At 43.2% G+C, this 61,911-nt stretch overlaps 1 protein-coding gene and 2 long non-coding RNA genes across 3 annotated transcripts; 2 read left to right on the top strand and 1 right to left on the bottom strand.

The window, feature by feature from the left end:
* The first annotated feature begins 10,274 nt into the window (after positions 1-10,274).
* On the top strand, positions 10,275-17,395 carry LOC110209367 (protein mago nashi homolog). Its single transcript, XM_020987811.2, has 3 exons — positions 10,275-10,467; positions 17,049-17,107; positions 17,225-17,395. The coding sequence occupies exons 1-3, from the start codon at positions 10,380-10,382 to the stop codon at positions 17,393-17,395; spliced, it is 318 nt and encodes a 105-aa protein (XP_020843470.1). The 5' UTR covers positions 10,275-10,379.
* Positions 17,396-19,049: 1,654 nt separating this feature from the next.
* Positions 19,050-20,115, top strand: LOC110209368 (uncharacterized). Its single transcript, XR_002324792.2, has 2 exons — positions 19,050-19,112; positions 19,877-20,115. It is a non-coding gene; the product is annotated as an uncharacterized LOC110209368 (long non-coding RNA).
* A 20,704-nt stretch (positions 20,116-40,819) lies between these two features.
* On the bottom strand, positions 40,820-45,391 carry LOC144457864 (uncharacterized). The gene is made up of 2 exons (XR_013487443.1): positions 43,745-45,391; positions 40,820-43,253 (listed from the first exon to the last, which is right to left on the bottom strand). It is a non-coding gene; the product is annotated as an uncharacterized LOC144457864 (long non-coding RNA).
* Between the last annotated feature and the right edge of the window lie 16,520 nt (positions 45,392-61,911).

Genomic DNA, 61,911 nt, shown 5'->3' with positions numbered 1-61,911 from the left:
ACTTGCTTCAATCTGCTGCCTCGAGTTTCTCCTAGTTCTGGGGCCAAGCAGGGCAAGCATAGTCCCTCTATTGAATGATAGCCATTCAAGTAATTGAAGATAGCTATCCTACGTTTTTCCTCCCACCCCACCCTCCAGCCTTCTCTCCTCCAGGCTAAGCATCAAGCCACGTATGACCCAGACCTTCCTCATGTTCGCTGACCTCTGGACACTCCAGTCTGTCCAGGGCCTTTCTAAAATGTGACGCTCAAAACTAGACAGTACTTGAGATGGGGTTGACTAGGGCAGACTTGTTGTTCAGTCATTTCAGTTGTGTCTGAGTCTTTGTCAAGAAAACACCAAAAGGGGTCACAAAGATACTGACGTAGTTTGCCGTTTCCTTCTCTAGCTCATTAATAGATGAGGAAACTGAGGCAAACGGGGTTAAATGACTTGCCCAGGGTCACACAGCTAGTAAATGTCTAAGCCTGGATTTGAAATCAGGTCTTCCTGAATCCTGGCCTGTCGCTCTATTCACTGCACCACTGGAAGAACTACTGCCTCACTCCTGGAGGCTATGCTTCTCTTCATGCAGCCCCCAAACATCTGTTATGCTATGTCTCACTGTTGAGCCATAATGAGCTTGTAGTGCACCAAAAACTCCAAATTGTTTTCAGATAACTTACATTATTCCTTCCATCTCCATCTTGTACGGTTGACTCCTTGAACCTAAAGATAGGACTTTACATTTGGAGACAGTATGGGAAGGGGTTAGAATCAGAGGAACCAGGTTTGAATTCTGGCTCTGTCACTTGTGTGACCTTGGACAAGTCACTTAATCTCGTTGAAGCCGTTTTCTGTTCTGCGAAATGAGGAGTTTAAACAAAGGGTTTTAAACAAAATGGCCTCTTGTGTCCTTTCCAGCTCTAAACCTATGGTCCCAAGTTATTTTGCCTCTTTGGTCCTCAGTTCTCTCATTTGCAAAGTGAGGTGGTTCAACTAGATGGACTCCAGCTCTAAATCTATGACCCTGTAATTTGTCTCCATCACATTTCACCTTCTTAGAGCTGGTCTAGTTTTAGTCAATAGTCAAACATTTATTAGGCACCTACTCTGTGCAGGCACCATGCTGTTAAAAGATCTTGACTATTTGGGGATCCCGTCATCCAGTGGGTCAGCTGTCCTTCCCAGCTTGGTGACATCTGCAGATTGGAGGAGGGTGCCATGTCTGCCTTTCTCTGAGTCACTGAGAAGTATGTAAATAGCAAAACATCGACTGTGTGCACAGGGATGTGATAGTTGTTGGAAGGAGGAAAGTTTAGATAACACACAGTCCTTGGAGCTTAGAGTCTGGAAGAATATCAAGAAAAATACTAATAGCAATACTATAATCAGCTGAGTGTACAACAAGACTACCGATTCTGCTTACTATAGGAAGGAATGTGCTAGTAATTGAACTATCGAAAAGTAGAATGAGCTGCCTTGTTAAGATGTCAGTTTCCTGTCACCAGGGGTGGTCAAACAAAGACTGGATAACCACCTGTTAGGAATGTGTTAGAGGGCATTCATCTCCTCTAAATCTAGGCACCAAGTTAAACCAAATGTTTGCTAAGGTCATGGGCTCCTAGACCAGTGGCTGGAAGGGACCTAAGAGGTCATCTAGTCTGACTCCTTTATTTTGCAGATGAGAAAACAGTCTTATGGAGGCCAAGTGACTTGTCCAAGGTCACAGGTCATAAGCAACAGAGACAGGATTTAAACCCGGGAAATATGATCCTAAATCTTTCCACTGTCTTACCCTAGAGCTGGTTCAATTCCTAGTGGATCATAATTCTATGCTTCACAAATGCCAGATTGATTTAACATTTATTAAGCACTTAATGTTCATAAGGAGCTGTGCTCATTACTGAGAATACAATTCTGAGTTAAGATTCTAACCAGCCTCCAAGAGCTTTTAGACCAATGGGAGTGGGTGGCAGAGGGCAGAGGGGAGCAGGGGAGAAGAGACACGTACACAGACGACTCTTACGCAAGGGAGATGGTGGTCCATGCACAACAAAAGTCCAGGCAAAGCACTAGGAAAAATTTTAGGAGAGGGAAATTGTGCTGCTTGGGAGGCAGGGGGAAGTACATTTAGGAGGGTCACTGGGGAAAAGGTGTCACCTGAACTGGACCTAGGACCCTGCCAAAGGTAAACTGGAGGCAGGGCTGTGACATGCTTTCTAGCCACTGGAATCACATTGCCCCAGTGACTAGCTTCTTTATGTATAAGCTATTGCTGACCTTGGCCAGACTAACTATCCACAAGGCTATCCCAGTTAATGTGGTTTTCTGAGTAGAATCCTGTCAGCAGCAGCCAGGAATCCATACCAGCCTTCTTAGGGCTTAGCATTATAGTTGTGTTGTAACTGAACTCACTTGGGAGAAAAATGGAGTCCAGCTTGTAATCACCATTTGTTTTAAAACTTTGTCAATATAACACACATTTTTTAAAAAAGTACCTACTGGGGCAACTAGGTGGCTAGAGCACCAGCCCTGAAGTCAGGAGGACCCGAGTTCAAATCCAGCCTCAGACACATAACACTTACTAGCTCTGTGACCCTGGGCAAGTCACTTAACCCTGTTGCCTAGCCAAATAAATAAAAATAAAAGTACCTACTATGTGCAGAGATGGCCACTAGCTAGGAGGAATTTGAAATAGAAAAAGTATAGCACACACCTCTGGAAGCTGCCTTTCCAACTTGGCACTCACAGGTGAGGTCCCCAAAGGATGGTTGCTGCTTGAAGATTCTAGGGAACCCTGTGGATCTGTATTTCTAAAGCTATGGCTCATGAGCCCCCACCAATGGATTTGTTACTAACAACGAGCCAACAGACATAATTAATTCAACGTAAAAGCATTCATTAAGATGGCATATGAAGAACAGATTGTTGTACAGTTATGTTCAACTCTTTGTTTCCCCCATTTGGGGTTTTCTTGGTGAAGATACTGGAGTGGTAAAAACAGAAGCTACCAACTTGGGGCACCTTCCCTGACAAACACAAGTGTCCATGGGAAAAGTGGGCACAAATTTCAAGTATAATGGTGGTGAGGCACACACAGAGAACCCATATAACCAGGGTAACTCACGTCTCCAAAACCCTGCCTCAGCATCCTTTTTCTCCTCATGGAGTTTTCACAGACCTTACCTCTTGATCTTCTGGGCTAGTTCTCCCCTGAAACCACAGTTGACTCTCTTCTCTGGTTCTTGAAGCTACCTCTTTTCTCTAGCCATTGCCTTTTTGTGTCTCTCTGACTAGAGAGTGTTTCCCATCTCTCTGCTGAGTGTATCGACTATGTCCAAAACTCTTTTGAGCTGATTAACTACTGGGCAGGGTGTCTCTTACTGGGAAAATAACTCTGGTGCTAGACATAACAGCTAATGGAGAGAAAGGAGGAGAAAAAAACAATCCCTCCTCCCCACTCTCTGCTGTAGGACAGTGGTTGCACCAACGTGCTGCTGGTATGGATCCTTGAAAAGCCGTGAGTTCAGTCTCTTAGGAATCCAGGCATCACCCTCCCAATGGCATTCACCTTTATGACCCAATCCAAGAAAACTTTTCCTACTTCCTAAAGGGATAATGGGTGCTAACACCTGTGAACTTTGTTAACCCATCCATACCTCAACACCTTAGTTATCTGCCTTTTGCCTTCTATGTCTATATCAAATGAGGGTAATCTGGGAATTGATTGACCAGAGACCTATCACCCCCAATATAATACTTCAAAGAAGTATAAAAGTACTTTCAATTGTAGTATTCATATTGGGACCTAGAAATGGGATTTATTGAATACCAACAGAGTGCAATACAGTAGGAAGAGCCTAGGTTCTAGAGACAAGATCTGAGCTCAGGCGAGCCACTGAGCCATCTCTGGGCCTCAGCGACCTTATCTGTAAAATGAGGCAATTGGTTTCTGAAGTTCCTTAGTTCTGTGATCCTCTTGTTCAGATCACAGAACCAGAAAGAACTTTCAGCCCACCAGGGCTCCCCCCACCCTGGTCAGCTGAAGGGAGTCCACTTCTGACCTCTCACAAACAATCAGGAGACATTTGGTCCTAAGACTAACCGCCACTAAGTGTTAGTGACCAGAAGCAAGTCCCTTTTCCAGTTCTTCCCTCAGTTTCCCCATCTAGAAAAATAAGGGATTGCACTGGTCAATCCCTGAGGATTCTTTGCATTGCTAACACTCTGTTACTGTTAGAAGCAGCAAGGTGGTGCTATGGATAGAGACTAGGTCTGGAGTCAAGAAGACCTGAGTTCAGATCTGGCTTTAGAGATTTGCCCAGGCTCACACCTAGCAAATAAGTCACTCAAACTCTGCCTGCCTCAGTTTCCTCAAGTATAAAGTGAGGATAATAACAGCACCTGCCTCCCAGGGTTGGTGTGGGACATTGAGAGGTAAAGTGCTTAGCACACTGCCTGGCACCTAGTAGGTGCTTCACAAATGCTTATTCCATCCACCCAATATTCCTAGTGTTAATCGAAGCACTTGAAAGGCCTGGTGAATACATTTTCAGTAGCCACAGGGTGCCTCCAGTCTTAGACTTGGAATCACAGCAGTCCTGTGACCCAGTGTACTAAATGCTTTGACTTTGGAGCTTGTAGTGAAGAAAGCACCCTCCTCCCATCCCTACATGGGAGAGCTCAGGGGCCAATCCTTGAAGAAAGCTAAGGATTCCAAGAGGCCAAGCTAAGGAAGGGCTGCATTGCAGCCCCGTGTCACAGGCAGCAAAGGACAGGGGATGGCCGATGGAACGCTGAGTTGGGGGAATCTCAAGTAGGCGGGTTCAGGGGGAAGGTGGGGTGTATCAAGTGTGATGATGTGGGGGGGGGACCCTGCTTTGTTTTACAAAGGCGATATTGCTCAAAGTTTTCTTTTTGAAAGTCACTGGCCAAGCTTGGGGGTGGGATGTGCTTCTAAGAAGTGGCTCTCGCCCCTTAAAGGACTGAAGCATCTTCTCAATGAACAGGAAAAAAGGTGGGCTAGAGCCCTACTGTGAGGAGCTTAAGGATAGCTGTCTGACCAAGGGGTTTGGGGGGGATCCACGAGGCAGCAGGGAGCCACTGAACATTCCTGAGCAGGAGATTGACCTAGTCAGCCCTGTGCTTTAGGAAGAGTGCACATTTGGCAGCTATGTGGGAGGAGGGAGGGGAAAGGAACAAGCACGTAAGTGCCTACTACGTGCCAGGTGCTGTGCTAAGTGCTGTACAGATATGAAGAGGATGACACGGAAAGGACATGATGGAAAAGAGAGAGAACATAAAGAGGGCGGCCAAGTAGAAGGTGATCGCAGAAGAAACGCAGACTACGGCCAACACGTCACAACTTCCTGCCAATGGATTTTTAAATCGAAGCAATGGGTCACATTCTCCCTTTTATACACTTACGTATTTTCTCTCTATTGATAATTTACGTTTGGAAAACATGTGAGACTTGGACAAAGATGGGACTCATGATAAAGGGACCAACTGTTGTAGCTCTTGTCATGACTGTGACGCTGCCTGTTGAGGCATCGAAGGATCACAGAACCTCGAGGTGGGAGGGTAATTCTATTTTCCTTGGTTTATATTATTGTTAATTCCCTTATCAGTCCAATTACTGGAAAGAAATTTTCCTTAAAAAGGGCATTTAAAAAAAAGATACTTACATTCCTTACTTAATAACAGGGCATATGTGTGTATATGTATGTATATGTACATAGATATAGATATATTCACATATATACACACACACTATATGTATACACATATACATATATGTATATATGTCCCTTAATAACAGGTTATAATAATTTATATAACATTGTAAGGTTTGCAAAGTGCTTTACAAATATTATTTGATTCTCATAATCCCTCCTTGGGAAGCAGGTGCTACTATTATCCCTCTCAATTTTACAGCAGAAGAAATTGAGGCAGAGAAAGGTGAAGTGACTTGCTCAGGGTCACAGCTAGTAAATGTCTCGTGCCAGATCTGACCTCAGGTCTTCCTTACCCCGAGTCCACTGCTCTGCCCACTGTGCCACCCGGCCACCTCGATGTTATCTACTGGCGGTGTTCTTGAGAAGGTGCATCCAAATCTCATTTGTGTACATGGACTTCTTTACACGTGTTTAGATATCACAGTCTTTGAAGAGTTTTATTGGGAATTCTTTTAGAAAACGAACCCTTAGTGTCTCCTTTGGACAAAAGGGAGATAGACCAGAGGGCCTCGGAAGACTCTCCCGGGTCTGAGCCTGTGAGCCTGGGGACGACTTGGCTTCATTTTCTTTCTCATTATGAACTCTAAGTTCTCTCCTAGCTCTGGGTCTGTGGTCAGCGGTGTGCTCACACATGTTTAACAACTGGTTCAGGCTGGGGGGGGGTGTGGTATGAACACACGACACACTTTTAAGTTGAATCTGAATCATTCATCGTCGTGTTCTGCCTCACTTTCTAAAGAAAAAACACCCAACAAAACAATACGTCTAGTCCTGGTTTGTGGCATTTGCCAATTTCCAAGGGCTCACAGTGCACATTTAACAATCAGCTCTCTGATCTGGTTCAGGCTGGCTCTGGCATACCTGTATCTGTGATCCTCTGTGATCCAGTGGATCTTCAAACATCATCAGTTTTGCCGACTGAAAAAAAACCAAGCGTCTAAATTCACAGTAGATAGGAGTTGGGCAAATAGCACAGAAAGAACACCAGAGGGCAGTGTTTCCACAGACAAGTCCTTTCTCCTAAGATCTTGGAGAATGCCTGAGTAACAAGCCCTACTGTGTGTGTGTGTCATTCATTCAGTAAACATTTGTTAAGCACCTATTGTGTGCTAAGCATTTTGCTAAGAGCTGCCACAGCAAGACCAGGGATGCCAGCCACCTCTTCAGGCCTGCCCCACCCGCTTTACTCTTACCTCTTTTGAGTGAAGACAAGAATCTCTTAACCTGATTTCAACATACACTGCAACCAGTTGGAAACTGAATTTCTTTGGCTGTATTCACTGAGGCATCTTCTCAGGATAGGGGGAGCGAGGTGGTACAGTGGATAGAGCACCCAGCCTGAAGTCAAGAATACCCGAGTTCAATTCCAGCCTCAGATACTTACTAGCTGTGTGACCCTGGGCAAGTCACTTCACCCTGTTTGCCTCAGTTTCCTCATCTGTAAAATGAGCTGGAGAAAGAAATGGCCAGCCACTCCAGGATCTTTCCCAAGAAGACCCCAAATGGGCTCACAAAGAGCCAGACAACTTGCTTCAACCACAAGCTTCCCAGGATGACCTTGAAGCCACCGCTCTTGTCCCCGCTGGTGCTCTGTCACACTTCATCTGACCCCAGAGGACCGCATTGGGATATCCCACTATTATCTGCTTCTGACTCTTGGGGCAGAAACCTGCTCTTAGTGCCAAGGTTCAGGAGTGAGCGTAAGCACCTGGAGGACAGGGATTGTTTGGGATTTTTCCTAATCTCTGCTCTTTAGCACCTAGTACAGCGCTCTGCTCAGAGTGATCCCTTAAAGCCAGATGTGGATTGCTGAAAGGATGAACAGCCCAGGGGGGGTCTCTAACTCTTGGCTCAGAGCCCCTACCCTGGAAGCCCGAGACACGGGCCTGGTGACCCCCGGGTAGACTGAGAGGGACAGCAGCTCACTTGAAAGCACATACTTCAGTGTATCAGGTGTGAAATTTTTATTAAAAAGAGAACGCCACTATATACGTCCTAGAATGATTAACCACGTCACACGGTCATTTTATCTTATACAATTGAAGGAATTGTGTCCCTGACCACCTGCGGTCTATTTGAGAAGCTAGTCAGTCGCTCAACATGCTAGGCACTGTGCGAAGCATCGAGGATGCAGAGAAAGGAGAGAAACACATGGTCCTGGACCTCACACATATAATATTCTCAAGAGGGAGATGAGATGAAAATAACTATGTGCATCTAAGAGATATAACCAGTATAAATGGCCAATTAACATCTGTAAAGCAGTTAGTGTAGTGGCTGCCACATAGTAGGTACTTAATAAATGCTTGTTCCTTTTCCTAAATGGAAGGTAATTTTGGAGAGAAAGTACTGGGGGGGGTGTTGAGAAAGGCTTCTTACAGAAGGTGGGATTTGAGTTGAGTCTGGAAGAAAGCCAGGGGAGCCAGGAGGCAGAGATGGAGAGGGAAGCTTGCCAGGTATGGGGACAGCCAGTGGAAATGCAGAAGATGTAACAATAAGGGGGCCAGTGTCACTGAACCATAGACACAGAGTACGAGGAAGGAGGCAAAGTGCAAAAGGTGTGTGGTAGGAAGGAGTTGGATTGGGAAGGGCTTCGAACACTAAATCAAAGCTTTTATATTTGATCCTGGAGGTCACCGGGAGCCACTGGGGTTTATTGAGAATGGGTGAGTAACGTGGTTGGACCTACTCTTCTGGGAGGCTCTGAAGGCAGGTGTGGGGGAGAAGAGGTATCAGACTGCCTACCAAATTGAAGGTCTGCAGAGCCGTTGTGCTGACCTCATTGTTGCATGCCTGTGAAACCTGGACACTCTACCAGAGCCATGACGGGAAACTGAATCGCTTCCATTTGAATTGTCTTAGGAAGATTCTGAAGATCATATGTCAGGATAAGGCACTGGACACTGAGGTCATTTCTAAGCTGAACTGTCAAGCATCCAAACTCGATGACAGAGAGCGCAGCTCTGATGGGCTGGCTGCATTGTCTGAATGCCAAACGCATGTTTGGCTAAAGGACTGCTTTACAGAGAACTCATACAACGGGGCAAGTACTCATGTGGAGGTCCGGAGAAGTGATACAAGGACAATTTCAAGGTCTCTTTGAAGAACTTCGGACTCAGGTGTGAGACCTGGGAGACACTGGTACAGTGACCACAACATAGTGATAGCCTTGTGGTCCTCTTTGAGCACAAAGGACAACCACTACCACTTTTGCATAGACTGTTAGAGGGAACAAAACATGTTAGAGGAGGCCCTTTGAATCAAAGGGAATGGGGGTGGGGGCAGGGAACAGGAATCATTATTTCACAACATTTTAATGAACTAACTATGTAGAAATCCCCCAATCATCTGGTATCCTAGCAGATAGGAAGGAGAATGAAATTATAACAAACCACGTAAAGTGGGTGATCACATCGGCCACTGTAAAACTGCTCGCTATCCTTGGATGAGAGACATCTGCCTTCTGCTCTAAATGCTTATTTCAACCCTGCAGTTTTGCCAAAATGGACATTTCACAAAGGTAAAGTATGTGGTCACCTGCCCTTGAATAGGTAACGTCCCTCATCCCAGTAAATATTCCTTCAGAAAGCTTCCCTTTCCTCCCGTGAATGATTCCCCCTTTCTTTATTTTTCTATCCCCTGGTGGAAACCCCTTTCTGTTAAAGGCATTAATTCCAAACTGCAGCAGAATGCTGACTTTTGAATTTGTATGCTAAGCAAGCCTGAACTTAAGAAAGCCAAATCTGCACCCTAGAAAATTGAAGCTGTGGGCATTGGATTAGATGTATTAGAAAGAGGACAGTGAATATGTCCCATGCCAAAAGTGTTCAAGAGGCTAAAACATTAGATGGAAAAAAGTGAAACCTCAGAATTGGTTTCGAGCCCGTGATTTCATCAGTGTGAGGAGTTTGCTCTACAGATAAAGGTCGGAACCTTAAATTGCCCAGGGCACTAACAGGTTAAGTGATTTTCCCAGGATCACACAGCCAGGATGTGTCAGAACGGGATTTGAACCAGAGTTTCCCTGGTGATGAGGCTGGCGCCAAGCTGTAGGATGGGGATATCCATACACACCTATGTTACAATGTTGTTGTAAGGATGTGATCTTCAAGCGATGGGCAATGCTAGCTATGATTGTTGTGTCTGTCCTTCTTTCTGGAAGGGGACCATGACGTCAAGGAGCTGATGACATGACTTGCAACGTCACCAGCCTCACTTTCTCCTCCAGAGCCATCTGGGTCCAATCGCGAGATATTCATCAGGACGATGGAGATGGCCCCGTGTTGAGTTTAAGATGTCCAAGACTGGAGAGCAGGGAAAGGTCGTTCCTCCTTCGCTGGGGCCGACTGGGCTGCACCAGAGGGGGCTAGGGATGCTCCTCAGAAAGCTGTCCAAAGTTTCCCAGGCCATAGATAAAGCCCAACATGACATTCCCTGCTGCGCATGCGCCTCATCGCGCCTAGCTCATGGGCGGGGCCGGGGCGGTGACGCATAGGGGAAGGCGGGGCCAGCCTGCGGGCGGAAGAGAGGGGGCGAGGCCTCGGGCGCTGGCTTGTGACGTCACTGCCACGCGCCCTCATCGAAGGGGGTGCCATCAGGTTGGTAGAGGTGGCCGTGCGGCCCTCGGTGCGGCCCTCGGCGCGTCCCACATATTCGGCCATGGCCAGCGACTTCTACCTGCGCTACTACGTGGGGCACAAGGGCAAGTTCGGCCACGAGTTCCTGGAGTTCGAGTTTCGGCCGGACGGTGAGGGGGGAAGGGGGGGCCCAGACTGGGGGGGGCAGGAGGGTCCTGGGGTGCGGGGGGGGCTGGACTGGGGGGGCACGGGGGAGGAGGGGTGAAGGAGGCTGCGCTTAGAGGAGACACGGGGGAGGAGGGCATGGGAGAGGAAGGTTAAGGGAGGATGGGCTTAGAGGAGACACGGGGGAGGAGGGGGGAGGGGTGGGTCCTGGGTGTAGGGGGGAGCCCAGACTAGAATGAACGCTGGGGAAGTAGGGGGCTGGCTGGGGACCGCAGCTTGGCTTTCCTAGGACGCTGCCAGCCCCCACGGGATGGGCTGAAGGCCCCTCACCCCTGGCAGTGCGGGGTCAGGGATTATTGGTTTGCAGGTTTAAGGAGTAGGGAGGGTCTATGGACCTCAGTTTCCTCTTCTGTAAAAGGGGGTGATGATGCCCCCTCCTCCTGGGGTGGTGAGGAGATGCTGTGGGTGAAGTACTTTGCGCACTTAAAGTGCTTTACCAGGCTCCCCTCCCCCAGCCTCTCTCCTGCCTGGGGCTGCTACCCATATGCTGAACCCACGGATTGTAAAGGCCTCGAGGGTCGGGACCGTTTGGTTTTTGTCTTTTTTCATCCCAGTGTCTGACACTAGCTGGAGCTTCATAAATGCTTGCTTCATGGTGACGAGGAATTGCAGTTGGACCAGAGCAGAAACTGGGATGGGGACCAGGGAATGGGACTGGAAAGTCTGCAAGCATTCGTTCAGCTGCTACTGGAAGGGACAGGCTTTGCAGACAGAGGGGAGAAGGAAGTGGAAGAGGCCCCTGAGGTGGCGGCAGGGGCCTGAGGGTGGGGTCCCAGGACCCTAAAGCCAGCTGATTGTTGCAGGGTGCCAGCTTCCCTGTCTGTATCCCTCCTGCCTCAGATCAGCAGGTGGCAGAGTACACCTGTGATCGTCCCCATTTTACAGGTGGTGAAAGTGAGGCGTCATGACTCACTTCTGTCTTCTAGCTTCCAAACTCAGGGAACTGTCCACTGTTCTATTGCTGCTTGTCTTAGAAGTTTTCCTTTGAATGCCTTTCAGCAAACTTTAATTAAATGACTACAAGATGCCAGGCACTGGTCGAGGCATTGGGGACAACCCCTGCCATCCAGGAGAGTCCTTACTACTGAAGGGAAAGGTGTATCTAGATGAATACGAAATTCATACAGAGTAAATGCAAAGTGACTGGGGGAGGGAATTGAATTAGCTGTGACCAGTTGAAAAGGAAGGCTTTACTTTTCCTTACCAAGCCTAGCTCCCCCTCCCTCCACTAAGCTGAATGTGTCACCACCTGGCTATTGAGAGTTTCATGTGCTACATACTTTTTCTTACTAGTTTAGACCATCAGAGGTGGTAGGTCATCTTGCTCCACCTCCTCATTTTATCAGTGAGGAAACTGGGGCCCAAGCATGGGAAATGACTTGGCCAAAGCCATAAGCAGAAAATTAATAGCAGGACAGTGACAGGACCCCAGGTGTCCTGGCTCCCAATCACTGTTCTTTCCATAAAACTCAGGTGATTTTACTTTTCTTTGAAATCTTATAGATGTGGACTGTGTCACTCATTTGGTGATTAGTAATCTAGTAATTCTTGTGACTTACATTGTCTTGTAGTATATTTGGTTTTTTGTTGGCTTTTCATGAATCGACTTGCATTTCTCAGGGAACCATTAAGATCTTGAGGCTTGGAATCTTTTCTTCAAATGTGTTTTATGTCATAGCATTTAGGGGTAGGAGGGATCTTTAAGATCATCTAGCCCAACCCCTCATTTTAAAAGCCAAGCACTTGGCCAGGGTCACCTAGGAAGCGGGAAGCAGTCAGGATTCAGAGCCAGGTCTTCTGACTCCAAATTCAGTACGTCTTGCCTCTGTGTCTGCTGCAGGGCTCTGGGCACAGTTAGTTACTCAGTAAATATTTCTTGATTTGATGTGACCTGGTTTGACCTGGCTCACCTGATTTGTCATAGGGATAGACTTGGTTACATTGGTGTCTATTTGGGATGTGAAAGTGTGTAGTTCCTTAAACTAAAAATCTGTCAAGTCCAGAGGGATGGTACCTTCAAGTTATAAGCCTTAAAGCTGGCTAAGGCAGAGTTAGTAGAACGTCATTTCTGGAGTAGTTAGAAAAGCAATGCACTTGAAATCTTGAAACCTGAGAGGCAATCCGTACATGAACAAGAAGGTCCTGTTCAATACACCTGAAAGGTCATCATCTGACCTTTGCTAGAGTAACTCTTTTGATGGGGAACTTATGGCCTTAGATATTTTTTTTTCCAGCCAAAGACAAGGCTTATTAGAATATCCATCATATTGGGCAGACTCTTAAGGAGTCTGAATGTTAGAATCCCAGCCATAGCTAGATTATAAGAATCCTAGCATCTTAATGGAGACAAGGTGGTCCTTATATACAGAAAGACTGTGGGAAGGACCTAGGAGTGGCCAGTAAGCTGGGGTGAACAGAACTCCTGGGACCTGGACCTCATGGCCAAGGGAGAATGGAGCCTAGCTAGGATTAAGGGTGGGAAGTGGCCAGGGGCCATACATGGGGAGGTAAGACAAAGGAAGGCCAGGCTAGGTTAACAGAATTGGAGATTGGGTGTAGCCACAATGAAAGGCCAGTTGATGGTATTATAGCCTCAGGCAGACACCAGAGATTTGGCCTTATGGGAAAGTCCAGGGTTTTTCCTAGATTCTGGGGCCAGATTCCCAACCCCATCATTCCCCCCTCAAACAAATGGGACCCAAATTCTTTTGGAGTAAGGGGTGAAGGTCTCGGCTTCTGAAACTGTTTCCTGCTGGCAAGGGGCATGGAGCTGTCCCTGCCTCAAGGGGTTTCCCAAAGAGGAGGTTGACTGGAACCTAGCACAGGCTGCATCCAGGGAACGAAATGGGGATATTGGCTGGTACTCGCTGTTTGCTACCAACTGTAGGTGAATGGCCCATAGTCTGGAAGACATAAATCTGACAGAAAAAACTGTAGGGCCCAGATATAAAGCAGGGACTAGATTTAGGGCCCAACTTTGAGAGGATAAAACATCCTTAGCTCTGTTTGGATTCAAATAATTCAGTTTTCCAAACATGCAGTATCAAATCCATCTCATAGGCAGACTCAGGAATAGGCAAGTGGGTAACATTCCCTTTCAAAGCAGTATGATGGGGAAACTGAGCCAGGAGGATCCCATCTTAGACTGAGGCTAAAATTGTCCTCTCAGCTTTTCCCGATGCTGACTTCCCACCAGTATCATATTCTCTGAGTAGCTTGTGGCATTTCTTTCAAGATGGTGGATTATTGATTATCGATGAATTATGATCCATCAGACAACTCAAAATAAAATCCTGTGAGCTTTTACCTCAGACAACAGCAAGTTTCACTAATCACAATTTAGGAAAAAAACTTTTCCAGGATTTACATCTCAAACTTAAATTTGTCCTGGTGTAAAAAGCTAATCATTAGAGATTTCTATACACTTGCAAATTCTCAGCAAGCCATACATAACCCAAACAAACTTTTTGGCTAGCTAAATTATTTTAGCTGTAACCAAATTATGGAAAGTTGCTTTACATAACTGATACAAAAAGTTCACCAATTTGAAAGTTGAAACAAGCCCATTACCAATCAGGTGATTTCAGTTTTGTTAAATGCACTTCCAAATTACTTTACACAGAGAATCAACATCTCATTAACAGTTAAAACTACAGATTTAAAAAAGCGTGCTTACCCAAGTTTGGAGGCTGGCTTCATTACCGTGAGCAGGATGTGCTGAACCTGGGTGATGCTTCCAGGCAAAGGTTGCCCTAGAGCCCGAGGCCATTGTCAGGGGGGCCCATGCTGTAGCTGCTGCCCCTCCCCCCTCTTTCCTTTCCTAAGTGGAGGAGGGCAAAATAAAAGGTGAGGGGTAAAAGGTAAAACTCTCTTCTTCTATGAGAGGGGTTAACAGATACCCTCTTGACTGAAGGGAAGGGAGTGACCAGGTTGTACAGGTGTTTCAAAACTCCTTAATGATCAATCACAAAACCTCCAGCCTCTGCCAAGATGTTTGTAGCTGTTCTGACTTTCCCTGTAGCCTCCATGAAGGAGGATTCAGAGGTGCAGAGGGAAGGGAGTAAGGAAGCCTCAGGGAACCAAAAAGCACCTGCAGTTTTCCCCAGTTCCTTACAGCCTGAGGGAATTAACAGAACTGAGCACACACTTCCAGATAGGGCATCAGTCCTTGTCCTCTATGCTGCGGAAGGTGTACCCAAGACCGTGGCCTTGACCCGACCCAATGGACAGAGAGCCTGAGAGCGTCAGGCCAAGTGCAAGACAGCCAACTGTCTGCCTGAAAAGCACCTCCAAGCCTTGGTGCTTGGGAGAGTGACCCCAACTGCAGAGCAAGAAAGGGAAGGAGAGGAAGCTTGCATACCTTCCAGTCTTGGCTGGAGAAGAACTTGGGGTTAGGCAGTTTCCCCGTATGGGCCACAAAAATGTGGCTTAGGGGTTCAGGGGTGCTGAGACCCCAAAATCATGACACACGGGTCATGTCTGAAAGAATTCGACCCAAGCTTTCTTTCAGCCAAAGACAGGATTAGAGCATCCATCATATTGGGCAAACTTTTAAGGAGTCTGAATGTTAGTAAGCTATTGGCTAGATTTTAAGAATCCCAGCCTGGCCTTAGATTTTTAAAACATGGAATCCTACCTAACCTTTATCCAAACTCTTGGAAATCAGCTCTCCTAAAATCTAGATTGCCTGTCAGAATATGCTCAGATTTCCTTTCTTCATCAAAGACTCCAAGCTGGAATGCTTAGTTACTTTCTCCCAAGACTCCCGTCAATGTGACTCCATCAACCTGCTCCTTCTTGTTGATGAAGATCATCTCTAGAGTATAAATTCCCTGGCTTACTTAACTTTTGAAGGATGATATTATCATTAGGGCAAATCAAGAAATGATTAGCCCCTCTGCTTGGGCTAGATGTCTAGCTGATGGAAGTTATCTTCCATTATCTACCCATCGCTACTGTAGAATTCTCTGGTGCTGGGCTTCTGCTCCATTTCTTAAATTTCCCAGGCTGCTCAGGTGGTCTGTAGATTCACCAGTGAACACTGTTGGTGGCTTTACCAGATAGCTGCTGAGGTACCAGAGTGAAGTGCCACCTTGCAGGGAGTAGAGCAGCAGCAGCGATATTCAGAGATTCCAAGAGATGGAGATCCAGGGAGCTGACATTTAACCCAGAGTCCTCAGATGCCCTCACACAATGGGCTCCTTTGCCGAGCTTCACTTGAACCCCGATTCTGGCTCGGGCTTTCCTCCCACGATGGTGTTTTTGTGGCACACAAAGCTCTTGCCCGCAGCAGCCCGGCTCTGTAGCTGCAGAGCTGCTTTGGAAGAGGGAGCTCCTCCCTGGGAGTTAATAAAGACTGGCCAGTAAGCAGATGTGTCTTCTCCTCTCCATCCATCTCCCCTTTCCTTGGGATAATTCAGGCTTTTGCAGGCAGCGTGGCTTGGTGAGCTCAGGCTCGGCTCCTCTCGCCTGTCAGCTGTTCTGGGCATTTACAGGTGGGCAGCTAAGGCCAAGGGTTCGACTGGCCCCTCCTTTTTCACCTGGTAGAATTTCTGAGTATCTTGGCTGCTGTTTTCCTGCCAGTTTGGCAGCTTGCTCCTCTCGGGGCTGCCTCAGACCCCAGCCAGTACAGCCCCAAGGATCCTTTAACTGCCACGTCCCCAAGTGGCCCCCCACCTCCACCCTATCCCCTGCATATTGGAACCCAAGTCTCTCACCTGGCAGCTTCCCCCCATTGCTGCCAGCTGTGTCCTGCGGAGCCAAGCGGAGCAAGTCATTCCTTCTTCCTGGGACACCTTTTCCACATTTAATTACATCGTTTGCTGTCATTTTTCACCATGTAAGTTTTTCCCTCTGAATGTCAGCCATGGCGGGCATGAACATTTATTAAGCACCCGCCTACTGTGCCAGGCACTGTGCTCAGTGCTGGGGAGACAAAGAAAGGTCAAAGACAGCCCCTGCTTTCTAGGCACTCAACAGCCCCCTGGGGGAGACGACTGTGGATGGCTGTGTACAAAGCAAGCCACATATAGGAGAAACAGAAAATAATTAACAGATGGAAAGCATGAAAAATACGAGGGGAGAGGGAAGGCTTCCTGTAGAAGGTAGATTTTAGTTAGGACATAAAAGAAGTCAGAGAGGTCAGTAGTCAGTGGAAGAGGGAGAGCCTTCCAGGTGGGCCGGGGTGGGGGTTGGTGAGACGGGACAGCCAGGCAAAGTGACTAGAGCTGAGAGACGGAAGTTCTTGTTGGAGGAACAGGAGACTGGTGTCATTGGATGGAAGAGTATGAGGTGGGAGCAAGGTGTAAGAAGACTTGAAAGTGGGGGAGGAGTCACATGCTTTGAATGGCAAACTGGATTTCATAGTCTGCTCTGGAACTGATATCGACGACCCCTTGGCCCTGGAGTTTGGGGAGGAATGTGGTCAGGCCCACGTTTGAGTAAGACTGCTTTGGCAGCTAGGTTTTACCAGGTTGTTTTGTTTCTGTTTTGTTTGTAAACTGAATGTGATTTTTACTCCTTATAGGAAAACTGCGCTATGCCAACAATAGCAATTATAAGAATGATGTGATGATCAGAAAAGAGGTGAGAGCTTTGGGAGGGTCCTCCATCCCCTAGTCTCCAGGCTGGGGTACAGGGAGAGTCGGAGAAGCGGGCCCCCTTGTAGGCCAGGGCAGACTTTGTTCTCTGGCTCACTTGTAGGCTTATGTCCATAAGAGTGTGATGGAAGAACTGAAGAGAATCATTGACGACAGTGAGGTCACGAAAGAAGACGATGCTTTGTGGCCTCCGCCTGACAGAGTGGGCCGGCAGGTGAGGGGGGAGGAGGGGGCCGAAGGGGTCGCAGGGGTCGCGCCTCTTCAGGGCGGGTGACTTTTAGACAGCTGTTTTCAGTTAGTCTTTTATCAATCCAGTGAAGGAAACAATCCCTCCTTGTGAGCAGCTTACATTTTACCTGAAACAGTGGAAGTATGACAGGGGAGATAAAGATGTATGGCAATGTAAAGGGAATAAACACAAGTAAACAGAGCAGTTTGTGTACAAGGGAGTTTGAGGAGCAGGACAGCAGTAACAGTCAAGGGGATCCAGAAGGGTTTTGGGTAGACACTGGTACTTGAGTGGTCATGAAGGAGAGAGGGAGTCTGTGAGGCAGAGGTGAGGAGGGAGGGCATTCCAGGCACGGAGAGGTTGGGGGGGCAGGGGGAGAGAGGAGCAGGCAGTGGTTTGAAGTAGGCACAGGTGTGAGATGCCATGGATGTAGAAGTGACCAAGTCGGATTTGAGGGAGGAATCCAAGGTGGCGGATGTGAACCTTTGTGACTGGATGGGTGGTGGTGCTCTCAGCAGTAATGGGGGAGTTTGGGGAGTAAGAGGATGAGTTCTGTTTTGGACATGTTGACTTTGAGTTGCTTATGGCACCTGCATGTGGAAAGGCCCTTTAAAGCATTTGGTGATGCAGACCTGGAGTCTAGGACTGGATCTCTAGACCTGGGAGGTGTCTGCATAGAGATGAGAGTTAAACTTATGGCAATTGATGGGGTCACCTTGAGAGAGAAAACAGAGGGTCCAGGACCAGGCCAGGGGTACCCCCACCCACTTGTATACCACTTCTTGATTTAGGAAAATGGAATTGCCAAATTAATGTATGGTCCATGTTTGCTTCTGTTTTTCAACATAGACACCAACGTGTTCACTAGCATGACTCCGTATAATAGGCATTTATTCTGGTAAAAACTTTCTGTAGAACACGACATAAGATTTAAATGTCAAGAAACCACTGAAACTGTGGTCCCCTTTATTCTTGTTTGTGTTGACTAGTATTTGGATTGGGAAGGGCCTTGGAGACGATCCAGTTGCAAGATTGTAGATTTGGCTCATGAAGGGAGGGATTGTATCTAATAGCCCCATTTTTCAGATAAAGAAACTGAAGTCCATAGAGACTGAATTCAGGGCTCATATAAGCAGCAAGTGGCACAGCCAGGATTTGAACCCAGGCCCCTCTGTTTCTAAAGTCATATTTCTTCCCCTATATCATGCTGGCTCCTGTTCTCTGAGGAAACTTGAGGCCCAGATGTTGCAAATGGCTTTGTGGAAGTTGGCACCATTGGAAGGTTCACATCCACCATCTTGGATTGCTCCCTCATTCCTCAAATCCAACTTTGTCACACCTACTTCCATGACATCACACCTGTTCCCACTAAAAAGCACTGCCTTCCCCTCTCTCCACCCCCTCTTATCTCTTCCAACCCTGAATGCCCTCCCTCCTCACCTCCACCTCACAGACTCCATCTGTCCCTTCATGACAGCTCAAGTACCTCCTATGGCTGGGCCCAGAGCCTGGGTCCCTCCTGACCCTGGGCCCAGAGCCAAGGTCCCTCCACACAGTGACATACTGGCTATCACTGGGAAAGTCTGGCTTCTTTCTGTCTTGGCTGGCATGGATATGATCAGGCAGGGCCTGGACTCTGGATAATCAGTTTTCTGATAAACTTTTTTGTTCAACTTCCTTTTCAGGAGCTTGAAATGATTGACGAGCACATTTCTTTTACCACATCCAAAATTGGCTCCCTTATAGATGTGAACCAGTCCAAGTAAGTCTGCCTGCCACTGCTGCTTGTGCATGGGTGGGTGCAGCCCACACTGGTCATGGAGTGGGGTGCAGACAATGAGGCTGACATTTCCATGTGCTGAGGTGCCCGGAGTATAACCTCTGGGCCCTTTCCTGGTAGTGGGATATTTCTGCATCCTCAGTGCTAGAAAGACTACCAGGGAGGAACTGAAGGCGTTCATGAGCCCATCCGTAGCCAGGGGCCCGGTAACAGGCCTGCCAGGGGGAGGCCTTGGGCACGCTGCCAAGGGTGGCTGTTGGCCACTCTGCTTTTGCTGCCTGACATGGGAAGGAGGCTCTTCCCCTCTGGCTCAGGCCTAGAAAGCATGAGCTCACCACTCTGTCCTGCCCCCAAAGCCAGGTTCCAGGCTCCTTGCCATACACAGCCTAGATGCAGCCAGCTTCCTCAGAGGCCCCTGAGCTCTCTTCCCTCCTCCCTCCCCCCATGTTTGCATCTACAAATTAGCCACCTGTTAACTGTTACTGCACAGCTTAGGCCCCTCTCCTCTGTAGGAGCAATCCTAGACCATTTATGTGGATAGCATCACTAGGAAACCCCTCAGTTATAGGTTAAACATAAGATTGGAGGGTTAGCCTAAGTTCAGATCAAAATGAGGATGTCTGTCTCGAGGTTTCGTCCAGCAGCCTCAGTAGCTCTGGGCAGATTCTGCCCTAGGCAGTGAGCCAGAGAAGATTGCCTTTTGTGCCTTGAATCCAGGGTCTAACACGTCTTTCCTTGTGTTTTAGGGATCCCGAAGGTTTGCGAGTGTTTTATTACCTGGTCCAGGACCTGAAGTGTTTGGTCTTCAGCCTTATCGGCTTGCATTTCAAGATTAAGCCTATCTAGGCTGGGGCGTTTCACTTTTTCTGTGTGCTTGGGTGTGTGGTGTTTCAGTCCTAATGTCAGAAGACTTTTGTGTAAACTAGGAAAGTATTTTTTTACATGCTGTCTAAGTGATTGTCTTTAATAAAGATGTAGGCCAGTAGAGAGTTTGTTAGTGTCACCTTTGCAGCTTGGTCCTGGAGGGCCTCGAGTTGTGACAGCGTGGGACTTCTGGCTGGAAGCAGCTGGCAGTTTGGGGACCCTGCACTGTGACATGAGGGCTGTGCGGCTTGGGTTCCTTACCCAAGAAGGGTGTACGGCACTTGATGGTGGCCTTTTGCAGCCGAGATCAGGGAGTGGGTCTGGACAGTTAGCCAGTGTAGCGTACCTGCTGTGTACAGGCCACTGTGCTGGGCGCAGAGAGGAGACAGACGAGGTGTGCTCTGAGCACCTTGGGCAGAAGAGAAGGCCCCAACAAGGATGGATAAGATCCAGATTGTTCTAGAAGTGCATTGGGAGGCTGGAAGAGCCCAGTCCTCCTCTGCGTTGAGGGTGTGGTGCTCCTGATTCTCCCAATACCCACCGACTCAAGGCACTGGACCTTTCTGAGCCTCAGTTTCCTCATCTGCAAAGTGAGGCATTGGAGGAGGCTTATTGCCCAGGGCCAGAGCGCCAGCGACTTCTGCTCCTGCCTCGTTAAAGTACGAGACAAATGCCAGAAGTCTGAGGCCACTACAATTACTGTGACAACTATGGAATATCCTGGACACCCAGACCTGAGAGCTTCCTTCACCTGGGGGTGGTGAGAGATGCCTCTCAGTTACCAGGGGAACAGGCCCTGCCCCTCCGCCTAATGCCACACATGCATACACCCTGAGACAGTCGCTGCTGTGGCCAGCCATGGGGGTGAGCTGGGGGCCGGGGAACGAAGGGGGGAAGACCGGGGGAAGGGACAGAGCCTCTTGTCTCCCACACCACACAGAGGATTGGGCTGCGGCTCAAGGCCACCTGGAGAACGTGACACCTGTGGCCCGTGGGTGATGACTTCCACTGGTACCTTAAGGTGGGACCCCTGGGGACAGGGTCTAGGGCAAGGGGCGGGGCCTAAGGTGAGGTCTGGGCGTGGGGGCCGGAGCCCCTGGACACTTCTTACCCCACCCTGTACAAAAATCTCTAAGGTTCAGCTTGACCTTATCCCCCTGCGGCCTCTCGGCCCTCTTAACCACTTCAACATGCATTAAGCATCTACTGTGTGCAAGGCACCCTCCTAGGGATTTAGATGCAAGGAGCCAATGTTCTCCTGGGACATGACATCTACTGGGGGAAGTGGGATACAAAGGACAACACTGGAACCTTCTTCTAGGGGCCCTGCAGGACAGACAGAACCCTTGCTGCTGGGTGGAAGGGGAAAGGAGGAAATCAGGCAAGGCTACACAGCCCATGGCTCCTGAGAGGTGGAAGTGAGGAAAGGCCACAGATGCAGCTGGAGAGGCAGGCCTTGTCTTGTGGACAGAAATGGGAGATTCTCCACGCGCGGTTAGGAGCACCGAACCACGGGGGAGCGACATCCCAGGTTTGTGCTGGCCTCTGTCTCTGCTCAAGTCCACGTCTTCCCATTCTGGCCACCACGGATGGAGGAGAGCATAAAATGCACATTCCCCAGGTAGGAGCTTTGGGCCAGCCAGCCAGGTGGTGCCAGGGAGCAGACTCTGACAAGGCAGCTTTCTTTCTCAAGGGAAAAACAATTCACCTTTGGCTCTGTAGCCCTGGGCCACCTTCCCGTTGGACTTTTTCTCTCTCACAGCCTCTTCTGGGTCATGGGTCTTTACCTGAATTGGCTGTCATCCAAAAGAGGTCTCTGGGCACTGAGGTATCTCTTCATGCTGTCTTCAAGTTTGGGAATAGGCAGCCTGAAGGAAAGAACTCCAAGTCAGCCAGATGGGATTCAGATGGAGAAGAGTAATTGTACCCACCACCCACAGTAACCAAGCAGATCCTGGCAGTTTGATTTCTTTGCAAAAACTGAAAAGGAAGAAGTTCCACAAAGACTCTGTCTTGATGGATCTCTGAAAGTGGGCCTACCCACCTCTCAGACTCAATGTGGCCAGAATAAACTCAGCTTCTCCCTTAGAACAGCCCTTCCCCACCACCCTCCTGGGCCCTCCCAGGCATTTCCAATTCTCCCCTCTCCTCACCTCCCATAACCCAGTCACTTGCTCATTCCTGTGGATTATAATGCCACAGCAGCCCCCGTCTCTCCATGTACAGTCACCCCTCCCCTGCAGTTATCCTCCTAATCGCAGTCAGCCTCTCTCCTCATCCTTCCTGCAATAACTAAAACAGTACTCCGGAGGCATAACTCGCTTGTCTCTGGGAGAACACGTGGTCTTGCACATAAGGGCCCTGGAAGTCTGGAGTAGAGGGGACAGCTCCCGCTTTACCTCAGATCCCCTCCTCTGCAGCCTCCTTCTGCCACGCCCTTGGGCGGCTCTGTCCAAGAGCTGGAATATGCTCTCCCCTCGGCTTTCGAGGCTCAGCTCAGGTCCCACTTCCTTTGTGTAGCCTTTAGCCTTTCCTGGTGGGTATTGGTGTTTCTTCTCCTCAAATAGTCTTGGGGCCCTCTGATCTGTCCTTTGCCTCTTTCCCTCCCTAGCTTGTATACCTGTCTTGGGCATAGCACATCCTCTCCAAAATGGAAGTTAGTACTTTAGGACAGAATATAGAAGCATCGCAATACTGGTAACAACTACCATAGGTGTTGTTCCAGAGATAATTGCTGCTTAAGCAATGGAAACAATAAAAAAGAAAACCAACTGTAAGTTTCTAAATTATAGAGCCACCACTTAGTAGTTTTCACAGTCCATATTTATATGAATTCCAAGAAGCAGATAGAAAAATTTTTAACTATAAAAGTAACTGGATTTTTAGAAGACTATCAGTTTGTATCACAAGAGTATAGAAAGGATACGAATGCAACTTTGGCCAAGCAGATTTTAAACCAAAAATTTTAAATTATGTGGAAAGATCAGCCCAGTCTGTGAAGACTATAGAACCAACTACCCATAGGCCCATAGGGAGATAACCAATGGGGTCCCTTAAATTTGTTAGGGATCTATATCGACTCTGAACAATTTTTTTTTAAGTTTTTAGGCAATTGGGGTTAAGTGACTTGCCCGGGGTCACATATGAACAAATATTTTTAGAAGCTAGTTAGACCTCTTTAAGTTACAACTACATTGAAGGACACTTGCAGAAGGAACTCAAGCTATATCTTTTTCTACCTGTGTAATTTCCTGTATTTATTTTGTCCTGAAAACTGATCAACCTAGAGAAGTAATCAAAAAGGAAAGGTTGTGTTATCAGACACATAAAATGAAAAAAAAAATCAATTTGACCACCCCATTTCAGGTGATTACACAAGAAAATCTCAGCTTTAAAGAAACTGAGAATTATAAATAATCAGAAGAAACAAGATGTTAAATGAGTCGATCCCAAATTCAACTCGGGATATCAAACATCAGAACTATAGTGACAAGAATAAAACTAACAAATCCCCCCTCAAATATTAGTTCAATGGCTCAGTCTTCCCATTAACCAAAGCTATACAGACGATGACATACAAGAAGTCACAAGATGTAGAAGTCTTCATTCCAAGGGAAGTTAATTTTAAAGCTAAGTAATCCTTACATCTGAAGATAAGAGGGTCAAGTTAAGCATTCAGAAGAAGAAAATAAAGACGCCATATGAGGAGAAACCAGGCTTTAAAGGTGACTTAATGTGAAAAATCTGTGAGAACACCATACCATTTTTCAAAGGGTACCACTCCAGAGGGAAAGTCTACCAGTATCAAGCATGCAAGTAATAAATAGAAGAGCAGCTAATTTTTCAAAGGACAAACACAGTATCTTCTCACAATAGCCATTGTGGAGAATTATACCAAAACAAGAATTGGGGTGAAATTTTATGTTCTTCAAGTTCAGCCTCGAAATCTTAGTATTAACAGATCTCCTATGCAAGCCTGACCATCTTCCACCAAAATACAGCTACGCAAGGAAATACTGGTCGATAATGTCATGACAACAAATTGAAGGACCACATATGTGTTGTGGGAGCTTTCCATGTGTTTAGCCCAGTGTCTGGCACCCTCAGTACTTTAAACCAAAGAGAAACAGCTAACTTTCCTAAGGGGCAGCTTAGGCGGTCACACTAAGGCTAGGGGGGCATATCATGAGGTTATGTCTTTCCCATAAGAGAGAAGGCACTTCCAGAGGTAGCCACAAGAATCGTTCTCGCCCCTTTGCCTACAGCAGGGCCCAGCCATAAACAAGTTTCTCTGTAAATGTAGGAAGTGATGAATTAAGGCTGATGAACTCGGCAAACAACTTAGGACTTTGAAAGCAATCTGTCATTCTGAGTTGTTTGCCCCATGTATGAATTTATACTCCTTTTCAGTCAAAGGGAATAATACAGTATGTCCCAAAAGTCTTTGGGTAGTTTTAAAACACTGAGCTGAAGTGTTAAAGCTAAAAACCATACTAAGATTTTGAGACATCCTTTATCTCATTCGGGGAGATCCTTAGGGAACAAATCTTTCAGAATTTAATCTGTCAAAGCCATGTACTTCCTGCCTGAATCTCTAGGACCAGAAGTTTCTAATAGACTGTACCCCACTCATCCATGGAAAATTATAGGTCAATAACATGTCAAGAGATATTTGTGCCAAGGACCCAAATTCTTAGTGGCATTCACACCACACAGAAGAGGCTCCATGACCAATGTGCCTCAAATTACCCCGTAAGAAATGCCTTGGCATCTCATCCCTCCTCCAAGAAGCCTTTGCCAGTTCCCCTTAATTCTTGTGCCTTCCGTTTTTCAACAATCTCCAATTTATTCCATCTATAGATTTTGTTTTATACATAGTTGATACAACATAGGCACCTAGTCATGTCAGGGTCACTTTTTCAGTCAATAAACAATTACTAATTGTCTCATCCATTGCCCTAAAATAGAATGACAATTATTAGCCTCAAAGACAAGATTAGGCTTTCAAGTTCCTATGTCTTTCAGACACCAACGCTTGCTGAAGTTTTTAGGCCCGAGATCTTGCCGAACACTGGGACCAGGCTTAGTGACAGTGAGGTTAATACAGAGATTGTGACATCTGTCCACAATTAACATCTCTGATCATCCTAAGCCATTAGTTATAACAGAGGGGAAAAGATGTGTAGCAACCTACTAGGCACAAACACGAAGTCTAATAGATAATTGAGGATAGGGTAATGATGATTTTCTCAACCCAAGATTTTGAATGGTAGCCGGTGCCTGCACTTCTTCCCCGATTTGGTGAGTGTGGCACCAGTCGTATGCACCCCCAAGATACCTTAGGAGAATCTCCTTGAATTACAACCTCCCACCTACATTTGCCCCACTCTTTGTAGGCATCTAGTCCCATCACTTGTGGCAAACGGAGAATAAATGGAAGCAGTGTCAGATTTTATATTCATCGGCTTAAAAAAAAATCACTGCAGATGGTGACTGCAGCCATGAAGTTAAACGCTTGCTCCTTGGAAGGAAAGCTATGACAAATCTGGACAGCAGACTGAAAAGCAGAGACATTACTTTGCCAACAAAGGTCCATATAGTCAAAGCAATGCTTTTTCCAGTACCAATGTATGGCTGTGATAATTGGACAAGGAAAGCAGAGCACTGCAAAATCAATGCTTTTGAATTGTGCTAGAGAAAATTTGAGAGTCTCTTGGACAGCAAGGAGATCAAATCAGTCAATACTTAGAGAAATTAATTCAGGCTGTTCACCAGAAGGTCAGATACTGAAGCTGAAGTTTAAACATTTGGGGCATAACGAGAAGACTGGACTCATTGGAAAAGATCTTGATGTTGGGAAAGACTGAAGGCAAAAGGAAAAGGGGGTGGGGCAGAGGCTGAGATGGGTAAATAGTGTCATAGAAGCAGTGAAGATGAGCTTGACCAGACTTTGGGAGATCGTGACCCCATGGACCATAGAGCACCAGGCCCTTCTATTCTCCATGAAGGTCCAGACACAGAGTGTGGAAAAGATCTTTCTAAATTGCTGTTCAGTTCAGTTGTAATGGACAAACCCTCCCACCTTAGAGACACCCATTTCATCTTGTGTACTAAGAGGTCCTAGTACTTCCTTTCACACAACTCAGGAACAAATGCAGAACTAAGTAGGCCTCTTTCACAGTTGGCTTGAATACATAGTCACAATGCTTCTTTTAAGTTGCTTGTGAGATGCCAAGTCAATAAAATACATTCAGACTGCAGAAGAGGACTGTCTGCACTTAGCACATACATAATTGTGGGAGTCTATTCTATAGAGTTTCTAGGAGAGCTAGAAGGAATGTGTTCTACTCTTCCAGAACATTGTCTACCATCATCAATCACTACCACTCTATCTCCTCACCAGGCTTTTGTCTTGGAGTTATGACCAAAAAAAAAAATCACTTGTGCCCTAGACCTCTTAACGCCAAGGAGGATATAACATTGCCAAGTAGGATGGCAACCTTAATGGGGGGATGGGGGGAGAAATGACATATAGATAGTCTAAACATCGGATGGAAAGATTCCTGAAAGGGAATCATGTAGAATTATTGGCTGATTCCAAATGTTGGGCTCTTATCTTGGTGGCCTTTTAAAGTATTGTCATTTCATTCAAAATTTCTTAGTGTTTACAGGTAACTTTATGTTGTGAGGTGAGGAGGACAATTTCTTCTTTAGGGTCTAAACCAAGTACCAAATTCAATTCATGTAGTCAAAGAATAGAGCCAGGTACCATCTGGCAAGTGGCAGGGGAGCATCACCAGGATATCCAAAATAACCTCACCAAAATAACCCTCCATAATAAGAGGAAAGAAGGGAGGGGAAAAACCCTATCTCTCTCTCTCTCTCACACACACACACACACACACACACACTCACACGCACAGTAACTATACATTTTTAGTAGTTTCTAACGTCTCTCTCCAAGCTCTTACCAACACTCAAACCTTGGAGAGACTCTCTGACTGGTCACACCAGAGCCATCCCACGGAAGAGGCAACTACGTGGGCAGCCTAGGGCATGGTCATCTCTCGATTGGCTACTGTCACTCCTCTTAGTAGGGTACCAGAGCCCCGCCGTCAACAGTTCTGCCTTTTGGGGGGTTGGGAAGGCTGAGGTACACTGAGTGCACAATCATCTGAGAACAGAACCTGGGCAGTGCACTCTCCAGGGCTGTCCACGTTGAAAACAAGGTGGATGCTCATGTTTGCCAGAGCTAGCTCAGCACACGGGAAGCTCTGAAAGAAAATGCGGAAGAGAAGATGTGTCAGGCTGCCTACCAAACTGAAGTTCTACCGAGCCATCTGATGCCTTTTATTTCACAGCTACTTTTCATGGTTATATGTAAGGAGGAATTCCGTGAGGCCCTGAAAGGCCAGAGAAAGAAGGGACATCAACTTGGGAGCCGATATCTTCCATGGTGACAGTCCTTCTCATCTTGATACTTCCAGACCTAGTTCACCCTCCTGAAGTTTACTCCGTTCTTGTAGTAACTATAACCAAGCTTATAACAGACTTGACCTCTTTTCTCTAGTGTTCAAGTATTTATGGCAAATACAATCTACATCTCAAGGTTGCCCCCTCAATACCAACATGGAGGCAATTAAGTCCAAACAGCAGAAGCCTTGTCAAATTGTCACCTTAATTCCCCAGTCTGCTTTGTCCCATCTCAGCTTAACACTTCACTATGGTTGGGAAATGGTAACCAAGTTGCTTACAACTTTGAAGGAGGATTACAATGGCTTCTGTCCAGGGAGATGCTTGTTCGTTGCTTCTTGGCTTGGGGCATGTATATTCCATCTTTTTTGTTAGCAAAAGACGGGAATCACCTTAGGTTTTCTGGACACCTTATTTAGCTACCAAGCTCCTAGTAAATATTTCTTATAGCCATGCCCCCAGTCTTCTGGTCAGAGGGAAAGAACTAGTCATTATATCAAAAGTAATGGTAATAACAGCTTCCATTTACCTAGTGCTAAAAGATTGGCAGAATGGTTCACGTGTGTTCTTCGTTTGGTCCTAGTATCCCTGAAATGTAACTGCTTTTGTTATCTCTAACACATGAGGAAGCTGAGGCTGAAAGATTTAGCTACTTGTCCAAGGTCACACAACTAGTAGTTGTCTGAGGGAGGATTTAAACTCGCACCCACTCCATTCTCTTTTGCTTCTCTGGACATAGTCTTTTGTTTTTACCTCAATTTGAAGAACCAGACTTTTATTGGAGTTGAACAAATGGCTCCCAGAGAAGTATTCATTGAGTCACCCAACTGAAAATAAATGCACAACCTACCCAGCTACATCTGTGGTTTGTGTAGCCCAAAAGGCAACAAACCACATTTCCAAGAAAAGAGTAAAAAGTTTCACAAAAACAAGTGACTCACTAAGTATCCTGTGACACGCTGCAGTGACCCCAAATGAGCAGACCAAGATAGAAGCCCACATAAGGAGCCTCCTCTCATGGACTCCAGCATACCACCATATTATGGACAATATGCCTCCCCAAGCATCTCTTCTCCACTGAAGGGCAAAATCCTGTCTGACTGCTGTGGTTCGTCTCCTTCCCCCATCTCCATTTAGGTGCAGGAGGCTCAGGTCTTTTATCCAAAGTTTCTAGATACCAGAATAATGAGAAACAAACAGACGTTTAGATTAAAGGAAAGAAGTAAAGGTGGAAAAGGGATGATCAAGCAGTGTCAAAGCTACGGACGATTGGAGGTGGATCATGTAACGCTAACAGTGACGGTAACAGCAATAATAGCATTTATATAGTGTTTTAATGTTTGAAAAAAACATCTTGCAAATGTCATTTTATTCTAAAAGCCCTGGTATGCTGCAGCACCCTAAGGACCATGGGCACTTTTCATCTACTTCATAGCTGAAACCTCATTCACAATCTTTCCCATTAGAAAGAGATTTCCTTGAGAGCATGGAAGCCCCAGCACTCAGTAGTGTTGGATGTAGTAAGTGCTTAATGTATGCTTATTTACTCATTCATGAGGAAATTTAGGCAGACTTTGTGACTTGCCCTGGATCATAGAAGTAGTAAACATCTGGAACAAGATTTGAACTCAAGACTTCAGACTCCAGAGATGGTAGCTGGAGAGGGAGAGGGAGAGGGAGAGGGAGAGGGAGAGGGAGAGGGAGAGGAGAGGGAGAGGGAGAGGGAGAGGAGAGGGAGAGGGAGAGGGAGAGGGAGAGAGGGAGAGGGAGAGGGATGGCTCTAGTATGGGGCACTTATGTTTTCCAGCAAGTACTGGGGACCAAATGGGAAGTCTAATCAGAGCAGAAGCTGGATTATGTGGGAAAATGGTATTTTTTTTCAAGGATACCAGTCTGGGAGGGACTTCTGGGAGCCAGGATGGCAGAGTAAGCAATAAATTGCTGTTACTCTCCCATATTCACCTACAAACAACCATAATAGTGCCCCCAGAACAAATCCTGGCACAGTGGAGCCAGCAGAAATATGAGGTGCAGTCTTTTAGCCTATGAAACTTGAAGGATTGCAAGAAAGGTCCTTTTCACTTGGGTAAAAGGGGATTCATTCCAGGACAGGAGGCACCCTAGCAAGCCAGCAGCAAGCCCCATCTCAGCAAACCAGCAAGTGATCCTGAGGCCCAGTGTGGTGGAGCAGGCAAATGCCAACACCAGGACCACACACACACACACACACACACACACACACACACCCTTCTCCCACCCCCCACCATGCCTTAGCATAACCAGGGGAACTGGAAGACTCCAGCTCAAAGAACATCCATGTGCTTCAGTGCAGCCCAGGGTGGGCAGGCATCCTCCAGGGGTCAGACCCCATGTACTTCAGTGTAGCCCTTGGGAAATACAGAAGAAGCCCACCTGACCTTAGCACATGCCAGACACCACCATTAGAAACCCATCTCAGCATCAGGTAAGCTGCCAGATCCCTATAGCCTTCAGCTGACAGCACCTGAAGCCCCAGTGCACAAAGCCAGTGACCAGGCCCCCAGCACTCCAACAGGAGAGCTCAACTTTAAAAGCCAAGAAACAGGCAAACAAGATGAGCAAGAAGCAAAAATGAACATTGACCACAGAAAGTTACTATGGTGACAGGGAAGATCAAAACAAACTCAGCATAGGACGACATTGTCAATATACCTACATATGAAACCTCAAAGGGGAATATGAATTGGTTTCAATCCCAAAAAGCCTTCTTGGAAGAACTCAAGAAGAATTTTAAGTCAAGAGAGGTAGAAGAAAAATGGGAAAAGAAATAAGAGGTATGCAGGAGAAGTCAACAGCTTGGAAAAGGAAGGACAGAAATTGACTGAAGAAAACAACTCCTTAAAAAGTAGAATTGGGCCAGATGGAAAAGTATGAAAGCTAACTGAAAAAAGTAATTCCTTAAAGAGTAGAACTGGGCAAGTAGAAGCTAATGACTCAGACATCAAGAATCAAACAAAATCAAAAGAATGGAAAAAATAGAAGAAAATGTAAAACACCTCATTGGAAAAACAACTGACCTGGAAAATAGATCTAGGAGAGATAATTTAAGAATTATTGGACTAGTTGAAAGCCATGATCAAAAAAAGAGCCTGGACAGTATCTTTCAAGAAATTGTCAAGGAAAATTGCCCTGATATCCTAGAACCAGAAGGTAAAATAGTCATTGAAAGAGTCCACTGATCACTTCCTGAAAGAGATCCCAAAATGAAGATTCCAGGGAATATTGTAGCCAAATTCCAGAATTATCAGGTCAAGGAGAAAATACAAGCAGCCAGAAACAAACAACTTAAATATCATGGAGCCTCAGTCAGAATTGTGCAGGACTTAGCAGCTTCTGCGTTAAATGATTGGAGGGCTTGGTATATGATCGTCTGGAAGGCAAAAGAGCTTGGATTACAACCAAGAATCGACTACTCAGCAAAATTTAGCATAATCTTTCAGGGGGAAATGTGGGCATTCAATGAAATAGGGGACTTTTCAATCGTTTCTGATGAAAAAACCAGAGCTGAACAGAAAATTCAATCTTCAAATACAAGAGTCAAGAAAAGCATAAAAAGGTATGCTATTCAATAAGGTTAAACTGTCTACATCCCTATGTGGGAAGATGATAATTGCAGCTCTTGGGACCTGTATCTTTATTATGTGATGATAGGAAAAAATTAAGGGGTGGAAAAAAGGATTATACTGGGAAAAGAGGAAAGGAGGAGGCAGAAAAAGGTAAATGACATAACATGAAGAGGTGCAAAGACCTATTACAGTAGAAGGAAAGGAGCAAGGGAGGCGAGCATTGTTTGAACCTTACTCTCACTGGATTTGGCTCAAAGAGGGGATAATATCTACATTCTGTTGGTCATAAAATCTTACTCTATAGGGAAGTAGGGGGAGAAAGAAAAAGGAGGGGGCTGATGGAAGGGAGGGCAGATTGAGGGAGGTGGTGGCCAGAAACAAAACTGGTGGGGAGGGAAAAGGTGAAAAGAGAGAAAAGCATAAATGGGGGGGAATAGGATGAAGAGAAAGACACAGTATTAAGTGTGAATGTGAATGGGATAGACTCTCCCATAAAATGGAAATGGGTAGCAGAAAGGGTTAAAAACCATAATCCTACAATATGTTGCTTGCAAGAAACACATTTGAAGCAGAAATATATACAGAATAAAGGTAAAAGCCTGGAGCAGGATACATGCTTTAGCTGAAGTTAAAAAAAAAAGGGGGGGGTAGCAATTGTGATCTCAGACAAAGCAAAAGCAAAAATTAGATCTAAAAAGATTTAATTAAAAGAGATGAGAAGGAAACTAACATTTTGCTAAAAGGTACCATAGACAATGAAGTCATATCAATGCTAAATATATATGCAGCAAGTGGTATAGCACCCAAATTCTTATAAGAGAAGTGAGTTACAGGAAGAAATAGACAGCAAAGCTATACTAGGGGGAGATCTCAACCTCACCCCCTCACAACTAGATAAATCTAACTACAAAATAAACAAGAAAAAAGTTAAGGAAATTAATAGAATTTTAAAAGTTAGATATGGTAGACCTCTGGAAAAAACTGAATGGGGATAGAAAAGAATATACCTTTTTTCCCCCAGTGGTACATGGCACCTACACAAAAATTGACCATGTACTAAGACATAAAAGTCTCATAATGCAGTGCAGAAAGGCAGAAATATTAAATGCATCCTTTTCAGATCATGATGAAATAAAAATAACATGTAATAAAGGGCCATGGAAAGATAGATTAAAAGTTATTGGAAACTAAATCTAATCCTTAATGAGTGGGCCAAGCAACAAAACATAGAAACAATCAATAATTTCATCAAAGATAACAATAATAATGAGACAACATACCAAAACTTACGAGATACAGTCAAAGCAGTTCTTAGAGGGAAATTTATATCTCTAAATGCTTACATGAATAAAAGAGAAAGGAGATCAATGAATTTGGCATGTAACTAAAAACAAAAGCTAGAAAAAGCATTAAAACCCCCCAATTAAATACCAAATTAGAAATTCTGAAAATCAAGGGAAAGAATAAAATTGAAAGAAAACTATTGAATAAAACTAATAACTGTTTAAAAACAACAACAACAACAACAACAACAATAAAGTAGATAAACCTTTGGTTAATTTGATTTAAAAAAAGACCAAATTACCAGTGTCAAAAATAAAAAGGTCGATTCATCACCAAAGAAGAAATTAAAACAATCATTAAGAGCCATTTTGTCCAATTGTATGCCAATAAATCTAACAATCTAAGGGAAGTGGGTGGATATTTACAAAGATATCGGCCTGTTTCCTAATACATAAAGCTGCCTTTTTCCCAATTTCCTTTCATTGAAACAATATAGCTTAGAATTGTAGATGACCAAGCCCTCTAAGACAACAAAAATTGCTACCCAATGGGTCACTGAAAGACATGAGTATCCTCAGGCAACAGAGCTTGATCATTGACGCTTTTGAAAGAAATATGATGATTTATAACAAAATCAAAGGGTGATATCAGGATAGCCTGAGAGAAGTATGGGTCCTAAGAATATGTTAAGGCTTAGAGGAAAAACTATAGCCTATTAGATAAATCTTAGATATGTTTGTGTATAAACAAGCAAAAATACAAAGATTGGGAAGTTATGTATGTGTTATCATAGGTACATAAAACTCCCAGGATTCGTAAGTTGAACAGCCACCACTACAGGCTTCATGGCAAAATGAATGGACAAAAGAGTCCTCTGAAGAATGAGGACTCATTTGTCAGGGCAAGTTTAAGGGACTCAGAATATCACATTAGTAGACACCATTCAACAAATGATAACCTTTATCATCTAGTGCTGAGAAATGACCCTTGTTCATCTTATTGAAGCTAAATCAACTCGAGTCCTGATCCACTATGTTCCATCCCTACTGTCTCTATGGAAGGCCATTATCTTCACCTTATCTCTACTGGATATTTGGACTCTTACCCTGGAACTTCCTTGGTTTGATAGGCCAGATTTGGGCTTACCTTGCCTACATGTAGGCCTCTCCAGCCCTTCCTGGCCATCTCCAGACTATACCAATTTCACCTCCATCACTAACTCTTATATATGCTATTATCTCCCATTAGAACCAAGCTCCACAAAGGCAAAGACTGTGACTTTTTTTGATCAAAGGGGAAAGTGAAAAATGTTGGAAGGGGTGTGGAAAAATTGGGGCACTAATTCATCATTGGTAGAATTATGAAATGATACAACCATGTTGGAGAAAAATCTGGAATTATGCCCAAGAGTTATTAAATTACCTATACCCTTTGCCCCAGCAATACTAAAAGCCAATTTCTATCCTACTTAAGGTCATTAAAAAAAAAAATAGTAGACAACCTTGGACAGAAATCCGGCTCCAGACTTTACAGGATCATTTCACTGACTTGCTTGTATTCCTTAATCTATTCTTTGGTGTTCTGGTTTAGAGGTTGCCAAAGTAGGTGATATTACCCCTTGAGGGGTGCTAGAAGCACAAGGAAAGAGAAGAAAAGTCTGAAAAACTGTTCATACATGTTTCATCTGTTGTGTAACAGAGTTAAAGTCTTAGTGATTACATTATTTTCCAAACAAACACACAAAATGCAAGTTATAACCTATCAGTGATCAAGTCTGACAACAGGTCTTAACAAGCAAGTGTTGGTAGGTGAGTATGCTGGGCATCACTGGGAAGTCCAGCATGCATTGGCAGGAATATGTGCATGTAATGACTTGTTTACAATACGATACTATAGTTGAGATTAATTTAGATTGTTTCTGAATTTTGTGACAAGCAGTTAATAGTGCAAGTGCAACAAGTATTTAAAAATTTAAATTCAAACTTGATACCTTTGAGTTACAGATTACAGATCATGTACAAAGCAAATTGTATTATTGTTTCAATAAAACAGCAATTTATGTGAGTATTTCCATACATTTTCTTATACATCTGCCTATGTTTGTGTCTTCTAGTGCTTACTAACAATAAAATATCTAATACTGAGCAAAGAACAAAACCCAGTTTATTTCATTAGTATTTTAGTTTGTCTTTTGCTGTCTTGTGCAAAAACCACTGTGTACCTGATGTTACGGATGCTATTCCAATAACACAACTGTTGCAAAAAATTTTGGTTCTCGTGAGAGAACTAGCACTTTCAATTATATAAATTGTTATATTTCTTGATAATTTTATATCCCAATTTTGATTATGTAAGTTTTCTTTCTTTTTGGGGGGGGGCGCAATGGGGGTTAAGTGACTTGCCCAGGGTCACACAGCTGGTAAGTGTTATGTGTCTGTGGCCAGATTTGATCTCAGGTCCTCCTGAATCCAGGGCCAGTGCTCTATGCACTGTGCCATCTAGCTGCCCTCCAAGTTTTATTTCTTTTACAGCAATCATGGCTGAAGCTAAGAAAAAATGTAGGCAACATAGTATTGCACATTTGAACTATGCCTTTATTCAGTCACCTACAAACAATTCATTATCGATACACTTGATTTGACAAAAAGTTTTATCAAATGAAGTTATGAAGCCTTCAAGACTACAAGAACATTTAACAAAAGTTCATACTGATAAGAAAGATTTCTTATTTTCTTTTTTTTTTTGCCTTTTTTTTTTTAAGGCAATTGGGGTTAAGTGACTTGCCCAGGGTCACACAGCTAGTAAATGTCAAGTGTTTGGTCTGAGGCCGGATTTGAACTCAGGTCCTCCTGACTTCAGAGCCAGTGCTCTATCCACTGCACCACCTAGCTGCCCTAAGATTTCTTATTTTCAAGCACTCAAAGAAAAAGTTTTAAGACAGCTGACATTGGATACTATTAAAGCTAATTTTGCCAAATAAAATGACCATGGGTTGCATGCTTCTTGCATTCTGTTACTGATTGCTAAATCGGAAAAACCACATACTATTGGTGAAGAACTAATTCTACTGACTATAAGTGAGGTAATACACACTATGCTACACAAGATGGTGTCTGATATTACCAAGAAAATTTCTTCTTTGAGCAATAGCAGTGCAAAGAGGAATTGATGTTGAAGATTTATTATGCGAGTATTTAAAAACAGTCAACTTTGTCAGGAAGTGCAACCTTATTTTTAGCATACATGCTATTCATAAAAGAAAAAATTTGTCAAGAAGAATTATCATCTGCTAAAACATTTGCAGATTGATACTAAAGGTGAATCAATATTTCATGCCTTGGAGTTTTCTTTTTTTTAAGGAAGAACTCCCCCATGAGTCATATCTTGTCAGTTACTACTGATGGTGCTCCAAGGGTTTTCTTGCATATTTAAAAAAAGTAGTTATGAATGTATTCACTGCACTGTGTCATTCATTGTCAACATTTAGCTGCCAAAAATCTGAGTGGATGCCTACATAGGTCATTATATTATGTTATTAAAGCAATCAACAAAATCAGAAGAAAGTCATTGAATGACAAATTGTTTGGTCAACTTTGTATTGAAAATGATGAATGATTCAATCACTTGCTGCTTCATACAGAAGTCCATTGGCTCTCAAAAGGTGTTTGTTTGGATCGGTTTTATAAACTCCGACTCAGTGCTAGCGTTCCTAGAAAAGAGGATGCTTTACCAGCCAACATGATTCCAAAAATGACATAACTTATTTAACAGATTTGTATAATAAATTTAATGAAACAAATCTACAGTTACAAGTGATGAGCTGAATTTAATCAAAACAAAAATTTGTTTCTGCATTTGTGACAAAATTTCCTTTGAGCAAATGAAACTTAGGATGAGGGGAATTCAGCCAGTTTCCAGATTTATCAACAGCAGAAAAACATGATGGAGACTTGCTTATCTATTGTCAGCATTTGGAGGCTCTCTATTCTAACTTCAATCAATGATTTGAAGATATTCTTAAAATGAACATAGCCAATTGGGTTTTGGACCCATTTTCGAGTACAAACACAGAAGAAACTCCAGAAATTACAAGAACTGATAGGAATAACAACAAATGAGGAACTGACTGCAAATAGCTAATCACAGTGATTTAAGAATGCTGACAAAAATAGAGTTGAACATTAATAAATTGATAGCAGCATACCAGGTTCATTCTTCTCATTAGGATTATTTTTAATGTTATTCATAATTTTTAATATCCTTCATTATCTTAGTTTTCTGTGTGTAATGTAAATATTACCATGGTTGATTTTAATAATTTTATAATTTCAAGCTTTGAGGTGTCTTATTTACAATATCTTTCTTTATTATGCTGTAGGATGTAGGTTGAAATATAGATACATAAAAGAATGCAAATTTGTTACTGCATTTGTTTTTTCTCTTAACCTTTAATGGGTTTTTAATGCAATATTGAGTCATAGAATTTTCCATTAATGGTTACATGACAATATTGTGTCATCAAAATTTTGATGCAAGAAAAAACACAAATTTACAATTATGAAATTTAAGATGCATCATTTTAAAAAAAATTTTGAAATGACACAAATTTCAAAAATAAAAGTTAAAGAAAGTAGATTTCCAGGTGGGTGCCGAGTAATTTTTTTTTTGAAGGGGGCAGTAAACCAAATAAGTTCAGGAACCTCTGTCCTAGTTGATATGGTACTACCATGCCAGTCAACTGTAACTTCTAACAGGGAGCTCCAGATATGCCCTCTTCTACTTTGTTCAAAGTGACCCCCACCCTGATTCCAAAGACATTGCCACAAGGAGAATGGTTTCTTCTCTGGGAAATAATTATACCATATTTTAGGCATTTCCAGGATGAAAGAGCTGTCCCTTCAAGAGAATACAGCCCATCTTCCAATGTAGAAATTGCTTCCCCAGAAACATTTTGGCTATCTGGGCAAAGAGCTGGTTTGCCAGCTGAACAGTTCAAACAGATGTACGTAGTCACTTGGACTGTCATGACCAAGTGTCTCTATTTCTTTATCAGTGTTGAAAATGGCCTTCTGAGGAAGTCTTCCTTCTAGAAGAACTTGCACTTGAACAAGATAAAAAAATAAATCAACTGCCCAAATATAGCTTGTAGGATGCTCTTAAGAACTTTTCCATATCTAGTCACAAAACTGTCACATGCCAAGTACAGAATTAAACAATCCTGCCCTGTTGAAGACATGGCCATATAAGAAAACCCATCCAAAGCCTCTGGTTGACACAAAATTGCCCAACACTACATAGTATATCTCATGCAGGTCTTCCATTCTCTGCTGAGAAATACTTGCAACATAACTAACGAAGGGGCATTGATGATCAAGGTCAAGAATTCCCTCTTTCTGATCTGGATTCAGAAGCACAGAACTAGGTAACCTTGTGGATATGCTAACAATTCTCTGATGACACAGGGTTAAAATATTGGACTGTGTCTCTTAAGCTCCACCTCCTCTAGCTGCAGAGAACAAGGCCAGCAGAATTTAATCAATAAGTGGTAGATAACTCTAGAAGATTACCTAAAAAAGATCCTTGCCGCAAAACCTTCTGCACATGGATTGTCTACCTCCTGCTACAACATTCTCATTGTGTCTGTCTATGCCTAGCCCTCCTCCAGGCAGAACTGGACTGAGTCCAATATGGAGCTGGGATCTTTTTTTTTCTTAAGTAAATAATGTTTTACAAAGAAGATGGAAGGGATAGAAAGTAAAAGCAAAAACTAACAGGGAACCAAGTGATTGTAGAATAAGACTAACAACTCAAGAAAGATGATTTCACCCTAAGTTTTGTAGTAGATTCCTGAAGCCTAGAGAGAAATATTCAGTGGATATTAGCAAAGTCAGCAGTAGTAGTTACCCTTTAGGCAATATTCTGTCTGCTTCAAGACTAGGGCTGTGATAGTTAAGAGTTAGATCTAGAAAAGAATTGGAGTTAGTAGTTTCTTCTATGCAACTTTCTACATACCTGGTAGGCAATCTTTGGAGAACACTACATCTCTCTGGAAATTGCTATAGGGCTTCATGTGTGGCACTTATTGATTCTTTTTGGGGAGAACAAAGTTGTGGAACCATCTTGTTTAGGCGGCAACATACCTGGAAGAGGCAAGAATCCTTGGCAGTTTTAAGGTCAAGGCTAGCTGCCTTACCTATAGGCTTCTGAGATTCTAATCAAAGGCCTCCGATTATCTAGAATACCCACTTGTGATTTGGAAGTCCATCCTAAAGCCATCCCAGAAGGCAAAAATCAGAGCTGTCCACATGAAGTTACCATAAGTTTCAATGAAGGTGAGATCAAAAGGGCTGTTCAATGACCCTAGTCAGATTTTCTTTATTTCTTTATTTAGCACATGGTATAGAAAGCCTACTCCTCACTCCTCCTCCAGGCTCAACACTATTTCCTTAGTAGAACTTTTACTTCCCTGTTCTTGTCCACCATTAGGACCACCACCACCCCATGACCTTGTACTTTTCCCAACTGAATCCCTACTTCCCCTTTCCCCCAGGCACCAGATACCTGCTTTCAGCTGGATGCTGCCCTATCTACCTTACATATCCCTTGCTACTTTCTTCCCGTATCTCTAGGCCTTTTACTGATCCCCTCTTTATGCTTTGTCCTGTCCCATCAGAATAAAAGCTTTTAGAGCGCAGAGACCGTCACTTTGCCATCTACGTTGCTGGTGCATTGCAGAAGCTCATTCAATTTTATCTTGTGTCTGGCCTCAGTTTCCCCAGAAAAGACATCATGGTAGAAAGCAAAATGTCTCCTGGTGCTGATGCCAAATTTTAGGGAATAGATATTATTATTTAAACGAGAGGCCTACTACAGATACATACGTATGTATGCATAGAGAGAACACTAGCTCTACCTCATGAAAACAAACCACGTGAGAAAATCTTAAGACTTTAGTCCTCTGTATAATGGAAGTGCCCAAGATGTTCCCTGAGCTTACCCCTCAGCAGTGGAGTATGTACCGGGCCTCTACCCTCCAAACCAGAGTTTCCAGAAGTGGGCAGTGAATTATCATAAACTAGCAGCCCATTGTCAACTCAATTTCTCTAGTGGAGATTGTTACAGATTTAATTGTCATTTCCTTATCTAATGTCCATCCTTTTGTCAGTAACAAAGCTGAGGGAATCTAATATTTCAAAGACTGGGACTTGTCTGATCCTTGAAAGTAGATCCAATTCTAGCACACCTATAACTCCGCCCTCATATCAATTGGGCTAAAGATTGCTATGGTTGGTATGAGACCCTCTTAACTGAGGAACAGCAATGTCTGCTATTCTCAGTCAAAAAACAAAGGTAGGGTATTTCCTTCCTAGTTTCAAATTATTTCTCTGCCTCTCTCCCTGTTCTTCATTGTAAGAACTGAATAGCTATGCCAGTCTCATTTTTATGAACTTAGTGTCAGTGAAGTAGGAAGAAAACCATTATCTCCCTCCTTTCTATTAAAGAAATTTGGCCTAGATGAAGGAAGGGAAGTAAATCCATCTGGGTCCAGGAGTTCCAAGAAAAATCTATATAATATTAGAAAAATAAGTTCTAATATCAGATAACCCCTTAACAAAAAAATTTTTTTTAAATGGTACTTCCAAAACAAAGAAAACCAACTCCTAAAAAAAAAATATAAAATAAGAAGGACCCTAGTAGGTTCTGATAAAAAAGACAGTTTTGATACCTGAAATAGGGAAAGGTAAAGCACAGAAAGAAAGCTGTAGACCAATATCCTTTATGAATATTGATACAAAAAAAAAACCAGTTTAACAACAATATTTCCAAAGAATTTTGAACCAAAAAAATCCAACAAATGCTGGCTATTTAGATCCTTGCCTACATAATCTCTTACAGATCGAAAGACGGTTAGCACCAGCCACAGAAATGACCCAGATCAAGGCTTCTGGGCACTGTACAATGGGACTAAATTCTTAAGAAATAATGCTTTGCACACAGTCTTCACATCGACTTTAAGGTGATGAAGCAGTGAATTCAGAAAAAATGCTCAATGTCTATCAGAGAGATGGGAGGGAAATGAGGAGTCAAGAACACTTATTGCCTTGGCATCTCCTTAATCAATAAGCATTCCAGGAGTCAATCTCCATCTTTCCTAGCTGCAGACATCATCTCAAATGCAATAAATGAGCTAATAGGCCATCCTTGCCTTCAAGGTGATTTCACCTTATGTGTCCCTAGAGAACCTGTTCTTTACCTCCTACGAAAGAACCCGAGATTGGGCCTACAGCTTTAAGCACTAGACAAGAGTATGCTCTTGAAAAATTTCACATCCTCTATTGACATTAGCATCAAGGGAATACTCTCTAAGCCTTAGGTGGGCAGCTACGTACTAGGTTGTATTAATATGATTTAGTGAGGTTCGGATTCGCTCCTATAAATGACACTCTCCAATGCACCAGAAAATAATAGGAAATAGATAATTTATTTAGAAGAAGCAAAGCACAGATAGTTTGAATTTGCATAGAAAGCATAAATAATAAGAACAATCAATAATATAGCACCGATCAAGAGAGTCGGTAATGGAAGAGAATACATCACCAATTCAAGGGAACCTCCAAAGTCAATCAATGGCTGGGAGCCCCGTTGCAGCCTGTACAAACTTGAATTGTGTAAAGATTTTCCCGGGCGAAGCGTCCTTCCCGCGGGTGAGGCTCAGCGGGCTTACAGGACGCAGTGTTTTTATATTGTTCTAAACAAAGAAGGCTTGGGGCCAAGAAGCCCTTTTTGATGCTTGCGCTATTCATGGTTTGTCCAATGCACATCTGACCTTAGCCACGCTCCCATCCGCCTGAGGCTTGGTATTTTGTTTTTTAATAACATCACGTCTCACAAGGAGAGGAGCCAACCCTCCATGTCAACGTGACCTAGGAATGGCTAGTTCCTGGAATGCTAGGCCAAGAACACTCAGGAGATATGGAACGGTCATGACCGAGATTTGAACTGAACCTATTTATTTGAGTGATCTTATTAATTTAAAGGGGAATTTCCAATTTCCATTTCACTTGGCCTTAAGATCATGAGAATAATAGGTGAGGGGCAAAGGTGTGACATGAGTGTATATAGTGCGTATTTTGGTATACATATAACAATTGCATATACAAAGACATAAAAAGAACAAAGCAAGTAGTAGTATGGGGGTAGCTAAGGAATTAAAATACATAGTAGCAGTAGGAGATTTAAAAAGAAAATCATACCAATGATGATTAGTATCTGAGATCACTAAATGAGAAGCTTCGACTAGTCTTCCTGCGGCTATAAGAGTCTGTATTCGATGTTCATTTAACGCGCGTTGGTTGGACTCTAATAACTTTTTGATTTCAGTCGACTGATTCAAGATGTTCATAAGGGGATATAGAGATAGAGACACATGAGGTAGAGGCAAAGATTGGGGTACCCAAGCAAAATTTTTAACTAGGTTAGTGTCTGGTGGAAAGTAAAAATCATTTCCTTGCCAGCGTAGGAAAGATACATTGGATAAGCAACCAGAAAATGGACAGTAGTAACATCTACAGATAGAAGGTCAGAGTGATTATTAGAGGCTATACAATATTGAGTAGATACTTCATATATCATAGAAAAGTTACTCACTGGGTATAAAGTTAGATCACACAAATTGGATGAATGTGAGAGAAGGCAGGGTTCCATCTGCCGAGTCATCATCCCACAAACAATCCCTCCATTAGTTACAACACAATCAGACAGAGTATGAGTTACATTATACCAATCTATATAGTTTCCATAGATATGAGGTAAAGCAAAGTATTTATGTAAGACAAAAGGTATTACATGAAATTGACACATAACAGTCCAAGTTTTAACTTGGTAGAGTATAATAGTTCCAGCGCACCAAAGTGGAGTGCATCTAGCATTCTCAGGTTTTTGCTTTTTCCATACATCTGACAAGTCAAGTATATCGTTCCATATGTGAGAGTTACCTTCCTGTAGTAATCTTTGGGCATTTTCCTTCTGTATGAGGGTATATAAGTTTTGCAAGGAACATTTAGTCCAATTAAATAAAACACCAATGTTTTTCATAAGGTGTAAATTAACGAGGATGCTATTATTAAAGACTTGTAAAAATTGGCCTTGATATTGTAATGTATTTTGGTGTGGCAGGATCGTTGTGGGTAACCATTGGGCATTCACAGTCAAAGCTTGAGAAACATCTTGTCCAGCACTGCGCAGTCTGCTAGCCAAGGTCTCAAGGTCTATAGAATTAACTATACCCAAACCAGTTCCTGCACCACCAAGTAATGTATCATACCAAGCTCTTTTTTTCCTGACACAACTTTCTAAAGAGGGAAAAGTTACATTATAATGAAACACTATTTTGTGTTGCAAGATAGAGGTGTTAGTACATGAGCGGGGACACGAATTATTCCAGGAGGTTTCGGAGTCACAGGTACAACCCATACTAATTGGTTTAGATATTCTTCATACAGCCCATTGGAGGTGTTACGACAATAAAAATATTTTCTGTCGTCCGCTTGTGATAGTGAGACAGTGTAGGTGGAGTTTACTTGTGTCCAATTATATGTTACAGATCTTAACCTTTTAGGAAAATATGGACTAGGTGGCCAACTTGTAAGGGTACAGGATATATTGGTACCGTTTGCTGCAGTACAGTTAGATTAAAACTAGTTAAATTGATTCTCATTAGGGGAAATAAAGGGGCGTCCCAAACTTCTACGTTGAATGGGTATGACCAATTCATGATGTGGGTGTTGTTTTCACCAGCGTAGATGGAATCAGTACGCGGTCCTTGCTGAGGATTCCCCACTGGAATACCTGGAGTTCATGCCATAGTTAGCGTATAGCAGGCAAACACTGTAAAACACTTAATATCGTAAAAACATTTGGGTTAGTGGGACATGATACCATTTATCATCACCAGGGTATACTACTATGGCAGTATTAGTGTTTCCTTGTGCTATGAGCTCAGCTGGCCTTGGTCTATCAGATTGATGCTTCTTTATCCAAACTTTAGTACCATTATCACTCTGTATTTGTAGGGGGGTCCCATAATAAAGAGAAATAATATCTAGGGTTTTACAAGTGTTTTTCTGGGTAGCCCGTTTATAGGGGCAGGCAACTAATACCCCAGAGTAGGTGTCCACACAAGTGCAGGCATATTGACACCCCTGACTAACAGGTAATGGTCCAATATAGTCTATTTGCCAAATTTGAGCAGGTAAAGACCCTCTAGCCAATTCTCCAGTGATTTTCTTCGGCACAGGCCGATGAGCAAATAATTGACATTGTATGCAGTTTTGTACTATTTGCTTAAATAGATCCAGAGGTATGTTAATCCCTCTGTCTAATGCCCACCTGTAAGATGCAAGAGCGCCAAGATGTCCTGCGGTGATATGGACCCATTTTCCTAATTGTGTTTCATTTTCCTCTCTGGGGGTGACCTTTAAAGCTTTTCCTTGAAGTTTGGATAATTCATCAGCACGGGCATTATACTCACGTTCCACAGAATCTTGATTCACATGGGCATCTACATGAAATACAGATACATTAGTACATTGACACCATTCCCATATTTGTTCCCATAATTCTTTTCCCCACACATCTTTGTCTCTAATTTTCCATTCGTGTTTCTTCCAAATTGGCATCCAAACTGCTAGGCCATTGGCTACGGCCCAGGAATCAGTATATATATATATATGACATTGGCCACCTTGTTCCTTTTGAATTACTTGATAGACAGCCACTAATTCGGCCCATTGGCTACTCTGGCCTTCACCAGAGCTTTCCAAAATAGTATTGCATGAAGGATTATAGGCTACAGCTTTCCAACATCGCTTAGATCCTATATATTTAGCCGAGCCATCAGTAAACCAAGCATGCTTCTTCTGCTCGGGGGTTAGAGAATCATATCCATTATTCCAAGAAACAGGTGATTGATCATAAGACTTTGGTGGTATATCAATATCATTTGAATGTTTTGGTAATTCTAATACCTTTTCATGCAAGGTGGAAATACCCGATCTGCCTGTCTTGACTCTATTTTGCAAATACCATTTCCATTTAATAATTGATGATTCTTGGGCATGTCCTATTTTATGTGAGGCGGGGGTCCCCATAATCCAACTCATAATGGGTATGGCTGGCCTCAATACAACTTCATGGTTTAAAGTTAAATGTTCTGTCTCTACCAGGGCCCAATATGCAGCCAATAATTGTTGTTCAAAAGGAGTATAATTTTGGCCAGCAGGTGGCAGTTTCGCGACCAAAATCCTAAAGGAACATTCCTGCCCTGTTGTTTTTGCCATAAACTCCAATCAGCATATCCATGCAAAACTGTAACTTGCAATTCCATCGGCCCTGGCTGTACAGGCCAAAGATCCAGGGCAGTTTGAATAGCTATTTTGGCTTCCTCAAAGGCTTTCGATTCTGTTTCCCCCCATTCAAATGCATACTTTTTCCGGGTAACTTTATACAATGGCTTCAAAATCTGACCTAAATGAGGAATGTGATTCCTCCAGAAACCAAACAACCCAACGAACTTTTGAGCTTCTCTTTTGTCCCTAGGAGGTGAAAAATCTAATATTTTTTGCTTGGCCTTGGGGAGGATTTCTCTATGACCCTTATTCCAAATTATTCCTAAAAACTTCACACTTTGAGCTGGACCTTGAATTTTATCAGGATTAATCTCCCATCCCTTCTCCTTCATATGTTCTATTAGTTGAGTTAATCTTTTCTCTACCACCTCTTTATTCTCTGCCTGTATTAAAATATAGAGGTCAAACTCAAAAATTTTAGACAATCCTTGGGGTCTAGCCACACTCCTCCAGCTCCCCCATCACTTAATCTTACAAGCCAGGAGATTGCAGGCTCTCCTGATCGCTGTGAAAACCTACTAAGCAAATCAGTAATTTCTCTTTGGGAGTAATCTTCCGTGATTTCAGTCACCCGGGGTGGGTTAGCTCCCTCCTTTTCGGCTTTTCTCCTAACTATCGGCCGAGCTTCCCCATCTAAACATCCGGAACATTTCCCTCTATTACTTCCCCCCACCTATCATCATCTTCATCCCAAATATCACCTTCCCAAGTATCAGGGTCCCAATTCATATTTGCTGCGCGATTACAGCATGCACTTTCCTTTTACTCACCCTTCAAATTTTCTACACACACTCCTCTCTCCTACATGCTTAAACTTCCTTGCCTTTCTTTCTAATGATTTAAAATCCCCTTAAAACCTGTACATATCTCATTCCTTTCTAATTCTGACCTAACACTTCAACAATCCTTCCCAACTTGCCCTCTACCAACCATATAACCTAAGTAATAAAGTATTCTTCTCTCTTTCCCTCTCCCATCCACGCACTGCTTTGAAGCTGCTGTTACCTGGGGAGGGAGAGGGGGAGAATGAAGGCAACTTTTCAGAGTCCTGCTGCAGCCTTTGGCTGTCTGGCTGCAAACAACCCAAAAGGGAGGGAAATGATGTACTGGTCGTATCCCCCCATTATCCCTGCTGGCAACCGGCCCATCCGTCGCACCCCAAACGAGAACCCCCAACACCCCCAATCCTCACTAGGTCCTGTACACTGTGACCAGGTTTTTGCGAGCGAGGAAAACGGAGGGTCCTCCCAACCGGGGACCTCTACCGGAGCCCGGGGCTCAACATTTCTCTTAAAGAAAGGCATTTATACAGCGAATCCTGTTCGTGACGCCAATTTTGTATTAATAGGATTTAGTGAGGTTCGGATTCGCTCCTATAAATGACACTCTCCAATGCACCAGAAAATAATAGGAAATAGATAATTTATTTAGAAGAAGCAAAGCACAGATAGTTTGAATTTGCATAGAAAGCATAAATAATAAGAACAATCAATAATATAGCACCGATCAAGAGAGTCGGTAATGGAAGAGAATACATCACCAATTCAAGGGAACCTCCAAAGTCAATCAACGGCTGGGAGCCCCGTTGCAGCCTGTACAAACTTGAATTGTGTAAAGATTTTCCCGGGCGAAGCGTCCTTCCCGCGGGTGAGGCTCAGCGGGCTTACAGGACGCAGTGTTTTTATATTGTTCTAAACAAAGAAGGCTTGGGGCCAAGAAGCCCTTTTTGATGCATGCGCTATTCATGGTTTGTCCAATACACATCTGACCTTAGCCACGCTCCCATCCGCCTGAGGCTTGGTATTTTGTTTTTTAATAACATCACGTCTCACAAGGAGAGGAGCCAACCCTCCATGTCAACGTGACCTAGGAATGGCTAGTTCCTGGAATGCTAGGCCAAGAACACTCAGGAGATATGGAACGGTCATGACCGAGATTTGAACTGAACCTATTTATTTGAGTGATCTTATTAATTTAAAGGGGAATTTCCAATTTCCATTTCACAGGTTCACAATATACTTTGGGTTTTGGCCTACCTCCCTAGCACCCAGATTAGTGACAGAGGTAAAGAGTTTGGTTCAGGGTAGGGAGGTATACCAGAAATACTAAAGGAAGATAAGATGGCCTTGGAAGATAGCATTTAATATCGAATACTACTTTCACCACATTCCAAGTTTTTCCTCAGCTTCTTGGAGAAACTCAGTCTAATATTGCCAAATCCCCTTCCCCAGGCAGGTCCATCAAATGATGTGCATCTGTTTCATCCTTTGGATTATTTGCCATTTGTGTTACATAAAATCAAAGAGCAGTCAACAAGAAAGGAGCTAAGTCTGATACAGTGCTATTTTGGCTCGTTGGCTTTTATGCTGTTATGCCTTTAAAAACTCACAGACAAAATTCCCATTTCACCTTTGTGGTGAGCCATTTTAACATACAGCAGAAGGTGGTCCTAATGACGACCTTCCACCTTTGGGCAGACCAATATTAATGGACTGGATGAATTCGAGTGACTCAAAGAATGCTACTTTACCAATTTGTTTTGTGTTGTCCTATCTGCCACCAAGTCTCACCATGTGAGCTATGTGCCAGTGTTGTTTTCTGCTTAGTCTTAATTTGTAGTCTTCTAGCTTCAAACAAACCTCTTTGATAAGTGAAGTTTATACAAATATATTTTGCAAAACTTTGCTTACCAAAAAAAAAAGCTTTGCTTACAATATCCCTATGATGTAATTAATAAAAGTAGGATTCCTTATTTTTTTTGTTAGGAAGGAGAATGAAGTTCAAGATAGTAACATCACTAGTTCCACAGTGGACAAATATTGAAAGGTAGACATTTAAAACCTTTTTCATACACCACAGCCAGACTAGTCCATGTGCAATCTTAGTGTCCCTCTCTATTTTTAGCATACTCACATGACCCCCTACTCTTACATTAACCCTATACATCACTTTTTGCCTGGCTTTCCCTTGGGAATGTCATGTACTTTGCATGAGGCTCTTCTCAGAGACAAGTCTTCATCTCACTTGCCTAGATTTGTATATTCTATTTCCCAAGACATGCTGGATCTGGAAATCCAATAAAGCTTTTTGCTTCATCCAATATCTAACAAGCTAACGGAATGAAGCAAATTCTTGGTTAACTGTCATAGGGCAAATGTGTTTTTTTTTAATTCCCCATCCAAAAGCATTGATAGTGATGGGTCTTCATATGATTCAAAATCATCTATTACCAAGTCTAGGACATGACAAGATGAAGTCAGGAGAGGGATTTGACCCCGAGCACTTTTGGCAGCATCAAGACAAGTCCCTATAATACAAGAAGGAAAACCTGCATTGGTCTCCTTTTCTCAGAACCAGCAGAAAAAGTTGGAGTATCATAATAGCTTAACCAGTGTAGATAAATCATTTCTTTATTACATGGCCTTTATAACTTTGCAGCCTTACTGGGAAGGACAGAGAGGTAACTCTCCCCCATCCTGCTCTGCATAGACATACAACTGCCGGTCCCTGTTCAACCACAAAGCAGAGACTGCCTTTTCTTTTTCCTTACAGGAGAGCCAGAGGGTAGTGTTATGTAGCAATACTGTCTTCTACATGTGCTTCTTTTGTTGTTCCCTTGGGCAATTTAAGGGAAGATCTGCCAAAAAAAAAAAATCCCCCCAAACCCTTGTTTCTTTGAGCTTTGTACCAGCTGAAAAGTCAGTTTGATGGAGTCCTTTAGATTTCCATTCTGTGGGTACCCGTGCAAATGGACAGTGGAGTCTTCCTATCTCATTCTTGCTACATTAGAATCCCATCTCCATAATTCCACATTGTTATTATGCCATAGTCTCATTCTCATATAGAGACTTCAGTTTCTATCCAGTAAAAAACAAAGCAAAAATGAAAAAGATCAGATTATAGAAAAGACATGAAGGGGAACTGGGATTTCCCCATCCAGTCAGAGCCCATCTCTGTCAACAACCAGGGAGGGATATATACCTGGCATGCTTCTGCCAGGAGTAAGAGAAAAGCATCGGACTGGGAGATCCTGGGTTAACATCCCATTCTGCCTCTTCATTCCAAGTGATGCTCCTTCAAGTCTTTTGCTCACCATCATTGCTGGATTTCTTTCTAATGGAGCTGCTCCAAGGACTTCTAGTTCATTCTTCTGTGGCCAAGCAGAAGGCATCTAAGTCCATCTTTCACATCAATCTTTTAACTACTTGAATGAAGTTGTCATAACTCCTCTCCTTCCCCATATGCCTTAGGCTTTTCTTAACAAGGTAAAAAATAGCCAGAGACCTCAACTTGTCGTCAATGAGTCCCTTAAATAGCCTAGGTTCTGTCCACTGAACTCTTCAGACTGTCATTATGCTTGCCAGAGAGTGGCTAACTATATCCAGCCCCATCATTGAGCTAGGCGGAGCAGTTACTGCATTCCAGACATTGTGCGACATGCTTGGTATACAAAGCTCCAATTCTAACAGTCTTACCATCATGAACTTCCATTTAGTCTGAGGGAGGCAGACAACTGGCCCTTAAATTCATGACTACTTCTTTATCCCTAACAGCTTCCTAAGATTATATTTTCATAGGTTAAGTTTCCCCTTTCCTTGGCTTCAGCTTACCACCCTGCCTAGCTGAGCTGGATTTCTCCTCATTTTCAATAGCTCTGTTGACCTATATTAACAGCCTACACCTTAGACAACTCAAACTCCATAGATTGTCTTCACGTCCTTCCTCCCCAAATATCTTTGTGTATTTTTTTCCTGCACATACTTAGGAACCTATTAGACAGCACATTTCCCACCCCGAACTCAGTTTATATAGAACCTTAAGCTATAGACATTTAATTGGAAAAAGTTACCACCAGTTTTGTGTACCTAATGCTTTATGATGCTGAGCTCTTCGCTGACACCTGCATCTCACATTTGCAAGGTTTTGTTGAAAGCACAAATGTTGGATGAGTGTCAAAAATCTTTCTTCCCAAGCCCACTCCCCTCACCACACACCATATGACCGAGTCAAATGTGGGCAAGATGACGAACAAACCACATAAGCTACTACAATTTGCACTAGGGATGTTCCAAGAACTAGAGCCCTACGTTATGAAATGAAAGAATTCATCCAGTAGTGGGAAGATATGTATGATGTTGAAATTCTTGCTGAAAGCATCAGTGACAATGCCATTAACTGCACCTACTCTTAATATGATCAGTTACAAATTATCCGTGGACATGACCACTCGGGTGAGTGGACCCTAGAGGCCTTTGCAAAAACCCTGGGAAGTAGGCACTACAAGTATTATTTATCATTGTTTTACTCAACATTCTCAACTGTTACCTAACTGGACCATGGTTCAGTTAATTTGACCCCAAGTCTACTACTCATTTCTACTAGTCTATGTGGCTTCTCCAAGTGCCAAAGGTTTCCAAGAAATGTAGGACTGAAAAGAAGATGGCTTGGACATGGGCTGAGAATGAAAGCTAGCTAACTGATAGATGAGGTATGAGTTCTCCTGATATTCTGTGATGAAAGAAAGTTAAACATGTCCTTAATGGCAAATTTGGGGAAGACATAGATGAGTTATGGTCTGTCATTTGAGAGAGCTCCCATATTCATGAGATCTGAAATCCTCTGAGTAATTAGAGTATCAGAATCGATAAAGAGGGTATCACCATGGAGATTATTTGTCTGTTATAATGAGAAATCAGGTCAAATAACAATTTATATTGACAGCAAAAGGGTGATCCTGTTTTGATCATAGTGATACGGTCCCAAATCAAGGTAGTAGTCTCAGTTTAATATTAATTAGGGCCAGGCATTACAAGGTCAATTCAAAATAGTAGGGGCAAAAAAGCCAACACTAGGGAAAGCCAAGAATAGTATTAACCTAAGATTTGCTATTGATATGAAGGGCTGATGTTGATCTAGTTTACAGGATACAGAACTTCGATGCATTCTATTTGAGCTTCAAAAAGGGCTGAAAACTATCGGCTGCTGATATCAAATCCCCCTAGCTATCCTTGATTTAAAGATTCTTTGCTCATTACTTCTCCTAGATAATTTCCACGTGTCAAGTTAAAAGCTAGACCATTTGATGTCTATCGAATACCCAAGGACACCCTGGGAACTTGAATGAGCTGTCAGTGCCATGCTCCTTCTCAGTTGTGCATCCAAGTGGTCTCACTAGGATTTTTCCTCTTTCATCATGTGAATGGTCCAGATCTGGGAGGCTTCACAAGGGAGAAAACACCATTGGATATTTCATTTTTTGCTCAAGGATCTTTTTTTAGGCATTCCTAGTCTAGCTCTGAGAAGGTGATGGTTATCTCCCAATGGGAAGAAAGAAAATAGAAAGAACAATGCTCAGGACATAGTGATGAGTCACTATCTGCTCCCCTCTTGGCAAAGGGAAAAAAGATGACAGGAAGAAGGACAAGGAAGACAGCTTTTGATGCTACTGCTTACTTTGAGCCGATTTTCACTCACTAGAATATTTGAGAGCAGACAAACATGGGCAATCCACAGCTACTCCTGGGACCTAGTCTGCTCTGAGATCCCTGAAGGATTGGGGGACCTGAAGGAGAAACAGGACTTTGGGAGCAGCCAGGAAAAATGTCTAACTCTATCAGAAATCTGGGGCTCCTCTAGTCACCATCTTTCATCTCCCTCAGTAGGTGGCAATTATTCAAATCATCAATGCCATTTGGGAGGCTGAGAATTTAAGTGATCCAACTTCAATCCCTTTGATTTAGATGTTTTTTGCCTTGACTGGCACATCTAGGCATAGAAAATGGAGATGGTTATCACACTTTCCCTTTTAAGCAATCTTGTCCCAAGATATCCTGAGGCCCTTTCTAAGTCATTACCTTTGTGTCATGAATCAGTTTTTCACTCTAGATGTAGAGTGTTGAGCTAACAGTCAAGTTGGGCCATCTTAGACAGGGTGATGAAAATTAAAGTCCGGTGAATACTTCTGAAGACACATTGAGGGAAGGGTGAATAAAGTCTATAAACAGACATCACTGAGTATAGCAAAGAGCTGCAGTAGCAGCCTGCTCATGACTTATAGTGATGAGCATTTCAGTTTAGCAGCAAACGTCAGTCCAAAGAATGTCTATATTTTAGGTTCCAACATAATGTTTGTGGCCAATTGAGGCCATCAAGAGCCTCAACTTCATGTGTCAGACTTAAGTGAAAACGTCATGAAAGCGATTTCTATTTCATGCTTCTTCTTGAAGTATCCAGTTCTGTGAAGTCCACAAGATCCGAGGATCCACTCCAATTCACAACACAACTAAGTCCTTACTTGCCAAAATCGTAGTTTCCAAATCCACAAGCCAAGAGAGAGTTTAACTCAAGAACCACCGGGGTCCTTTTTAGCTTTTGTCAGAGCTTCCTTTGCTGAACCAGTAGCCATAAAAGAAACAAAGATGTACTGAAAGGGTCTCCTCAAATTCTCAACCAGTCTTAGCCCCTTTCTTGAGCTATGGTTTGCTCATGCCATTCTACTTCCTTCCTTTAGGAAGATTATTGGGATCTTGGTTCCCCCTTTGCCATCCTCGTATGTTCATCAGGATCTAAAGTTTTGTGCTGAAGTATAGGAAATAGCTTGAACAAGCCTTTGGTGAAACTGGGCTGGAGCCGGATGCCCTACATGACTAGGGACTAGGAAAGGCATTATAGTTAAACCGCCTTCTTTGACAGAATGAAGAAAATAGAAGGCCATTGAGATTGAGGAATATGCCAAAGACCATAGGGCAGCATTCCAAAGAAGTATTATTTGAACCCAGAGCATTGTTCTGAACAAAATCCTAAGGAAGCTCTACATTATTATTAGAGAAATGAAAATTAAAGCAACTTTGAGATCCCACACCTATGAGACTGACTAAAATGATGGAAGGGGAAAGTGACAGATGTTAGAGATATAGAAAAAGTAAGAAACTACTACACTGTTTGTGGAACTGTGAACTGATCCAACCATTTGAGAGCAACCTGGAATTATGCCCAAGTTATACAATTACATATATATATATATATATATATATATATACACAAATATACATATAAATATATATATATATATATACACAAATATACATATAAATATATATATATACACACACACCCTCTGACCCAGCAATAGCAATAGGTCTGTTGCTCAGGGGAAAAGGGGAAAGGGAAAAGAACCTATGTTTTCTAAAATGTTTATAACAGCTCTCTTTGTGGTGGCAAAGAACTACAAATTGAGGGGACATCCATCAATTACAGAATGTCTAAACAAGTTGTGGTATGATTGTTGCAGAATATTCCTGTGCTGTAAGAATGATGAGCAGGTTGATTTTAGAAAAGATATGGAAAGACCTGCATGAAATAATGAAGAATGAAATGAGTGGAATCAAAAGTGCTAGATAGAGTAACAGCAGTAGTGTTTGAAGAATAACTCAGTGACTAAGCTATTCTGAGTATTGTAAATATTCAAATCAACTACAGAAGATCTATGAAGGAAGATGCTATCCACCTCCAGAAAAAGAACTGATAAATAGAAGTTTTCATAGTATGGCTTTATCTCTGTCCATCTCTAGATATAAGTATATATCTATATATCTAGAGAGATAAACACACATACTTGCGTCAAATGGTGACCTTTGCTTGTGTGAGGTGGGGAGGGGGACAGCTTGGAACTCAAAATGTAACAAAAAAATTAAATTCAAAAAAATTCTAAGCAAGGTACTGGGACATAATCCTTTTCAGGTCATGAATGTAAGCCAGATGGTCTGGACCCCAATAGCTGTATAAAAGGCTTGATACCTTCCTACAAAAAAAAATAAAGATCATCAGAATGGGAAGCTGTTTAAAGGCTTCCCATGTGGATAGGGTTGCAGAATCAATTGGATCCTCAACAGCACACAGATAGCAAGGAGACAATTTTAACATGAATTAGGAATACCTAAGAGGGAAATCACCTTACTACTTTCATGGTAATTGTCTGCTGTGGATTCCCATCCCAGGAGATGGCAGCCTAGTACTATTCTTCAGTTGTATTAAGTAGTCATTTTATCCACTTGTGGATTAGTCTAGACTGTTTTTAGATTAAATAATTAAAAAAAAGACTTGTCCCTGCATCATTTCTGTAACTTTCTGTCTGAATGCCATCTAGAAATGAGCCCAAGAGCCCAAAGAACTGGGAAAAAAGCCAACAGTTAAAACCAATGCAGCTCTTTAAGGCTCCCAAATCTGCAAATATTGCTAAAGAGTTTTAGATCCCTAGAGGCTTAGAAAATCACTCTCTGGCGACTCAAAAATATGTGGTCTAGCAAGGGTAGATTCCATTTTCTCATTGATCTTCAGATTAATTTTCCAGTATGAGCTGAGCTTAAAATCTTGTTACCTTGATGAAAAGTCTAAGGGAGACTTTCTAGGTAATTAATACTTGATAATGGGAGCTAAAAATAAATGAGGTCAGTGGCACTAATAGGAAACCAAAGACCCTTCATGGAGGCAGTTTGAGTGTTTCAATACTTTTGGGAAAGGGAGTTTCCACCCAAGGGTGGAAATCAACTCTGATTGGTTACCAATGAGGGGTGAAAGTTTTCAACTCCTCCTGCTGAGGATGTGAGGAGGCTCAGCTGGCTGCAGCTGTCTGGATAAATCCATCCATCTCTACCCAGAGAATGAACAATAGTGGGGTAAGAATTCCACCTAGAAATGATTTTCTTCGTTAAGGTCTTCTAGTGGTGGGGGTTCCCACCCAAGATCAAGAAGCATGGACAATCTCATCTATCAGCAATGTCCTTCACAAGGACTGGGCTTAAAATGAGAAGGTAGAATGAAAAAGCTTGACTTGATAATTGGTTATTAATATAAGAGAAAAATTATTATTTCTTATTACCAGCCCTCACAGCTGGTTCATTCCTCTCAGAGTCGATGCTGTGGAGCTCAACTCTAATACGAGAAATTGCATGGATGTGTCAAAGATCCAAATATATTTGGAAAATATAACAGGGAACTACAATCACTGAAAATGCCCACCTAAACTTAGTGACCTGAAATTTCTTAGAATTATGGAATGGACTAAAAGACCCTTTTAGCCATATTGTAGTTCAGGCCATTTTCTTTAATAATCCCTACCAATGATGGCTCATACTCGCTCAGTTTCAAGATAACTGAGAAAAGGCGACTGGACTTTTTACCCTAATTTATCTTTGCAGGTACAAAGTATAGCCTTACTCCTTTGTATGCTTTACTGTAAGAAAGATTTTATGAAGTATCTGAGACAGAAAGAGAAAGGACACTATCACGCTCTTAACAGTCACCCTAAAGTAGAAAGGGGCAGTGATGTTAAGTGGGCATGAGCTTACTTTTGAGTGGATGACCACCAATTCAGCTACTCAGAAGCTCCTTGGTATAACTTTACACCTAACAGAAAAATCAGTCCCTGCCACTATCAGAAAATTGTCTTTAACCTTAGGAATATATTCCTCAGGATCCGGTGTCCACAGGGCCAATACCTCCAGCGGTCCACAAAAGCTTTGTCTTGGCAGTCTATAGAACCTAAAAGCTCAAGGAAAAAAGCCATATGAAAGTCTAATGGCTTCTCTGGTACTAGATTTTTTTTTAAATGGCTGCTACAAGACTTGGGGTGCAGAAAAGTAGGTTAGGATCGTTTCCCCCATTGCTCCTCGAGTTGCACAATAGTCATTTACCCTCCAAACTCCAGGTCACAGAATAATGAACTTGCTTAATCAGATGGTTTGCGGCATTGAAAAAACCAGGAATTTCAGTCAAGCATTAAGCAAACATCAATACGATGATTTATGATGGCCTTGGGCAGCTAACACCACAGGATCAACCAGTTATAAACTTAGAGACTGAAGGGACTTTATAAAGCCAACTAGTTCAACCCCCACTTTTACAAAGGGGTAAAAACTCAGACCACAAAAGACATTAATTTGCCCACATTCATATAAATGGAAATGCTATGTTTGAAAACCAGGTCCTTCCATTCCAAAGCCACTTCTCTTTCCACTATACAGAAGTTGTTACAGAACACTTTGACCAGCCAAAACAAAATGAAAATAAGATTTTTTTTTTGGCATTAGAAAGATAAATAACCTGGAACATGGTCATCAGTTCCATATATTCATCTAGACACTATTAAGATAATGTGAAGAAATCTCCAAACACTGGATGGACTTTCTGTAGCAAGGACATGGGAGGGCTATAAGAACTAATACATGCTATGCTACATTTCCCCAAGGTGAACTCTCACAATGAGAATCCAAGTCCATTAGACCCCAAATCTTCATGATACTCTAACTATTGCAGGTCAGTGGGGAAAACAAAGGGAGCAGAGTAGGGTACTAATTTAGGTACTTGCCCATGGAGATATTTTACGCATTTCAGAAAAGCATTATTGCCAGAGATTCAAAGTCAATGCCTGGACCCTTAGCTTTCCCTCTAGCTAAACCACAGCATATCTTGTGCTTGTGCGTTCGATTTTCTTCTTTCCCAGCATCAGAATCCAATACCGACAGCTCAACATGAACCCATACTGTTCACTTCCTGTTTAGACCCATGGTAATCGAGTTGCCTTCCCCCCTGCATCAACGCGCTTGGAATTTCCAAGGAGAAATTCTGAGGATTTGTTTACTGGTCTACTGTACCCAAAAATGCTGGCCTGCCATTAGTACTTGCTTTCTGAAGTACAGCGTGATCATTAGTGACAAAAGCCCACGTTGACTGGTTAGTGGAGAGCACAAGCATCAGTTTCCAAAGCAGAGGACTCAAGCCCAACATTTCTGCAAGCCTGATGCTATAACAAATGACTCGTCATTGGTCTTATACAATCATAACAAGAACCAAGGCCCTGGCCCGTCACAGAGTGATGATCACGAACAGGCTCAGTAGGCCTGGAGACTGAGAGAAATAGCATTTCTCCAACTCATTGGTGCTATGTTCTCTCTTCCCGTGGCAGTCACTGTTTTAATGTTAAAGGCCAACTCGTTTCAGCTTCCAGCTTAAGGAAGCTCTTTCAGACTTCTCTGGACCTAAATAAAGACATGAAAATCCTACAAACATGTTTACCTTCTCCTCACCCCACTCATTTTCCCCAATGTTAATACAAATTGAGTTCAAAGGTGTTAAGCTATATTTTCTTTTTTTCATGATTCAACCATGGGTAAAATGGTATCCTAACTTATGACTTCTCTTAAGGCTGTTTAGGTATCTGGTACTGAGATATATGTTTACTCCTAACACTTCTGTTGTGGGATTTGGCTCTCCTCCCCCATCCTATGTTTTATCTTTTTACTCTCTGCAACCATATGGTCTCATTCTCCACCAGGACCTTTTCATTGTATTTATTGGGCTCACCTTGAAACCCTTATGAGAATGATAAGAATAGCTCAGATTTCCTCCAAGGTTCATAAACCGGCTAAGACATCTTATAACACCTTACCTACGTCAAGAGAATAAATTTCAATTCTGAATTTCTATTCCCTTTCCCCTTGAGCTGGTGGTCTGTAGCTTCTACTTGGACAAACCCATTAGTGAAGTGGGAACACTTATGACCACAGGCTATGGGAAGCCATTATTCTATACTTAGAGCATAATCTCTGCTACGGCTGGGATACTTCCCCCTTTGCCTCATTTTATCAAGAGTAACTAGCAAGTAAGAGTATCACTAAGTGAACTTTGTTAAGACTTGTTAGTAAAAAAAGGTAAAATAAAGAGAAGCCATTTTTATCTTGCTTTGTCAACACCAGACTTGCTCTAAAATGCTGTAAAAACTCACCCATTTTCACTGCATATTATCACATTTATTCACATCTCTAGAAAATGTTTGCACTTCTGGACATTCACTTTTCTCCTACAACTGGAGGACCTTAGGCATCAGTAAGGTCAGTCTAATAGACCCTCACGAGAGAGAAGACTTTCTCGAACAGCTCTCTTGAATGGCTCAAGACTCCCTTGGGCTTCTAGTAACCATAGGACGCGATCCCACGATCTCTCTTCTCCAGGCTTGATCAACTCTGCTCCTTCAACCTCTTTCAGTAGCATCGAAGCCCAAAGTCTCAGGCTTACTAGGTGCCTACAGTCTGTGTTCCTGACCCAAAATAAGGATGTGAAATGCACCAGCCCCCTTCTAAACCAAATTTTAGATTTACTCCAGAACGATATAGTCCAGCACGATAAGAAAGAGAAGTTAGACCCAGGGGATTCACAATGAAGAACACCTGGGCACTAATCCCGATACTCATCATCTGAGGACATCCATAGAAGGTCATGAGAGCCTAAATCTCAGCTTTCTACTTGGTGAATAAAAAGCTTAAACAGCACCGGTAGAATCTTTCTACTCAAGTCGCTGTCAGAGCCAGGTTCGATAGAAGTCACAAGGTGTGTTAGCCAAAAGCTCTAAGGTCATCTAGTCTGATTTAGGACCAAGAGGGATTTTGATGTTTGTGTGAATAGTCTCCTACGGTTAACGTGCACAAAGCAGCATTAGCATTTGTAACCCAGAGAACTCCTTCCCACTCCGACGTTTCTTCAGCGTTTTCAGATTTATAGCGCCTTTTCTTCAGCCATCCCAAGGGGTAGAAAGCATCAAGCTGTATTACTTTCTTTACAAATGAGCAGTTGGAGATTTGAGAAGTAACTTTAAACAGCAACTACCCGTATTTAGGCTTTTAAGATTTACATCTCAAAAAAGTCAAGGTTTCATTTATCATTTAAGAGTGAGAAAACATGAGGCCCAGAAAGATGACCTAAGAAAGTAAGTTCATCGCACAGAAATATTTCCTGAGCACCTACTATATTTGAGGCTCTAAACTAGCCCTTCTTTAGCCATCTAGGTCCCGATTTTACACCCCCATACTCATACTATCTCCGCTAGAAACAAAATGACTATTTATTTGAGGAGAGGGAAAAGAGAACTTTTGTAGGAGGAAGTGAAAACACAAAAATTAAAAATATGTAGAGACTACTAGATAGTATTCAAGTCTTGAAAGAGAAAAACTTAAGGAAACATTTCAGAAAGAAAGAACCCCCCCCCCAAGATATTTTCTCCACTGCTAACTCTTTATACAGAGAAGGCAGCATAAACCTAACTCCAGTCCTGCAGCTAAGGAGCCTGTCCAATTTCCTTCCTCCTTCAGGGGAAGGGGATTTTAAAGGCTGCAGGCACGCATGCTCACTGGACTCTGCAGACTCCGCAAAAAGTCTTCTCAGCTTAAGCTCCAGTCAGCCGCTCCCCTTCCCCACCTGGGGTGGGAGGAGATCCAAGGGGAGACAAAGAGCATCACCTGCGGACAATATCCTAGGGCTTTTTTTTTTCTTCTTAAATTCCTCCGCACTATAAATAAAGCCTGGGCAGGCAGTTCAAACTCAGCAGAGCTCAGTATTTCCAAAGGTCGGTTTCTTCTCTGGCTCACTTCTAGGCTTATATCCACAAGAGTGAGATGGAGGAACTGAAGAGAATCATTGATGACAGTGAGATTACAAATGATGATAACGCTTTGTGGCCTCCACCTGACAGGATGGGTGGCACATGAAGCAATTGGGGTTAAGTGACTTGCCCAGGGTCACTCCACTAGTAAGTTGTTAAGTGTCTGAGGTCGCATTTGAACCTGATTCCCCGGTGGGTGCACAACTGCCTCCATAAACAAATAAATTTTTTAAAAAATTAAATAAGAGAGGCTCCTTCCAGCACTGGATCTATGATCCTATAATTAAAGAAGAAAAAAGAAAGAAAAGAAAAGAAATATGACTTCAGTAAAACTAACTGGGCAGCTGGTAGCTCAATGGACTGAGTACTGGGCCTAGAGTCAAGAAGATCTGGGTTCAAATCCAGTTTCAGACACTTCCTAGCTGGATAAGTCATTTGACTTCTGTTTGCGTCAGTTTCTTCCTCTGTAAAATGGGGATAAAAACAGCACCTACCTCCCAAGTTTGTTGTGGAGATCAAATGAGATAATAATTATAGAGTGCTTAAAGGCACAGGGCCTGGCACGTAGTACTAGCCGTATGAATGCTAGTTATTTTTAGCTATTAATCACCACATCATTTGAGTCTGACATATAGGTAGTGTCAGCACCCATAGCCCCCCACCTCTACAAAGACAAGGAATAACGTATCTAAACTTGACACCTCCGTCACCACCTTACACAGGTGCTGCTACAGTGGGCCTTTAATAATGCTTGTTGTATTGTCAGATATGTAGTCGTAAAACCAATAACTTCTGACATTTCTATGTCTGCTTTAATGGTTGCATCACACTTTATGACCTCCGTGTCTGAGGCCCGTTTGGGCCTTGCAACAATCCTGTGATTACATTTTACAAATGGAGAAACTGAAGCTCAGGGACTTGCCCAGGGTCTCATGGCTATGAATGTCTGAGCCATGTCTGGAGTTCTGGGTCCTTGGATTTTTCACTGGCCAACACCTCCTCTCTTGGTGCTGAGCCCTCTGTCGGTGAAGCTGTTCAAGCTGGAAGCCTCACTACCAGGGATGCAAGGGAGATGGTTCTTGCACTGGGGCAGCTAGGACTGCCAAGATACTTTGAGGGCCCTCCCAGCTCTTCTCTGGAACACAGAAGATAAAAAGAAATCTGCTTCCTATGAATTGGGGCATCACTGGCCCTTCCCCTGGAGCCAGGTTGTACTCCTTTGAAGATGGGTCAGGGTCTAAGGAGGAGTCTGTTTTGGGGACAATGTCCCTACAGTCTGCATGGCCAGGCTCTGGAGAGGCAGCAAAGGGCCTTCCCCCTCGGCTTCGGGATGTCCTCACCAGGAACACGCACACTCACACAGGCTCTTATCCAAATGAGAGCACAGTCCATAAACTCAGAGATGATGCTTTCATGTGCGTCATTTTCCTCAGGAATGGTTAAGGCCAGACCAGAGGAAAGTAGCATTCACATTTCCAATCCAATCCAAGAAAACTTTTCCTACTTCATAAAGGGATAATGGGTGTTAACACCTGTGAACTTTAACACGTCAATACATCTACACCTTAGTTACCTGTCCTTTGCCTTCTGTGTCTATATCAAATGAGCGTGGGCTGGGAATTGATTGGTCAAAGACCAAAGACCCCAATATAATACTTCAAAGAAGTATAAAAGTACCTTCAATGGTAGTATTCATATTGGGACTGGGTTTATTGAATACCAACAGAATGCAGTGCAGTAGAAAGAGCTTGGGCTCTAGAGACAAGATCTGAGTTCAAATCCTGCCTCTTATTCCCTATAGGACCTCAGGCAAGTCACTGAGCATCTCCGGGCCTCAGCGACCTTATCTGTAAAATGAGGTAATTGGTTTCTGAAGTTCCTTAGTTCTGTGATCCTCTTGTTCAGATCACAGAACCAGAAAGAACTTTCAGCCCACCAGGGCTCCCCCCACCCTGGTCAGCTGAAGGGAGTCCACTTCTGACCTCTCACAAACAATCAGGAGACATTTGGTCCTAAGACTAACCGCCACTAAGTGTTAGTGACCAGAAGCAAGTCCCTTTTCCAGTTCTTCCCTCAGTTTCCCCATCTAGAAAAATAAGGGATTGCACTGGTCAATCCCTGAGGATTCTTTGCATTGCTAACACTCTATTACTGTTAGAAGCAGCAAGGTGGTGCTATGGATAGAGACTAGGTCTGGAGTCAAGAAGACCTGAGTTCAGATCTGGCTTTAGAGATTTGCCCAGGCTCACACCTAGTAAACAAGTCACTCAAACTCTGCCTGCCTCAGTTTCCTCAAGTATAAAGTGAGGATAATAACAGCACCTGCCTCCCAGGGTTGGTGTGGGACATTGAGAGGTAAAGTGCTTAGCACACTGCCTGGCACCTAGTAGGTGCTTCACAAATGCTTATTCCATCCACCCAATATTCCTAGTGTTAATCGAAGCACTTGAAAGGCCTGGTGAATACATTTTCAGTAGCCACAGGGTGCCTCCAGTCTTAGACTTGGAATCACAGCAGTCCTGTGACCCAGTGTACTAAATGCTTTGACTTTGGAGCTTGTAGTGAAGAAAGCACCCTCCTCCCATCCCTACATGGGAGAGCTCAGGGGCCAATCCTTGAAGAAAGCTAAGGATTCCAAGAGGCCAAGCTAAGGAAGGGCTGCATTGCAGCCCCGTGTCACAGGCAGCAAAGGACAGGGGATGGCCGATGGAACGCTG

Source organism: Phascolarctos cinereus, unplaced genomic scaffold, assembly GCF_003287225.1.
Source record: "Phascolarctos cinereus isolate Bilbo 61053 unplaced genomic scaffold, phaCin_HiC Scaffold_5;HRSCAF=322, whole genome shotgun sequence".
NCBI lineage: Eukaryota > Metazoa > Chordata > Mammalia > Diprotodontia > Phascolarctidae > Phascolarctos > Phascolarctos cinereus.
Note: the sequence above shows the minus strand (reverse complement) of the source record. Positions and strands in the feature narration are given on the sequence as shown.

Bases quoted from the DNA above. Each gene is read 5' to 3' on its own strand.
- LOC110209367 (XM_020987811.2), top strand. From the start codon at position 10,380: ATGGCCAGCGACTTCTACCTGCGCTACTACGTGGGGCACAAGGGCAAG. The intron at 10,468-17,048 runs GTGAGGGGGGAA...TACTCCTTATAG, and splicing joins GTTCGAGTTTCGGCCGGACG to GAAAACTGCGCTATGCCAAC. The intron at 17,108-17,224 runs GTGAGAGCTTTG...GCTCACTTGTAG, and splicing joins ATGTGATGATCAGAAAAGAG to GCTTATGTCCATAAGAGTGT.